The 72089-nt window shown below is 40.6% G+C and overlaps 3 protein-coding genes across 3 annotated transcripts; all 3 read left to right on the top strand.

Moving 5' to 3' along the window:
• The first annotated feature begins 30378 nt into the window (after positions 1 to 30378).
• Positions 30379 to 61913, top strand: LOC110875583. Its single transcript, XM_022123779.1, has 3 exons — positions 30379 to 30731; positions 56168 to 56268; positions 61834 to 61913. The coding sequence occupies exons 1-3, from the start codon at positions 30379 to 30381 to the stop codon at positions 61911 to 61913; spliced, it is 534 nt and encodes a 177-aa protein (XP_021979471.1).
• Positions 61914 to 62093: 180 nt separating this feature from the next.
• Positions 62094 to 63813, top strand: LOC110875582. The gene is made up of 2 exons (XM_022123778.1): positions 62094 to 63141; positions 63371 to 63813. Exons 1-2 carry the CDS (start codon positions 62094 to 62096, stop codon positions 63811 to 63813), a joined length of 1491 nt encoding a protein of 496 aa, XP_021979470.1.
• Positions 63814 to 63816: 3 nt separating this feature from the next.
• LOC110875580 lies at positions 63817 to 64647 on the top strand. The gene is made up of 2 exons (XM_022123777.1): positions 63817 to 64087; positions 64184 to 64647. The coding sequence occupies exons 1-2, from the start codon at positions 63817 to 63819 to the stop codon at positions 64645 to 64647; spliced, it is 735 nt and encodes a 244-aa protein (XP_021979469.1).
• The last annotated feature ends 7442 nt before the right edge of the window (positions 64648 to 72089 follow it).

Here is a 72089-nt window from a genome sequence, read left to right as displayed (position 1 = left end):
GACCCTTGCAACTGGTCGAATAAGTCGTCTATGTGTGGAAGAGGATAACGGTTCTTCACCGTCACCTTGTTGAGCTCACGGTAGTCGATGCACATCCTGAAAGTGCCATCCTTCTTTTTCTCGAAAAGTACTGGAGCTCCCCAAGGCGAAGAGCTTGGACGAATGAAGCCCTTCTCCAGGAGCTCTTGTAGTTGCTTCGACAGTTCCTCCAATTCCGATGGAGCTAGACGATATGGTGCGCGAACTATGGGTGCTGTCCAGATCTATAGGCAATGAGGTCGGTAGGGAACGTCTGACCAGCGTGGATAAGATTACAATCCTGAACTAAGTACAGCTTCTAGACCTTACCATTAACTAACACTACGACACGTTGGGTGTTTAAGGGAGTTGGTGTATGTTTTATCATTTGACTAACTTCAAGGACATATAATTGGTATTCACACCCGAATCAAACAATATAGTAACATAGAAGTCGACAAGAAGGAACTTACCCATTATTACGTTAAGATCGTCCCTTGCATCACCCTGACGCATCCCGATCACACGGCCATGGGCGTCATTGTTGCCATTGATTCCCACGTTGCTAACCCCATTGTCGTTCCTGCTTCCCTGGTCGTGGTTCTGATTCTGGTTCCAGTTCAATTGTGGATAGTGTCTCTCATAGTGATCTTTTGTACCATACTGAAAACATTCTCTAAAACTTTGCTGCTGCCACTGAGCCTGTGGGGCTTGAGGCTGTTGTTGTCGTTGTTCCTGACTTACAGGACGTGAGTTTCGACAATCCTTAGCTTCATGACCAATCTTGAGACATCTCTGACATCGCTCCTTGCGACACCGTCCGCTGTGGTGTCTGTTACAAATGTTGCACCATGGATGAATTCCTCGATATCTTTTCTGCCCATAATTACTAGAAAACTGATGTCCGGGCCTTTGGTAGTCATCTATCTCTTGCTTCTGCGTCAGAGGCTGGACCAAAATTAATCCCGTGCTCAGGTTTTCATCCCACTTGCGTTTGTATCTCTAGAAGTACATGCAGTATCAGTCTTAGCACGTTTCGGTAGTTTGTTCTGTTCTACAGCCTGGTCTGTGAGACGATGAGCCAGTCGAGTGACTTGCTGGATAGTGCCAAGGTTAGCTGTGGTCATATGACTCTGAATTTCGGGCACTAGACCCTTGAGATACAGTTCGATGCGTTTGGTGGGAGGGTCTACCATAGTAGGACAAAATGTGGCTAACTCGTTTGATCTCCTCGTATAAACTTCAATTTCAGACCCCACCATCTGTAGGTTGAGGAACTCTACCTCTAGTTTGTGGATGTCCGCTTGACTGCAAAACTCTTCCTTAATTAGGTCCTTGAACTCGTTCCAGGGAGTGGCGTTAGCAGCTGCCAGCCCTAACATCTGAACCTGTGCTTCCCACCAGGTTAATGCAGCACCTTCGAGTGTTCTAGTAGCAAACTTTACTCTACGAGACTCAGGGCAATCATGCACCTCGAAGTCAGTTTCGAGCCTTTCGAACCAATGGAGGAGGCCTTCAACTCCCTCAGTTCCACTGAAGGTACTAGGTTGGCAATCCTTGAGATTTGTGAAGGTGCAAGCAGGTGACTGAGTGTGTTGACCTGTTGTGTATGAATAGGACAAGGTTTAAACACGAAAGTTGGTGTAGGAGTGTAGGATCTAAAGATCCTAGTGTGTGCTATAACCACAGGATATACCTCCTGCTTGTGCGGCTGCAAGTGCCGCAGAAACTTGAGCTTGAACGAGAGCCTCTAGCTGGGCTTGAGTCATGTTAATCCGTCCAGACATGATCTTCATTGTAAAGTAGCGTAAGTGAGAATGGTTCGCGAGTAGGGCGATGACAGAAAAGCGTAAGCACGTAGGTATTCTCATGTAGTAAAGTCATGTGTATCTAAGCGTAATGCGAGCAAAGTTCTAAGCAGTTCTAGCAAGCAGGTAATAAACATAACCATATTACCTAGGATGTCGAGTCTTGCACGTGGAGCGAAGCGTCGTTGTGGATCGTTGAGAGCACTGTTCTGGTTATAGTCTGGTTTTAATAAAAAAAAAAACATTTTCCCATATTAAAACCGAGTTCTCTATAACCAATGGCTCTGATACCAATCCGTCACACCCCCAAAATCCACACGCGGAGTACCACCGCTTGGAGGCGTGACATGACCAGGATCAAGCCACCAATCATATTGAACAAGCATATAATAGTTAAAGTAGTTTATAAAACCCAAATCAATATGATTGATGTTCAAACCAAACTTGTTTAAGTAGCGGAAGCATAATAATGAAAACCCAAAATAAGTTATAAGTTCAAATATCGTTCACGATCCGTATCCCACAACGACCTGCTCCTCCCTGTGCAAGCTCCATAATGTACCTAAAGTCCTGCAAGGCATGCAGCAGATAATCAACAACTAGTTGAGCGAGTTCACAGAAAATAATTTCGTAACAGTAATGCGTAAGTTCATCTAATGGGGCTTCCCAAGCCTTGTATATATTACTAGTGGGGGGATTCCCACGTTTATCTTTACTAACGGGGACTTCCCATTATGGTACTTACTAGACTATTTGCAACCAGGTGTTCTTCTTAAACCGAGAACAGGAATACGTACAAGGTCACGCAGGATTTACGTGAGTGCCCTTCCCCGAGGACAGTGGTACGTGTAGGGTTTACGCAGGATTTACGTAAGTGTCCTTCCGACCCGGAAGACAGTAGTGGGTATTAGGTTACGCAGGATTTACGTAAGTGTCCTCCCGACCCGGGAGACAATGGTAGATACTAGTTTACGCAGGTTTTACGTAAGTGTCCTGACTATCCTGAGGACGATGGTCTATAGTCTAGTGATTGCGTAAGTACGAGTAATCATTCCATATCAAACCTTTCAACCCAATTCCCAACCCGGGAATCCCATGCCTTGGCCGTGTGAACTCACCTTGGTTTGCTCGGCAGATACACAAAAAAGGGGTTCTTGAACTAAGGGTGGTCAACCACGTCCTAACAGGGTTACCATACAAGTCAGGTTTGGTTCAAGTAATGCACGTATGAATCATAGCAAACACGTATAGCACGTAAACAGTCAAAGCATAATATTCACCACTTGTGCGTCTCGGATGGTTGGGCCATTGAGCTTGTGCGAGCCCAACCATCTTGTGCGATTCAATGTCTAAGCCCAACAATTCCCGGCCCAACAAACAAACAAACAGTCTAACGTATACGGCCCAAATAACATAACCAACCAATAATACAACCTCGGCCCAAATAATAACACATAAGTGAACTTGTGCGGTTCGGCTTGTGTTGTGCGATCGGACAACCCAGCCCAATAAACCATCCAGCCCAACAGTTAAACAAAACATATGACTTGTGCGATCCGTCAGCCTTGTGCGACTGGACAAGCTTGTGCGATCCGACAACATTGTGCGACTGGACACTTGGGCTGTCCGGCCCAAATCAGTTTGTGCGTTTGTGTGTGCGTGTGGCCCAACGGAAAGGACCAGATTCAACTGGTATGATCCAATACGCTTTGTACGACTAGGAGTACCTTGTGCGACCAGGTCCCCTTGTGCGTATGGACTCCTTGTGCGAGTGGACTTCTTGTTCAACCAATAAGTCTTGTGCGACCGAGAGGATCCTTGCTCGATCAATTTTTATTTCCGGATTTCATGTATTCGGTTACAAGTATTTATCTTGCCAATCAATTACCAAGTTTCCTAATTTATCATTCCTCAATCAACACAATTTAAAATTCCATTCCAACTAATGATCGATCAAATCAAACCGTTTACTAGTAATTCATAAGAACTCTAAACCTAGTCATAACATGAACACCAACCCAAATCATTAGCACACATCCGTTTTATATCATATCACAGCCGATTACTAGGTGTTCGGTTCTAACCCTAGATCATGCAAATCCAAGTCATAGGAACAATATTGAGTGATAACCATACGTTCGATTAAGAATCATTCGGTATACACACATCAAGAACAGTCCGATTCATAAACTATCTAACAATCTGAATTACATAACATAACAACAGATTTATCATCTATTCCGTTCCTAATTGTAACATCCGATTTATAATCAAGTGCACATGTGAGCCGGTTTTATCACAATCAATCATACAATACTCATCCGAATCACATCATGCAATACATAGGAATCATAACATCATTTAACAAGATCATGAAGTACTAACCGGTTAGAATCAAAGAGAGAGAGAGAGAGATCTTCGGTTGCCTTGGATTGTTGCCGTCGGGTAGAGAGAGAGAGTGAGAAGCTAGGGTTTGTGTGTGTTGTGATATTTTGCAACAAATGAGAAAGTTACAAACACTCTAAGTGTTATGCGTGTAAGGTGGGTGGGCCGAACCCATGCATGGGCCGCCCTTAAGAGGTTCGGTCACAATCAATACGGCCCAACAAGGACTTGTGCGATTTGAGCGAGTGTTGTGCGTTCGGATCATGTTGTGCGGTTTGGGCTATACATACATACACATAATACACATTGCACATAACATACATACATACATAATGGCATTCAATTCATCAAAGCTCATATAGTCATAAAACGTTCACATACGTTACACAAAGTGGGTTCGAATTACGAGTTGTCACATTATCCCCAACTAAAAAGAAATTTCGTCCCGAAATTTGGTTCGCACTCACTGAGGAAGCTAGGTAAGTTATATCGTTCACTGGTTTTCCTGGGGTGTCACATCCTCCCCCCGTTGATCTGGAATTTCGTCCCGAAAATTCCACAGTAGTAGCTTCAGCCTCAGTAGTGGTTGCATTGGTTCCGAATAACTGGGGGTACTTTTCTGTCATCCTGTCTTCGCGTTCCCAGGTGTACTCTGGGCCATGTTTTGGAGTTCCAACGAATTCGGACAAGAGGGATTCTCTTGTGTTTGAGGACCTTCACATCCCGGTCCGTGATTTCAACTGGCTCCTCGATGAACTGCAACCGCTCGTCGATAGTGAGTTCCTTAAAAGGGACGATGAGGGTCTCATCTGATAGGCACTTCTTCAGATTCGACACGTGGAATACATTGTGAACTGCACCGAGTTCAGCTGGTAGGTTCAATCTGTAGGCTACTGGGCCTATTCTTTCTATAACCTCGAATGGTCCGACATATCGCGGATTTAGTTTGCCTCGTTTGCCAAAACGAACCACACCCTTCCAGGGTGAAACTTTAAGTAAAACCCGGTCCCCGACCTGAAATTCCAAAGGCTTTCTACACTTGCCCGCGTAGGCTTTCTGACGGTCGCGTGCTATGCGTGTAAGGTGGGTGGGTCGAACCCATGCATGGGCCGCCCTTAAGAGGTTCGGTCACAATCTATACGGCCCAACAAGGACTTGTGCGATTTGAGCGAGTGTTGTGCGTTCGGATCATGTTGTGCGGTTTGGGCTATACATACATACACATAATACACATTGCACATAACATACATACATACATAATGGCATTCAATTCATCAAAGCTCATATAGTCATAAAACGTTCACATACGTTACACAAAGTGGGTTCGAATTACGAGTTGTCACAATATCAATAATATATAAATCGTTCTCCCGTGGAGCGCGCAACAACACCATCTCATCAGGGATTTTAAACCCGGTTTTTAAAATCACACACTCGTTCTTTGTGAAATGTACACTGAAAGATTTATCACATATTTGCGAAATGCTAAGTAAATTGTTTTCCAACTCTACGATATAGTTCACTTTCTCGAATGAGATGACACCATTCGTCAACGTTCCCTGTCCAACAATTCTCCCGCCTTGATTTCCGGCGAAGCCCACATAACTTCCATTTATTAATTTGACGTCGTAAAGAAGAGCTAGCATCCCTGTCATATGTGTCGATGCACCACTGTCCATGATCCACTTTGAAAGAATAGACCTGGGCAGCCCCTACAAACATCAAATCAACTTATTCAAACAATGACGCCCATGATTTCTTAACCTCAGAAACAGTACCAAACACTACATCACACTTCTCATCATTTTTAGGAAAGTTAAATGTGACATTAGGAACATCATCTTTCACAACTGGTTTTACTTTGTTGTTAATTGGGGGAAACTCTGCAAGAAATTTGTCAATTTCAGATTCAAACTCTGCAGCATCATCTTTTAAAACCTTTGTTTCATTTTTTAACGCATTTTCCATCTTTTTGACCTCGACTGATGGTTTCGACTTCGCAACCCATGATTGGTTATCAAAAATTTTTGTTTTCTGATAAATTTTTGAAGTCTTGCGAGACTTGGAAGATTCGCCAACTTCGAAGGTCGATTTCGGCTTATCCTCCGACTTCAAAGATTCACCTCTCTTTAAAATGCGAATCGGAGAAACCATGGGTTTTTTACCGTTTGTATCAATCGGTGATTTTGGTCAAGGTTTTTGAACAGTTGGTTTTTGATCAGTTGATTTTTGAACAGTTTGTTTTTGAACAATTGGTTCTTGAACAGGTTTTTCAAACATTTGTTTGCATTGTTTTGCCATGTGCCCGATTTCATTACAGCGATAACAGACTCTTTTGTCATATTCGACAAAAGTTGATTTGACTGTCTCCTCTTTCAACTTTTTCGCTGCATTGAAATCGTCCACGGTCTAGCAACAAAGATATCATTCATTTTCTCTTTTGGCTTAACCACCTGCTTAGCCATCTTCTTTTCAAACCCAATCCCTTTGTTTTTAAAGTTATTTTTCTTGTTATTACACTTACCATCCCACTCTTTCTTTCTTGTGCTGGTAGGATGTGATGTAACAAAATATTTTTTAGGTTTTGAAAAGAATTCTTTGTTATTAACCTCATCAATCTTCATTTCAACCAACTTGAAAACTTTTTCAACATTCTCAATCTTCACGTTCTGAAGAGGATACTCGAAATCGGAGTAAAGTTTGTCTGTTCCAATCATAGTGTATACCACCATAATCGGATCATCATTCGCACTCTTGTCCAATTTCGGTATGAAACGATCCATGAAATTACCCTCATCTTCAGACTCACTAACAGATTTCTCAGATTGAGACTTTTCAGAGTTATCACTATCCTTATCTAACACCTGATCGACAACGGTTATGATGACCTGTGATTCGTTGTCGGTGTCGGATGCAGAGAATGTAACATCAATGCTTTCAAGCAAATCATCCTCAATCGATCTCAACTTGAGATTCAAAGCCGCTTCCACCCCATCTGGATATTTCTGTGTATAATGATTCCACATTGGGGGTGGAACGCTCTTAAAGACTGGTGCAGCATGTGGCTGCTGTGGAACAATCTGTTCAAGAACATAAGATGAAGCCACATAACTCATCAATTTTTTATCAATTCGATCATTTTCAATTTTAGCTAATTCAAGCTCTTTCTTAAGTGAAGCGATCGTGTCTAGATGAAAATTGACCTCAACTTGTTTATCAAAAAGTGTTGCTTTAGCCAATTTTGTTGCTTTGTCATTTTCAACACTCTCTTTTTGGATCATTTTAATTGACCTGGAAAGAGTATCATAAGCCTCTTTGACTTGTCCAAGGTCAAATTTTAGCATATCTGCATGATGTTTCAATTCCTGATACTTAGTGTCTTTCTCAAGACACTCCATGCACGGTTGTAAACACTTCTGGCATGGTGTTTCAGGGATTGAAACGACTTTCTCAACAACCTATTCATCACAAACAATTGTCACATCTTGTTTACCGACATTTTTCAACTCAGACTCAGACACTTTGACCTCCTTAACTCCAAATTTCTGATCTGACTCCTGTTCGACTGACACGGTACTGACAGACTCTGACTTCTCGAGTTCTGTGTCTACCTCTTTTAGCTTTTCCATGAGAGCTTTGTCAGCGATATCTTTCAATGTCTCTCCAGTCAACTCTTTTGTCACGTCTATCATTTCCTAGACAGCTTCTTTCTTTTCTTCGTATCTTGGACACGATCCAGTCGTCGGTTCTTCGAAATAACCTGCAAAAGATTCAAACACTTTAGGAGGCATTATCGATTTCATAGAACTTGCCAATACCTCCTGTTCTGACTGGTAATAGTAAACTTCTGCAGCAATTTCTTTAATGTCAACCACATTCTCAACAGGAACATCTTCAACAATCATTTCTGGCTCAGTCACCATCTCTAGTACCTCAACTATTTCTACCATCATGGCCTGCCCATCACTTCCGGGAATGTATTTATCCCAGGTAAAACCTTCGGCTACTTTTTCATCATCTTGATTCACGATAAGATCCTTCTCCGGTTTGTTTTCGATTTGCGGCCTCTGAACAGAAGGTTGTTGGTTAGGTCGATGATAGATCATCTGCCTGTAATAATCATTTGTGAACGGGTTCTGATGGTTGTTCACTTCACGGTTAGGGCATTCTCTCTTGAAATGGCCACGTTCCTTACACTTGAAGCAGGTAACTTTTGATTTGTCGAAACCAAGCTTCTGATCAGGACCTGAGAGACTGTTTCTGCCTGTGATCTCCATAAAGCGTTGCGCCCTTCTAACCAAACTTGCCATGCACCATTTTATATCAATCAATTCAAGCTCCTCAGGGTCGATCTGGTCGTAATCCTCTTTTGTCATATCCAGATTACCGATCATGCCTGCCATTAAACCTTCATACGCCTCTAAAACGGAAGCCAGTAAAGCAATGTACTGTTTCGCGGCTGTTTCAATAATTTCATTCCCATTCTTACTATTCACCGCGATGTTGCATTGCATCCCAGAAACGTAAGCCTGATTGTTGGAACTTGTAAAGCTTTGAGGTGAAGACTACTTTGGAGCTATGAAGTTTGGATCATAGTTCACAAATGGTGAGGACTTGTTTGATTGTGGAGTGTTTGTAGAAGCACTTGAATTTGTATCAGTACTAAAACCCGTCTGTATCTTCGGACTTTGATTTGTTGCAACAGGAGTGCTTCCTTTGTAGTAAAGAGATACGTCTTGCTGTACACTTGCTGAATTCATTTTCCTGATCTTCAACAATTCCAATTCATGAGTTTCTATCTTTTCAATGAATGCGTTGAGATTCAAATTCACAAAATCCGAGTTGTTTTTCAACATCATTAAGTACGTGCCCCATTCATCATAAGGTAATGCGTCAGACAACTTGTCGATCAATTCCTCGTCTGTCTTTGTAATCTCCAATCTTTTCATCTCTACCACAAGATGGCAATAACGTTCAATCAACTGCTTCGTTGTTTCACCCTTCATCCCGGTGAAGATGTCAAACTCTTTCTTAATTAAGGCTTTCTTGCTTTTGATCATAGAAAAGCTGCCTTGGAACTTCAACTTTAATGCTTGCCACATCGATTGTGAGTCGTCATCATGTTGTAACAGCACAAGAATATCTTCTTTTATGGCTTGTTGGAGAATACTGACCATCTTCTTCTCCGCCTTAAAATCATTCTATTCCGTCTCAGTCAAACTTCCAATTCCTTTCTGTAATCCCAATCCATCAAAAGGTGGAACATATTTTTTCTCTATTTTCATCCAACACTCAAAATGGTTGGCTTGTACCCAATTCTTGAATCGACCCGACCATCCGGCATACTCGTCTAAGTTCATAAGCTTTGGCGGTTTCTGCATTGTTCCTAGTTCATTCTCCATGTTGACATTTTGAACAATGCTTGCCGGATTTTGTGTTGCCGTCATGCCACTACCCGCAAAAAGATTATAAAAATCTTGATTTTCCATTTTAAGTGACAAATTCTGAAAAAAATTTAACTTTTTGACAAACAGGTTACTTTTACTGAAAAACTTTCTACACTGACTGAATTCCCAACACGATATCACGAACGAAACGGACTTAAACCCTCAAACCATGATTTTACACTAAAATTGATTTTTTAGGCGGAATCACAATTTTAAATTTGGAGCGAAATCAAAAGTTACTCTTTGGAGCAAAATCAGAAAGTGACTTTTGGAGCGAAATCAACAGTTAAACTCGAGCGAAATCAGATTTTGAAAACTTTGGAGCGAAATCAACAGGTAATTCCGAGCGGAATCACCTTTGGAGCAAAATCAGTGATTAAATCTCGAGCGGAATCAGAATACACGAGCGGAATCACTGATTCCGCTTCTACTGCTCGAGCGAAATTAGAACTTTTGGAGTGAAATCAACCAAAAACACACTCGAGCGAAATCAGGTTTCGAGACATTTTTTACCAATTTTAAGCCGTATTTTAATCTGAAACTCTCAAAGGTTTGTTAATTGTCAATTTTACACAATATGTCCAAAGTTCAGTCCTTTTTGTCCGTGGCAATGTCCAGAAATTCAAAAAATGTAATAAAAAAGCTTTGATTCTGGTATTCTAGCTCATAACTGGCTCTGATACCAATTGTAGGATCGTTATTGACGATCAAATGAGTCAATCAGAGCTAAACACCACTATTTATGCAGCGGAAATACACAAACAGCTTGAATCAAAGTAGAATGGAGTAGAAACAGAATGTAGATTACTTTAAACACGTTTTCTCATTAATACTTCTCAGAAAAATTCGGCACCAGTTCAGCTACACAATCCACATTCAGTTCCAAAATGAGAAAACACAACAATTATTTATAGTGGTCTGATTCCGCTCCAAATGACATCGTGTCATTTCGGGCGGAATCACCACTTTGTGATTTCGCTCTGAATGACATAATGTCATTAGGAGCGGAATCAGGACATTAACACATAAAATTACATTTCCAACCCCTACACTATACATTCTTGACACATTTGACCCCTAGACCCTATACAAGCTTGACTAAGACTAAGACGTAGGCTTTAGACATTCGTGCATCAACAATCACTAGCCGATCGGACAACATTGTCGACCGATCAGACAGCGTTGCTAACCGATCGGATAGCATTGTTAATTCTTCAAACAGATTTGCTAACCGATCGAACAGCCATTACCAGATCAAAACTCACAAGTTGAGCCAACCGATCGGACAGCAATGCTAACCGATCGAACAGTCATTCGATTCTCTAGTACTATCACATAGGGTTTCTCAGTGTTAGAAAATTTCTCAAACATTTCCATCCTTCATCCTTATGTCTCAAAACCTGTGTAAATGTTTAATAATGCATATATTTACAGGGAAGTGGAAAGGATACGGATAAGGGTCACAATGTATACTGCGTGATTGATGAGGCTAACACGGAGAATACGGTGGTTGAAAAAATGGCCAAATTTTTAAGAGAAAGCAGAGTTGCGAAGGCTTTGTCTGACAGAACCGCTATATATGAATCTCATGTAAGAGCCTTCTGGAACACAACTAGATATGAAGAATCTGACAAGATGATACACTCAGTATTAAGAAAGAAGGACCAAACGGGAAAAGACATAGATGTATAATTTAAGTTTGGTGTTGGAGACATTAGAAGAGTTCTAGACTTGAAAGATTCTGACGACGATCCAACAATCATGTCTGAACATCTTGCAAAAGGAATGTGGTGTAGAATGGGATTCACTGGTCATATTAATGGTGTTAGGATCTGAGTTTGGATTGATTGTGATTTGTGTTTGATTTAAGATGATTAATGAAAGTGCAGTGCAGCGGAAATTAAATGGAAACAAACTTTTCACAATCAAACAGAAGAAATGCTTTCAAACATACATTTTCAACAAAGAACCAAATGCTTAAATTTATTTCAAACTTTGATTACAATTTCATGTATGCTTCGCAAACTCCCCTCAGCCTGAGCTCAGTGATTTGTTCGTACAGGAAGAAGATGGTGAAAGAGCTAAACAGAACAGTATAGAGCACTGTTCTATTTATAGGCACTAGCAAACCACTGAGCATCTAAGCTGACGTCACCATGAAAGTGACATCTAACCTCCTAACAAACTCTTAACAGCTGACCTATACAAACACTGCTATGCTAACTACTGATGTTACAATTCATTATATAAAGTAAACATAAACAACTGCTGCATCCTTCCACTGCTGTGAACCCAGCAGTACTTGTTATGATCAGCAGTGCTTGAAACAAGGCAGTAGATTGAGCAGCAGAGCTTCAGTTCTTCAATAGTCTTTGACTTGACCAGCAGTTGTAGGTCAGCAGTTTGCATGATCAGCGGATAGGAGGTCAGCAGATGTTTGAAACCACTTTCAAAGGGAGAGATTTGTATGCATAACATCTGCTTATTCTGGATCCACTGCTCTGATCCAGTTTTGGCTTTTATTTTCTGTTCCTTTGGCAGGGTTCAATCCCAACAATCTCCCCCTGGAACAGATAATGCCAAAACTCTCCATTATTAGAAGATCTTTATTGCCTCATCAGCAGTTCCCTTATTTGCCCTTTGAGTTGCAATTCAAAGGTTATGGAATCTGTATCATCTTCATCCCTGCTAAGTGGAAGATCAAGGAGATCCTGTAAATCTTCAATACTCTGGCCAAGAGCTTGTTCCCTTGTTAATTTCTTCACTTCTCCACTAGACTTCAACACAGTCAGTACGTGGGTCTGTTTATCAGTTTTCCACTTTAGTACTTTTGAGCTTGGTGGGTTTCTTTGGAGATTTTTATTAGATGGGGTATTAGGTGATGCAGGCCTATTCATGACCGGCTGAGCAGTACTTGCATATTTTTCCAAATCAGGATCTTCTTTCATCATTAATCTAATGCCCTCTTTCACAAGGTCATTTCCAGCAATTAGATCTTGAACTGTTTCAGCACCCAACTGGTTTTGACTCCTTCTTTTGTAGATGACAGCACCAGCTGGAGCAGTGGTTCTTTTGACTTGCAGCTTTGGTGGTCTTTTGAGACCTCTGCTTTGGAGTAGTCAGGCTTTTGTGGAGCTGTTGGATCTTTCTTCCTAAGTTCCTCCAACCTTTTATAGGTTGCCCCGACCCTAGCTTCTCCCCATTTTGACACAGAATTCTTTGACCCATAATCAGCTGCTACCAGCTCCTCTTTCATTCTCTTCAACTCTAAGGCCTTGCCAGCTTCAAATTGTTTGAATTTTTCAGGAGGAGTCTGCTTGACCTTATTTTTTATCATTTCATGAATCTTGGCTGCTTCTTTTTCAAGCTCAGGAATGGTCTAGTTTTTGTACATATGTTTCTCCCCCTTGTATTTCTTGTAGGTCATGATGTTTTCAATGTAGTCTTTTCTCAAGGACTCATCTGCCCTTTCAGAGATTTGCTGACATACATTTTTGGCAAATTGCTCCATAGATCTGACCTGTGTGAGTAGAAACTGATAGTTTTGCTGAAATTCTCTATCAGATTTCCCTTGTTTATTTTTGATTGAGATATCTTCTGCTTGCTTGGCCTTGATTTTCAAGTATTTTTCAATATTATTTGGCCTGGGATATCCTTCAACCGATGGCAAACTCCTTTTGGCAGGGTCATCCTCATAATAGAAAGATTTGATTTGTTCCCTAACTGCTATGAGTTCCAAAGGAAATACAACACCTGCAGGAGGTAATGGCTTTTGGATTTGAGCTGAAGTGAGAGGAATGGGTTTTGGAATTGTGACAAGTGCTTGGGATTTTGAAGCTGTTGGTGGTGGTGATGGAGAATCATCATCTGATATGATAATCCTTCTCCTTTTTATTTTAGGAGAGGCAGATAATGTTTTGGGTGGAACAGTGGAGGTGGTTTGAGTGGCAATGATTTGTGACTGATTACAGTTGTTGAAACAATTGGTGTTTCAACCACTATTGTCATTACAGCAGATGTTGTAACATCTGCTGTCTTCTGCTTTTTGGCAGGAGGTGATGGTGGAGATGTTGTTTTGAGTGGTGATGATGGTAAGGCAGTGGTAGTGGTGTGTGTTGAAATGAGAGCAGTTGTTGAAACAACTGAAGTACCAGCAAATGTCGATACAACATGAGTTTCAGCAGCTGTTTGGGTGGAGGTTTGATGTTGGTGGCTTTTGGATGATGGTTTTGAAGTATGCTTTGGAAGACTGGATGGTGTGGACTTGGGTATCCTTACTTTTCTAGTAAGATTTCTTTTTGGAACAGGATTTTGAACATCCTTTACACCAGAACAACCCTGCGCATTCAGCTCCATGAAAGCTCTCTTTTCCTCATTCCACCTTGATAAATCCTTTGCCGCTCTATCCCTTTTTACACTTATGACACCTTCATCAAGTGCATTCTGGGTAACATCAACATTTTTGCTACCATCTGGCAAGGGAATGTTTCTGAGCATAGCATCCTTTTCAGGCTCAAGATACAGACCATTATCAATCCCTTTCTTCCTCCACTCCCGAATTTTCTCCCCCTTTTTGGCATTATCTGGGGGGAGTTCATCAATAAAAAGAACTGTTGGAGGAGCAGTGCCAGTGGTTGTCAACAGATGGGCCTTGATAGCCTTGATGTCATCTTGTGTGTTCTTGAACCTAGACTCTATTGTGTTTCTCAGCTCTTGGACATGTTTTTCATGTTGCTGATCAGCCACTTGTTGTTGTTGTTGGAGAAAAGGTTGAAAAAGGTTCCAGAGCACATTTGTAACATCTGCTGGTGGTGGAGCAGGTGCTTGAGGTGCAACAGCAGTGGATTGTACCATTTGAACTGTCAACAACTGATGCAACATTTCTTTGATTTCTGCAACAGAGGTATCCAGTTTTTCAACTCTGTCCGTCAATTCCTGGTACTTTAAACCATCACCCAACTTAATGGGATAATCTGATTTCCCACTAGCAGTGGTTTTATCAGAGGTTGAGGTAGGGAGTGTACTCCAAACATCAACAACTGATGCCCCTTTTTCTTGGTAATGGGGTCTTCTTCCTTCAACACTTGATAATCTTTTGATGGAACCATTGGTTAAAACAAACTCACTAGCAGATAACAGAGGTGTTATAGAAGGAATTGCCTCCAAGGAAGTCTTATTGATGTAACCACTGTCCAAGTGTAAACCTGTAGGTTCAACACTTGTAGTGGCTGCTTCACTTGGATTACCACCAAGAGTTACTTGTAACTCAAAGGGTGTAACCTCCTCAGGTTGTGTTGGTGGGTTAGCAACGATTGATACATCAGGCCCAGTCTCTTGTTGAAGTATATTCTCATGAACAGGTGATTGAGAAGCACTGGTTTGTGCCAGGTTCAAATCAATTGCATCCAACAAAATTTTGGTATTTAGGGGAATTGGGGATGTGAGTTTGGGTGTAGAAAGAGGATTTGCCCCGGGCATTGGGCTGTGGATGATGGAAACAAGTGCTTCCAGAGCATCATGATGTGGTGACCCTGTTTGTACAACCTGTTCTTTTTGTGAAGAAGCAGGAGGAGTTTCAGATATGGTGTGAGATATTTTTACCAACTGCGGTGAGGAAGTAGCAGCAGTGGTTTCGTGTGACTGTTGTGCTGTCACTAGCAGTTGCTCTGGTATCTCATCCTCCAGAGTTGCCTTTTTGGTAGGTTTGGGGGGTTTTTGAGTTTTCTTTCTCTGTGGTTTTTGGTGATTTTAGGTGTGGGTTTCAAGGCAGTTGTTTTGCTACCTTGATCACCTTGAGCAGTGGGCTCAGCAGCAGATACCTGAGGAGCAGTGTTTGCTGCTAAATTCTGCTCAGGCACCTCTGCTTGTGTTTTGCAAGGTGTTGACATTCTTGTAAAAGTTTCAGCAGTTAAGCTGTGCATTTGTAGATATTCACCTTGGTTTATTACGGCAATATCATCCTTACTGAATTTTTTTCTCAAAATAATAACTTAGAAATCTTGGAAACAGTAAGAATGATTGTGTTTCAACATTTTTAACCAAATCATTGAAGATTACCTGGGAATAATTAAAGTTTTCTTCTTGAAGAATAGCATACCCCAGGTTTTGAATCTTCAATGGTATTTCATTAAAAGAAGTGGTTTTATTTGAAACACACATTAGGAGGGTATGGAATAAAAATCTTGTTGCAGGAGGGAAGAAACCTTTTTGTAAGGTATCCCTCTTCATCATTGTGTCTGCATACCCTCTCTCAGTGAAGTCAATTTTTAACTCGTTTTTAGGGAAAGAATCTTTACCTTCCTGATCATCGAGCCAAAAGACCTCTGATATGGATTGCGGTGTGATGTTGACAGCTTTGCCCTTTAGAGAAGAGGTAATGCTAGTGACAGTTTCGCCTTGTTTTTCAAGGGTTGCATTTTTCCAAAACTCTCTCTGGGTGGTCAAGTAAATTGGTGCATCGGCGGTTAACAAAGTTTTGTACTTTGATGCATTGAGCATATCAAGGATGGAATCAAAGGTATCGGTGGTGCCGGGCTTTGTAAGAAGACCCAGAAGATTATGAGAGAGTTTGTGTGGAATTTCGGTGGGTGTAGCCTTTCGAGAGGCATCTTTGGAAGATGATTTTGCGGATGTCTTTGATTTGGTCATCTTTTTGAGGAAGACGATTGAAGAAATTTGTGGAAAAATTTGATGAAATATGAAGAAACTGCTTTGAGAAGAGAATTTTTGTGAATTCAATTCGACAGTAAAACTCTGTTTGGGGCTTGAAAGGGGGTTTTATGGAGAAAAAGTGAAGGCTGACGTGGCAGCGGTTATAAAAGGTCTAACCACTATGTATTGTCCACGTGCCATCCGCTGATGAAGTGAAGGACAGTACCTTTTGTGAAAGTTACTGAAGAAAGCAATGGTTGTAACGGTACAGAAGGCAGTGGATGATTTTTGCTATCAGTGGATAGCTCATCAGTGGATACAACACTGCTTTTGAACAACAGTGTTTATCAAAGAAATGAGAGAACAGGGGATGGCTTTCAGCAGTTGACAGTCTTTTGGAAGTAGAACAGACTTTTGAACTCATCAGTGGTTATGGCAGACTTTTAAGGATAGTAATGAAAAATTCATTTTTAGCTATTTTTAAGGATGGATTTTTGATTTTCTGAAAACATTTTAATGCTTTTATTCATAGAAAAACAGGATTTTGCCTGTTATTCCATGTTTAGCATGCCAATCCTAGAGATCAAGCTTTCAAAGGTGGATGTGTCTAATGCTTTGGTTAGAACATCTGCCAGCTGATCCTTAGTTGGAACATGAAGCAGAGAAATCAAACCTTTTTCATAGCAATCCCTCATAAAGTGATGTCTGATGTCGATGTGTTTGGTGGTTGAATGAGAAACTGGATTTTTGATGACATTTTCTGCTACCTGACTGTCCAACATGAGTGGTGTTTTCAAGGCAGTGATACCAAAATCCAGCAACTGATTTTGAAGCCAGAGCGGTTGGGCTGTACAGCTTACAGCAGCTATATATTCTGCCTCAGCAGTGGATGTGGAAACAACTGCCTACTTTTTGCTTTGCCAAGACACTAAGCAGTTGCCTAGGAATTGGCACCCTCCTGAAGTGGACTTCCTTGTCTTGTCACATCCAGCAAAGTCACTATCTGAGAAACCTAAAAGCTCAATTTTACCATTAGCAGGATACCAGATACCAAGTGTGGGAGCACCTTTGAGGTATCTGAATTTCCTTTTTATAGCAATAAGGTTTGACTTTCTGGGGGCTGATTGGGATCTTGCACAGACACATGTTGCAAACATGATGTCTGGTCCAGATGCAGGTAGGTACAATAAAAACCCAATCATGCTTCTATATAAGGTCTGATCAACCAAATCATCCTTTTCATCAGACATGACCAATTTATTGGTTGCAATGGGTGTACTGCATGGCTTACAATCATCCATATCAAATTTCTTTAAAAGTTCTTTGGCATATTTGCCCTGATGGAAAAAAGTGCCATTTTGCAGTTGTTTTACTTGGAGACCAAGAAAACACTGGAGTTCACCCATTGCACTCATTTCAAACTCAGCTGTCATGAGTTGCCTGAACTCTTCACACATTTTATTGCATGTGCTTCTAAAAATGATGTCATCCACATAAATTTGGACAATCATCAAATCCTTTCCTCTCCATTTTAAAAACAGTGTTTTGTCAATTCTGCCTCTGGTGAAACCAATGGAAAACAGAAAAGTGGAAAGAGTTTCATACCAGGCTCTTGATGCTTGTTTCAAGCCATACAAAGCTTTATTTAGCTTGTAGACATAATCTGGATTAAATGGATCCTCAAAACCTGGAGGTTGACAAACATATACCTCTTCTTGAATCTTACCATAGAGGAATGCACATTTTATATCCATTTGGTACACCTTGATGTTGTGGTTGACAGCAAAGGCCAGAAAGAGTCTGATAGCTTCAAGTCTTGCTACAGGGGCAAATGTTTCATCATAGTCAATGCCCTCTTCTTGTCTGAAACCTTGAACCACAAGCCTGGCTTTATTCTTGACAACAATACCCCTTTCATCAGTTTTATTTTTGAAGACCCATTTTGTGCCAACAGGACTCACACCCTCTGGCAATGGAACAAGCTCCCATACTTGTTGTCTTCTAAACTGTTGGAGCTCCTCTTGCATGGCTTCTACCCAGCTGTTGTCTTTTAGTTCCTCTTGGTACTTGACTGGCTGATGGAGTGATAGAAAACCAGCAAAAAGACAAATGTTTTGGGATTGACTTCTTGTGAGCACCCCTTTATTGATGTTGCCAATAATTTGATCTGGTGGATGAGATTTCAAGAAGATGAGCTCTCCTTGGTATGGAACAACGGCATTGAGTGGTGAGGGCTGCAGATGTGTATCATCTGAGCTAACCACTGCTGGTGACTTTGATGACCCAACAGTGGCTTCAAAAGGTGGTGGCATAGGGGGTAAAGGAGTGGACACATGCTGACTTTGATCCACTGTTTGAGGACTTTTATTAACAGTGCTTGGTGGTGTGGAAATAGTGGTTAATGGGCTACTTTGGTCAACAACTGTTGAGGTAGCAGTGGTTGAGCTTTGACAGCTGTTTTGGACATCTGCTGCTCTTCCCATTGTGGCAGACTTTTGTTGAGGAATGATGATCTCATACCCATAGTCTGGTGATGAATTCTCAGATGGACCTGCACTGTTAGTCTTGACAGCAGTATTTTCAAAAGTGAACTTATCAAGATCAAACAAATCTGCAGGATTTGCTGGAAGTTTAAGTGATGAAAGTTCATTGAACTTTACATTCAAAGTCTCCTCCACTGCTTTGATCTGTGTATTAAACACTTTGTAGGCCTTAGCAGTGGTTGAGTATCCCAGGTGGTATCCCATATCAATTTTGGCTGCAAACTTTGAGATAGAATCTTTTAAGTTCAAAATGAAACATGGGCAACCAAAAACTTTGAAATATGAGATTAATGGCTTTATTTTATACAGAATTTCATAAGCAGTCTTTTTGTGCCTGGGGTTGATTAAAACTCTGTTTTGGACATAGCAAGCAGTGTTTACTGCCTCTACCCAAAAAGTTAATGGCAAACCTGAATCTGCAAGCATGGTTCTGGCAGCCTCAATCAATGTTCTGTTCTTCCTTTCAACAACCCATTTTCACACAGAAGGCATCCAACTCCTTATTTTTGAATTCTGTGCCATTGTCACTCCTGAAGACTTTCACTGGAAGGTCAAATTGCTTTTCAACCTGTGTCACAAAGTCTTGCAAAATGCATGCAGTCTCATCTTTTGAGTGTAAAAAGAAGGTCCATGTAAACCTAGAGAAGTCATCAATAATAACCAAACAATATCTCTTCTTTTTGAGACTCATGACTTGCACTGGGCCAAACAAATCCATGTGCAGCATTTGCAAACACTGGGTTATTTTGGACTCTTCAATGGACTTGAAAGAGCTTTTATGCTGTTTTCCTTTTAAACAGGAAACACAATGCTCAGAACATGAAAACAATTTTTGTGGTAAGCCTCTTACTAAGCCATTTTTTGAAATTTCAGTGATTGTCTTGAGATTTGTGTGTCCCAGTCTTTTGTGCCAAAGCTCTGTCTCTTTGTTAGAGGCAGCTGAGAACAGACAGGCATCAGTTCTGGGACACTCTTTTGACATATCAACAACATAAACATTGCCACTTCTTTGAGCAACAAGTTTTGTTTTTCCTGACTTTATTATTGCTTCAATCTTTTCAACCATTTATGGTCCAACAATCCTACAACACTCCTTTGTGAATAATGACCCATACCCCTTGTCACTCATTTGTGAGACACTCAGGAGGTTGAATTTCAGATTGTCTATCAGATTGACATTTTCAAATTTTACATTTCCAGACTGAATTGTACCAGACCCCAGAACTTTCCCTTTACTATTATTCCCAAAGGATATATCACCCCCTCCATGGATTTTGAAATCTTTGAGTAGGGCTTTATATCCTGTCATGTGCCTGGAGCCTCCACTGTCTACATACCAAAGACTGTCTAAACATGCAGAAGCTCCCTTCGCATGAAGTAAAAGGATTAGTTCATTAAGGTCTCCAAAGCCAATAAGGCTTTGGATGGGGTCTCAACAGTGTCTGGGATGGGGGCAGATGCATGGACAGTGGTTAGCTCAAGGGTTTGAACATTTTTGGGAATGTTTTTCTCTAACCACTGCTAGGGGTCTTGGCCAATCACCTGTTGATAACCAAAAGGATGCCTGTTCACTTTTGGTTTAGAGGGCTTTTGTAAGCCTCATAAACATGTGGGATCCTTTGCTATGATGGTTGTCCTTTGCCTCTCCTGAATTGATTGGCAGGGGGTGCATGAGTCACTTGAACATCTCTTTGAACAGATGTTTGGTTCAGCTGTTTGGACTGGCACAAATAGTGGTTGCTTCTTTGTGAATTTGACAGATGATGTTGATGAACTTAAGGATGTTTTTGCTGTGTACTCCTTCTTTTTCTCATCAAAGTTTCGGAGATACACACATTCCTTAGTTTTGTGGTTATTTTTACCCCAGATGGTGCAGCTCTCAGTAGGTACAATGACACTTGTTTTGTTTAGATCTTGTGCTTTTAAATGAAAACAGTCTTTTGTTAGATGATTTCTCTTTTCACAAAAATCACAAAACAGGTTCTTGATCTTTTCTCTTTTCTTCCTTTTCTCAGATTCCTTAGCAACAGAGTTTTGAACCACTGTTGGGATATCTTTGATAGGAATGACCTTCGCTTTTAGAGCTTTTACACCATCAGTGGTTGTGAAGTCCATTGGCATGAAGTTTTCCAGGATGTCACACTCATCAGACCATGTGCGTTTAAATTGATATTTCTCAATCTCCTCAAAAGTTGAGGATCCCACAGATCTTTCCAAAGTGATTTTGTTACCAAGTTTGTCAGTTATCTTAACCTCTTGGCCATCCTTGTTTGTGGGAATAACTTCAACAATGGTTTGAACAGATTCTTTGGAAGCATTGTTTTCAATTTCATCATGTTTTCTAAAACCAACACCAAATTTTACATTGCTCTTAATCTGTTTTTCAAGCATGACTTCATAACCTTTACAAGATTCCACCCATTTTTCACATGTGATCTGGGTGGACTCCAACTCCTTTTTGCAAACTTGGTATTTTTCTACCATAGTTTGGAGTTGAGTTTTGGTTATGCTCTGCTCTTCTTTTAGACTGCTGATCTCTTTATCTTTTTCAGCCAATTTGTTTCTAAGTTCTTTTAATGACTTTTCAAATTTGACTTCATCAGACAAGACTTTATCCTTAAGGTTTTCATTTACCTCTTTGATGTTAGCAAATGCAATAATACATTTATCTGAACACAGTTTTTCAAGAACTTGAGGAGTTACCTTAGCAGCAGCCATCATGGCACAATTACACTGATGATCACCTTCTTCATCAGCTCTCTCTTCTACCTCACTAGCTTTCTTCAACTCTTCTTTCTCTTTGTCTTCTTTGGACCAAGGGTCAGACAGTGGTTCAATCAGGGTTTCTGAATTTTCTCCCAGCAGTAGTTCACCAGCAACTGCAGTAACCACTGCTTCAGCAACTTCATCCACTGTTTCAACACTTAGCTATTCACCTTCAGTTTCTACCCCTTCTGGTATTGACTCTAATGCCATCAAACAAAATTCATTATCAAAAGTATCATTAGAAGCATAGAGAGCAAAATTTTCATTAGGCATGCTGCTCCAATCAACAAAGCCTTGTAGGAAGAAGCTTTGCTGATCTGGTTGAGTCACTGTTGGAGCAGCTTGTTGAGGTGCAACAGGTTGCACCTGTGCCTGAGGAACAGGGGCCTGAACATACTGAATTTGTGGAACAGTGGTTTGAACATAATACACAGGCACATGGGTTGTAGCATAATGAGCAGTGTTAACATGTGCTGCAGGGGCATATTGGGTATAGTGCACAGTGTTTTGTTGTTGTGGTCTAGGGTTTGAGCTAGGATGAGTAATTATGGGACCAGTGGTTTGACTCCTACATTCCCTAGAAAAATGACCTAGCCTATTACACTTGTAACACTAGATTTTTGACTTATCCAACTCCACCCTTAAATTCCCATGAAGCCCTGGGAATTTTCTCCCTGTTCTTTTGTAGAATTTGCTTGTTCTAACACTAAGCAAAGCCAATTGATGCAGAATGTCCATGTCTTCTAAGTCAGTGGGATCAAAATGTTGCAAATCATTTAGTTCAAAGCACAAGTTATCTGACATCCGGTTTTCATTATTTGCAGTGAAAGCATAATTTGCAGAGTGAGAATCAGAGTTGTTAAAATTACCACTGGCAGTTATGTCAATAAAATGATCATAACTCTGATCCTTACTGCTGCTACCAGATTCTTCCTGACCAAATAGAGCTGTGCTGCCAAATGAATAGTCATCAGCAACTTTACCAGACTCTTGCAACTTCCTTTTCTGGTTTAACTCCCTTTCATAGGTCAGGAGTCTACCATGGAGTTGGGTCAGGGTCAGATCTTTGAACTCTGCTGAATTCCTGGTGACAAAAGCAATTGTGTCCCATTTTTCGGGCAATTATCTAAGGAACCTGCTATTTTGAGTTGCATTTGGAAAAGTAACTTTAACAAGCCTTAGTTCACTTATGAGACAGCTGAAACGTTCAAATTGTTGGGTTAGCGATTCCCCTTTGATGTGACAAAATGTTTCATACTGCTGATTCAGAATTTTCCTGTTGTTTTCAATAACCTCTTCCGTCCCCCCAAATTGTTCCTTCAATGCATCCCATAATTCTTTGGCACTGTTACAGTGTAACAGCCCAGCATAGATTTCATTGGGTAATGCAGAAGCTATGATGCTAAATGCTTTGGCATCGAGTTCGAACTTTAGAAAATCAGTTTCAGTATAGTTTTCAGTTGGTTTTGGAACGAACTTCTTTGTATCCTCAGCACTTGGCACCATAGAAACATGAGGACCAAAAACAACAGACCTCCAACATCCCGTGTTCTGTTGAGCAAGGATGTGACCCATCCTTCTCTCCCAGATGTTGTACTCATTACGTTTAAGCATAGGTGGTTTGAAAAGAGAGCCAATGTTATTCTTATCATCTTGTGATTGTGATGTCATCCTGGTTGTTTTACAGGCACTGATTAATCAACTTTAATGGTGATTAAACCTTGCTCTGTTTTTCAACAAAACGAACAAACTATCAGTATCAACGATTGCGAGCTGAACTATTTATATCAAAATGATTGTTAAATCAAATTTGACTGTCCAAGCTCTGATACCAATTGTTAGGATCTGAGTTTGGATTGATTGTGATTTGTGTTTGATTTAAGATGATTAATGAAAGAGTAGTGCAGCGGAAATTAAATGGAAACAAACTTTTCAATATCAAACAGAAGAAATGCTTTCAAACATACATTTTCCACAAAGAACCAAATGCTTAAATTTATTTCAAACTTTGATTACAATTGCATGTATGCTTCGCAAACTCCCCCTCAGCCTGAGCTCAGTGATTTGTTCGTACAGGAAGAAGATGGTGAAAGAGCTAAACAGAACAGTACAGAGCACTGTTCTATTTATATGCACTAGCAAACCACTGAGCATCTAAGCTGACGTCATCATGAAAGTGACATCTAACCTCCTAACAAACTCTTAACAGCTGACCTATACAAACATTGCTATGCTAACTACTGATGTTACAATTCATTGTATAAAGTAAACATAAACAGCTGCTGCATCCTTCCACTGCTGTTCACACTATAAGTTACACTTTGGACCCTGAAAATATAGTTTTTTTTTTTTGTTATGGCGTTTTAACTAGGAGCTGGCTCAAAAAAAAAAAAAAACTGCGTGTATGATGAAACTAATTTTATACTTGTGTTCACACTTGTTTACACTATAAGTTACACTTTGGACCCTGAAAATATCGCTTTTTTGTTATGGCGTTTTAACTAGGAGCTGGCTCAAAAAAAATGGCTTAAAAGAATAGCTTTTGAGTGTTTGACGTTTTTCTGAATTGGGTGTTTTTATGGCGTTTTATTTGAATACCCAGTTCATGTGAGTGGGTTTTTTTGACAATATTACCATTAGTGTAATTTAACCTCAATGCCACATGTCACCACCAAAATCGGTCTCACCGTTCTCACACTTTTCACCGTTCTCTCTAAATTCTGACCGTATATATATATACACACACATAAAGGGCTGGTTTATGGGGAACCAGGAAACTATATATTTAACATGTTAAATATATAATAAGAAATTCAATCTAACATGTAAAAAAAATAACTTTTCCAAAAAAATTGGATCTTCTACGTAAAAATACATGTAGAAACCTTTTTTATAAAAAAAAATCAAAAATGATAAAAAAAAACCTTAAAAAACACTTAAAAAGGTAAAAGTAAAAATTATACAAAAGATATTTTTGCATGTTAAATTGATAAGATTCTCCACTAAAGCTCACACTATATGTGTGTGTATATGATAGGGTTCATGTGAGAGCTAGTTTTAAGGGGAGAATTTAAAATAAGTGTGAACACAAACAAAATAAAACCAAAACAATAATAAACAAATAAAATATAGACAATGAACCCCCACCACCCACAACCTAACCCCCACCCGCACCCCGCACCCCCCCACCACATTTGCATGTTCTGTGTATGGTACATATTTGTGATTTGGAGTTCTTATGATTACATGTATACGTGTGCATGATATGTGATATATACATCAGAATGGTTGTATGTTGTTTATGAAGCTTTGTAGGATATTTGTAAGAATGTATATGATTGTTATGCATATAAAAATCGAATAAGTATGCATGTATAGTGATTAGGGTTTTAATTAGAAGCATGATCTTGATACGAAGTTGTGTTAAATCTGATTTATCATGATATATGCATGCTAGGATAGTGTAAAATATGTTAAAGATGATCTTATTCACGTTTTGTTAACTGCACTAAATTAACAGCTTCTGGTCAGAATTTTGTGTCAACTTGTAGGCCATATCTCGGTCAAAACATAATGAAACTTCATGGTTTTGGACTCTAAAGTTAATTTCAAAGAAATAGCTTTCAAACTCAACTAGTTTCATATTTGTCCGATGAGCTTTGGTCAGTCAAAAGGTTAAAACGAAAACAAAGGTCAAAGCTGTGTTTTTGTGCAGAAAATGGGGTTCATTACGAGGGTCATAACTTGGTTAATATTTATAGTTAAGACTTGAAAATTTTATAGTCGATAACTATATGAGTCCAAGAGACACTCACTAGAATTTTGTCAATTATGTCAACGTAGATTTCTTTGTAAATTAAACGGTAAACTGTCATCAGAAAGTGTTAATTTTGACCTTTGTGTGAAAAAGTATTTTTCACAAATTTTATATAAATATTCAGGACCCAATGAATTTACACAAACCTTTTTAGAATAATTGAAACATCTCATAAAATTTTCATAATTTTTCTGACCTGTTTGGTATGGTAAATAAAATTCACAAACCCGCTTAAAAAGTGATGCTAAGCTGAAATTGTTGAAACTTTGCATTAGGTTTTGAAAGTGTGTTTAATTGGTTTTGCAAGTGTTCTTGGAATGTGTAACTTAAATAAATGTCATAGAACATGTAGGTGTGACTACGTGGTATACGTGTATGCATGAAACTTGTCATAACCTGAAGGGGTAAGGTCCCAAAAATCTCGCCTCGAGTACTTGGACCATACCACAACTTCATCCTTTTAACCCTCTTTAGACCTTGCGCGGCCGCGCATTGGTCTAACAAAGAGAACTTAGAAGGAAAACAACAACCAACACCTGCGCGCCAAAAGGAAACTAACAAATCCTTGCGCCTCTCTCCATAACAAAAGGATAAAAATCCTATTCTACATTCCCGCTTAAATAAATGCCCAGACTTGGATATTATTCCCTTTACTAATGTCACATGGTAAGAAGCCACACTAGATTACAGCTGTAATCTTCTAGAAGACTCAATCGTGCACCACAAGACGGTTATAACCGTCTGGCCACGTGTCATCATCCTAGGCTCCTCTGAAGTCACGATGATGGCATGGAATTGAAGAGAGATCTTCACTTGCCCACTTTCCACGTGGCAATTCCCCAACCATTGATCAACAGATCGCGATCCGTGTGCTCTCACGTCCGTCAAATCATCAATGGAGGGAAAAGTAACCATTTACGGAGTTAGCATTTTCCGTCAACATTTCAGTAGCAGGTTTTCCCGCCCAAACTTTGGCTATAAATAGAAGAGTAATTCAGGTACAATCTCCAAGTTACATTCACTTCACTTATTCTTCTTCTTCTTCTTCATATACCGATACTTATTCTCACGCCGGAGGGTGGTCACGGAGAGAACCCCATTCTCCCTGTGGCGAGTCTGACGGTGTTTGTTTTGCAGTTATCGAGAAGAGGAGAAGATCTGTCCCCCTGAACCGATCGAGAAGAAACCAATCCTTTTATGCAGAACCTAACCCCCTGGTTTATCTGATTCCGGTCATTTAACAAGTGTTTCTTCATTGGCGCCCACCGTTTTCTCAGTTTCACTTGTTTCTTCTTGTATCGATTCATTTTTTCTTCATTCTCTGTTTCATATGGCAGAGAATCCATCACTTCACCCATCAGGTCCTCGATCTGAATTCAAGGGTTTTGAAACCCGAGTTGTTTAGATCGACGGAATCGTGGGAAACAAAGGAAGCAGCAAAAGTCATTCAGAAGGAAATGACTCCATGATACAAACGGGAGTTCATGACCGTTAAGATCTACTTCTGGAAAGAACTCCAGAGTACTGGTTTAGCAGATTCCAGATCGCTATGAACCAAATTTTCACACTAACAGATCTGAGTTACCAAATATCAGATCAGATATTCTGGAAAAAAGTAAAGGTAATTTTGACACTGCAGTATTGGACCCACAGATACCTCGTCAGTGCGACATCCAATCCAGTAGTCATGACGAGATGATTCAAAAATCAGAAGATACCAATCACCAAGAAGCCGAACCAAAGCAGATAAACATGGTGCAAGTAGGTCCCTCACGAAGGCCGTACAAATGAAGCCATAATCAGCATTGGAGAGCAGCAAGTTGTATTTCCTGTCGTCCCCGGAGGCCCTCAGGAAGAACGTCCAGTAATTATCACCGGTATCTTCGGCCACTACAGGACTGACTACATTTTCATAGATCTAGGAAGCTCGATGGATATAATCTATGAACAATGTTTCAAACAACTTGATCCAGAAGATAAAGCACGTTTAGAGCCGGTTGATTTTCCCCTCACTGGTTTCTGTAATGAAGCTGTTTTTCCATTGGGACAAATTGCGTTTCCTGTGACTCTGTCAGATGGCGAACATTCGCGCACAGTCACAGTAAATTTCATGGTTATGCCAGCAAGATCGCGCCATGATGTACTGCTAGGAAGACGGTCCCAAAGAGAATTCAGCATGATTACTTCCATACCACACGCTGCTTGCGGCTTTCCAACGGAAACCGGAGTAGCAATTCTGTATTCCAGCAAGGAAGTCATGTAGGTGAACGATGAGCCACCAGCAAAGGTTGCCAAACCTTCAGCACCAAACGAACTGAAAAATGGGTTCTCAATGAAGAGTATCCAGAGCAGACCATCTTACTAGGGCACGCCATTTCACCGGCAATACGAATACAGTTGAAGGAATTACTTTCAAACAATAAAGACATCTTCGCCTAGTGCCTAGCAGACATGTCTGGAGTACCACGAGATATAGCGCAACACTGTTTGAACGTCCGACCCTCAGCGGAACCCGTCGCGCAAGGAAGACGCAGTCTCAGCGCAGAAAAGGCAGAAGCAATGAACAATCAAGTCACAGAATTACTCCACGCTGGGATCTTGCGCGAAGTACAATACCAGACCTGGGTCGCCAACCCAGTAATGGTTCAAAAGCACAATGGCGGGTGGCACATGTGTGTCGACTTCAAAGACCTCAACAAAGCCTGCCCTAAGGATTGTTATGCGCTACCCGAAATAGACAAGAAAGTTGACTCTCTAGCGTCCTTCCGCTGGAAGTGTTTTCTAGACTATTACAAGGGCTATCATCAGGTCCAGATGAAAGAGGAAGATGAAGACAAGACAGCCTTCGATACAGATAAAGGCATCTTTTGCTATACGAAAATGCCCTTTGGTCTCCATAATGCAGGAGCTACTTACCAGCGCTTGATGGATACAGTCTTCAGAGAAGACATTGGTAAAACAGTGGAAGTTTATATGGATGACCTCGTTATCATGAGCCAAGAAGAAGAGACCATGCTCGCAAACATTCAGCGCACGTTCGAATCCTTGCGCAGCGTCAATCTGAAACTTAACCCAACAAAGTGCTCCTTCGGAATGGAAGAGGGAAATTTTTTGAGGTTCATAGTAACCAGAGACGGTTTTATGGTAACCCCGGAGAAGGTACAAGCCATCCAGCTAATTCCGTCACCTGCAACAGTGAAAGAAATGCAACGACTCATGGGACGATTAGCAGCCTTGAACAGATTCTTACCAAATCACGCTGCGAAATCTTACCCGTTCATTAGCACACTGTGTAATTGCGCCAAGAAGAGCCATTTTCAGTGGACACCAGAAGCGGAAACAGCCTTCAAGCAAATGAAGGAATGTCTAATCTAGTTACCAACATTGACGGCACCGCGAGAAAAAGAACCGCTAATATTGTATTTGTCCGTAGCAGAGGTAGCGGTTGGCGCAGTGTTAATGGTAGAAAGGGAAAACATTCAGACCCCGATATACTATATTAGCAAGATGCTAACTGGCCTAGAGACACGCTACTCGATGATAGAAAAACTGGTCCTCGCCCTAGTACATGCATCGCGACGACTGCGCCGGTATTTCTCTGGTCATGTTATTACAGTTCTCACTAATTATCACTTGGGCCAAATTCTGTCCAAACCCGATGTCGCGGGGAGATTGGCTAAATGGGACATCGAGCTGGGAGGATACAATATCCTATATAGACCTCGACCAGCAATCAAAGGGCAAGTTTTACCAGACTTCACCACAGAAGTTCCCATAGACAAAGTGCAGGAATGTGAGGCGATCCAGAACCCTATTCCAGTCTTCGACGACAAAGTTTGGACGTTGCACACAGACGGGGCTTCTAAGGACGATGGTGCAGGCGCAGGCCTTCGATTGGTTAGCCCAGACGATCATGAGCTTACATACGCGATACGCTTGGATTTCAAGAGCACAAACAACGAGGCAAAATATCAAGCGTTTCTAGCAGGCCTCCATTTGGCGCTTAAAATGGGAGCAAAAAATCTTGAAGCTCACGTCGATTCAAAGCTAGTGGCCGAGCAAGTTAATGGGCATTACGATGCAAAGGGTGAAGCCATGGTGTTATATCTGGAACAAGCGCGAATGCTTATCAGCCAATTCCAAACGTTCAAGATAATTCACATAAACAGAAGTGAAAATAAGCATGGGGATGCATTGAGCAAACTGGCCGCCACCAGTTTCAAACATCTAGCAAAGGAAGTGCGCATCGAGGTATTTTCCAATACTTTCGTTCCTCTTAAACAAGTAAACATCGTTGAGGTCGGCAACCCATCCTGGATGTCCCCGATCATCGTGTACCTGCAGCACGGCAAACTTCCGGAAGGAAAAGCGGAAACTAGGAAGATCTAGAACAAAGCGATAAATTACAAAATGGCAGGCGGTATCTTATACCGAAAGTCATTTATGGGACCACTTCTACACTGTGTCGACAAAACAGATGCGCAATACTTAGTAAGAGAAATCCACGAAGGATTATGTGGGATACACGCCGGACCGCGCATGGTACTAATAAAAATAATGAGCGCAGGCTACTATTGGCCAAGGATGCATGTGGACGCAGTGGAATATTACGCAAATGCGCAGCTTGTCAGCGCCACGCGCCAAAGACCCTCCGTACAAAAAATCTGCTCGTACTAGTCACTTCCGCCTGGCCTTTTCAATAGTGGGGTATCGACCTTGTCGGTCCTTTTCCTGATGCGCCAGATGCAGTTAAATTCATTATTGTAGCAGTTGACTACTTTACTAAGTGGGTAGAAGCTAAGGCATTGGCATCAACCACAGCGATGGTAATCCGCAAATTGATATGGGAACATATCATCTGTCGGTTCGGATTTGCCTTGCGCATCATTTCAGATAATGGGACAAATTTCGCCTCAGAAGACCTACAGAAGTGGTTCAAATAAATGAAGATCGAGCACAACTTCGCTTCTGTGGCGCACCCACAAGCAAATGGGCAGGTCGAATGTATAAATAAACAAATTGTTGAGGGCATTAAGGCGAGATTGGGGATGGCGCGCAGAGGATGGGTAGATGAGCTCCCTAGCATCTTGTGGGCTCATCGCACCATGCCAAAGACCAGTACGGGAGAGACCCCATTTATCCTGGTATACGGATCAGAGGCAGTAATACCAGCAGAAATAGGCCTCCCGTCGCCACACATGATTGCCACGGAGAAACAGAACAATGAAAAAGAACGAAGGATGGATCTTGACCTCCTCGAGGAAAGGCAGGAGAATGCGGCCATCATGGAGGCAAGGTATAAATCCAAACTTGAAAAATACTACATTGCGCGCGTCCAGGTATGTATCATCGTCCTAGGAGACTTCGTCCTGCGCGACAACGAAGCATTCAACGCGGAAATTCGGGCAAGTTAGCAGCAAAATGGGAAGGACCATACATTATCAACGAGGTCCTGGGCAAAGGGGCGTACACCCTGAAAAGAATCGATGGAACAATTGTTCCTCGCACCTAGAACGCGCAGCAGCTGCGCAGGTGTTACATATAGCCAGGCTATTCAAAAAGCCAGACTTATACAGGCAATGTACTTTTTCCATTTCACTTTGTATTATTAGCTCCGCGCCCTATTAATGCAAAAATTATCTTTACATGTTATTGTTTGTTACAAATTGCATATAATTCCTTAGGTACACGCGAAAACAATATGGTAAACATTGTTACGCCTCATGAACGGTCTAAGTAAAGCACAACTCCGCGCACATTCTAGACCTACGTTCACACATGAGCACAATACCATTCTCATTCACTCTACCTAAACAAAGTAATTATACACATGCAACATATTATAATTCAAATACAACTTATAATTACCAAAAAAAGTATGCACATCAGTGCATCAGGAAGTTACTAGTGTAACAAAAGCACTTTAACAAAAGATTTACAAAACACAGCAATGCACTACAAAAAGCACCAAGAAGCATAGCCACAACCTAAGCAGAGGTATACAGTATTTCCCTAAACCACCCTAATTGAAAGGGACAGCAGCTGGCTCGGTCTTCCCATCGACAACTGGTATCTCTTCATTCCAAGAGGAAGGATCAGAACAACACCTATTTCGACGCCGTCGGTACACAAGCAAACGTTGACTTTTCCGGTTAGCCGGAAAATACTGCTTGAAAGCATCAGCAGATAATCGGATGACCCATCCATCATCAGCACCCTTAGAAGAAAGACAATCACCACCGGTGCCTACTGGTTTAGGAGGATCGGAATCCAAAAGTCCCCAGTCTCCAGTGATTTCTATCGACGGCGAGCTGGCAAGAAGGAGCAGACCTTCCGCCGCGTCATACACTTTCAAGACTTCAGAAAGCCTTCGAGAATGAGAGGATCGACGAATGATATACTTTCAAGACTTCAGAAATCCTTCGAGAACGAGAGGATCGACGAGTTTCCATATCACCAAACCAAATCTGGTAAAAATGTATACTTCCCACATGTATATATAATAAAGAAAAGTAGCATCAAGCATCGATAAGGGAGACAACAGAACCCGTAATGATTAACCATCAAATCATCTTCCTCTAAATGGCGGTACCAGAAAAAACGTTATGTCTCACTAAATGAATTCCGACAGCGTCTGCACATATCCCAAAAGGAAGAAGATGAAAAGGTACTACATATATTCATTTTTTATTTGTTTTACGATTGACGTAATAGATGTCAGATCATGACTAAGCAAGCTCAGAATAAAGAAGAAAATTCACAAATTTTCTTTAGCAACAAGATTTTCAAAAATCATAATAAGCAAGAGTATCTTCTCCCAGAAGATTCTCCACTTTCGCGCCAAAAACTCTACAACGAAAAACACCTCTCTCTCATAGTCCAGTGCTCCACTTATTTGCATAAGAGCAACACTAGACTGGGGGGACTTGAAGGGGTAAGGTCCCAAAAACCTCACCTTGAGTACTTGGACCATACCACAACTTCATCCTTTTAACCCTCTTTAGACCTTGCGCGGCCGCGCACTGGTCCAACAAAGAGAACTTAGAAGGAAAACAACAAGCAACACCTGCGGGCCAAAAGGAAACTAACAAATCCTTGCGCCTCTCTCCATAACAGAAGGATAAAAATCCTATTCTACGTTCCCGCTTAAATAAATGCCTAGACTTGGATAGTATTCCCTTTACTGATGTCACATGGTAAGAAGCCACACTAGATTACAGCTGTAATCTTCTAGAAGGCTCAATCGTGCACCACCAGATGGTTATAACCGTCTGGCCACGTGTCATCATCCTAGGCTCCTCTGAAGTCACGATGATGGCATGAAATTGAAGAGAGATCTTCACTTGCCCACTTTCCACATGGCAATTCCCCAACCATTGATCAACAGATCGCGATCCGTGTGCTCTCACGTCCGTCAAATCATCAAGGGAGGGAAAAGTAACCGCTTACAGAGTTAGCATTTTCCGTCAACATTTCAGTAACAGGTTTTCCCGCCCAAACTTCGGCTATAAATAGAAGAGTAATTCAGGTACAATCTCCAAGTTACATTCACTTCACTTATTCTTCTTCTTCTTCTTCATATACCGATACTTATTCTCACGCCGGAGGGTGGTCACGGAGAGAACCCCCATTCTCCCCATGGCGAGTCTAACAGTGTCTGTTTTACAGTTATCGAGAAGAGGAGAAGATTTGTCCCCCCTGAACCGAACGAGAAGAAACCAACCCTTTTATGCAGAACCTAACCCCCTGGTTTATCTGATTCCGGTCATTTAACTAGTGTTTCTTCATAACCTCATTGTAGAATAATCGCATGATAATAACGCGTTAAGCATGAAAACTGATTTAAAGTATGTACATACATGTGTTGTAAAAACCTACGTGAAACAAAGTTGTGATATCCCAATAACGTAACTAACAACAACATGGTAAACATATCAGGACGTGTTTGAACCCTAACTTTCCCCTAGCTACTTAACTCTTACCGAGCAAATCTAAGGTGAGTTTTCACTATTTTTCTAAAAGCATGCATCCCTGTTTAAGACTTCATTATCCCTAGTGGTACTTAAGTATTTATCAATAATTTACGAATGGTTCAACATTATTAGGGGTTGGATCATGGTTTGTCACACGCCTCACGCTAAAACCTCACATGTGAAATTTGAGGGTGTGACATTAGTCGTATTGCCAAATTCTATCAACTTACAACACACCCTTTCTCTCTCCTACTCTCTCCTAACACGTACTTTCAAGTTTCACCATTTCCATCACACACTCTCTCCCTCTCTTCTTTTAAAAATCTCAACAGATCTATTTATCTCTCTAAAATCAAAGACAAAGATGAATTTAGCTCTGCAATAAACTTCTTTTAAATATCTCAATCAAGATTTAAGATCCACGATTTAGTTACTTTGTTTTCCTTTGTTTTTGATTCAATTGTCTTTATTATTAGATAAAGGGTAAATTACACTTTTCGTCCTTTATGTTTGTATTGATTTGCAATGGATGTCATTTAACTTCAATAATTACAGTTACAGTCATTTCCTTGTTAAAACCATTACATCCTAGGTCATTTGACACTAACCCAGTTAAAATTCTAAGTTAAGTCTGGTCATGTGCTTTCCACATGAGGGTAGATTGGTAATTTCACTCATTTATTTGTAAAATTAAAAAAAATATGTATATAGTAACCCTCTCTCTTTCTCCCAGCTATCTCTCTCCAACCAACCTCCTCCACTACGTTCGTATCCAGCAGCCATCACCACCTAGTTACAAAGATGTTATATTTAGTATCTAAGAGACTTATTTCTTCTACAACCAAGTTAAAAAAAAGCCTTTCGATCCTTTTTCTTTTAAACTATTTTTAACTAATCCATTTATAATAGAAACTGGCACATTATATAATATGCTTATCTTTTTTTCCTTATCTATGGTCTCTCTAATTGGGCGATGTGCAATGGTTACATATAACTTCTGCAATATGATGTTATGTGCCTATATGAGTTTGTCACGTGCACATGCATGCAACGAAGTCTAGAGCTTTTGACGCAAAAACTATCTTCCATTTCTATTTTCATTTATGAATAATTAGTTATTTTATTATTATTTTAATTAAGTGGTACCTGGAATATTGAGGGATATGGTGATGCATATTCCTTCCACTACGTCCATTTCCAATTTCTTAGGAAAGTAGTTCTAAGTTGGTTGTTGTATCTTCTTCCTTATATGGAGAAGAGTTTTTCACTTTTCATCTAAATTCCTATCTTAAATTCTCTCTGGTTTTCTCCCTATTTGCTTTGGCCAATCGATTATTCTATGTTGCAGAACAAAAACAAAACCAGAGAAAATTAAACCTTAAAGATCGCTTCCAAATATCCCTGATGTATTGCAAAATACATCCATTTTTCCTGTAGAGTTAGTGCATATTTCGTATTCATTAGTTTTGATTTAGTTAGAATTTCGTTACTTTGATCAAATCTCGTTTTACAGGTCGTTGGTGCTGAAAATGTTGCAAAATGAAGAAGAATGAGCTAAGTTTGGGGGTTAGAATAATTTCTAGATGTTTGCAAGGCTGAAGCTGATAAAAATGTTGGTGCATCCGTCTGTCGACTACGTCTTGTATCGAGTCTTGCGTTGTATAGGATAGAATAGGGCTCGAAAATCAAGAAACTTGTATTAGAGGTGATTTCACCCCAAATGGCATGTGGTCATTTGGAGCGAAACCCCATTGTTCTGATTTTGCCCATGTGTCATTATAGAGCTGATTTCGCTCATGTGGTAATTTTGGGATTTCGCTCATGTGAACATGATATGTCTTTGGAACGAAATCTGATACCCTATATAAAGGGTATCATGAGCGAAATCAAACACATAGTTTTAGGTGTGTTCTTCTGGTAAGCCACGAAGTGCTGCCGTAGTGTTGTCAGAGCTAGTAATCGCTTCAGTGATCAATACAACAACAGTTAAAAGTGAATCCAGCTGTAATTGCACCAAGACATTAGTTTCCGCCTCTTGTTTTGGATAGGAATTCTTCTGATCGACTCATTCAGGGCCGAAAACAATCCTATAAGTGGTATCAGAGCTCAGGAGGAGGAGTTCTGCAGAGATTAACTGGAATTCATTGAGTTTTCTTACTTCTACACCTTCTTTCATCATTTCAGGAAGTTTTATCGGACAAAACCGGATCAAAATTTCACAGACTGTGCGTAATTGGACATAGACAAATCCCTGAAAGTTTGAGACCTAAATTCGGACTAAAAATGGACTAAAATTGGACCTGAGTTAATTTCGCTTATATGGACACCTGGTGATTTCGCTTATAGTACACATCAGATTTCGCTCTTGGGAGACTTATTGTGGGATTTCACTCAAGAATAGCAAGTAATTTCGCTCCAGTGTCACATAATCAGAAATTTCGCTCATATGAACATCTTGATTTCGCTCCAAGAGAATTAAGTTGCTAATTTCGCTCCAAGGGAATTAAGTTGCTAATTTCGCACCAGTGTGCAAACAGGGACTTCACTCCAAAAGTTTGTATCAGATTTTGCTTTTGTGTACCTTCTGCTGATTTAGTTTTTTGAAGTTCATATCTAATACCTAAACTTGGAATTTGTGAACCCTTGGATAATTGATCAATGGATAACGAATTTTACAACGCCTTTGCAAGTCCAATGAACATAACTCAGAGTGCCTTGCTTGAAAATGAAACCGGGACGTCTCAAAAACCACCTAAGCTCATGGATATTGATGATTACAATGCGTGGTCTGAAAGGTTTGGAAACTGGGTTGAGGCATATCATTTAGATGCCTGGGAACACACTGAAGAGCCATATGTTAGGCCCACAAGGAATAATAATCAGTTAACAATTAGAGAAATGAGTACTGAAGCTAAAAAGAAATATAGAGATGAGAAATTCATGGTGAGTCTGCTTCAGCAAGCGGTAAAAGAAGATATTTTGATACTGCTTCAACATGATGGAACTGCTTATTCAATTTGGACAGAATTGGAAGCAAAATTTGTTGGAAGCGATGATATGCTCAAAAACTAAACGTCTCTCGTGAAGAAAGAATTTGATTTGTTTCGTGGTTTGAAATCTGAGAACACCAAGCAAATTATCGAGAGATATTGTAACTTGGTGAGAAATATGTCGAAACTTGGTATTAAAAAGGATACTGATGAATTGATTGAAAAACTTGTAGATGCGCTACCTCACTAGGGAACTTTTCTGATGATGCTGAGATCCAACAAAAAAGGTTATAAAAAGATGACACTGGGAGATTTCATCAAACACCTGGAAGCTCAAAAGATGGAGCAGAGAAAGATCGCCAGGATGAAGAATTATGATGGAGAACAGGACATCAGCTTGTATTACAAGAGTGGTGTTACTGGAACAACAAATCTTTCTCCTGTTTGTGCACTACATCTGTTGATTGCGTCTAGGTGTCTAGGATCAGGTCTTATATCGTATTGTATAGCATAGGGCACGTTTTACGAGAAAATAGGAGTCTGTATAGGTTTTATGAGTGAGGTTCGCTTATAGGGTCGTGAGTTGCTAGGTTCGCTTATTTGTCAGGCTGGTCCGCTTATGTGGACTTGACTGGTCCGCTTTTATGGTCATGTGACACATAAGCGGACCCAAATGCCTATATATAGATGTAGCCATGAGCGATTCAGTAACGTTGTTGTTGGATTCCACGCCGAAGCTCTGCCGGTGTGAAGATTGAGCTGTAAAACGTTTCAAATTAATAAAACAAGCAGTTAGAAGGAAGAACAAGCTATATCTACTTGCATTTCTTATTATTCCGCATCTGAAACGCAAGAGACAACCTCTGAACGACTCGTTCGGGTCAGTAAACGATCCTACAAGTGGTATCAGAGCTTGGGAGGAGGTTTTCTGCAGAATATAGCCGGTTTTCATCATTTCTTCTCACTTCTACACCTTCTTTTCTTCGTTCAGAAAGTTTTAACGGTCGGAATTGTCTCAAAATTTCAAGGATTGTGCGCATCTGTATAACGACAAACCCTGGAAAGTTTCGTGTTAAAATTCGAAGTTTTAGTGGGTCAAATCGTGTTTGTAAGCTGGTTCGCTCATTCGTACCGATTTTCTTCTGGTTCGCTCAAAATTAGTAGCTTGGTCCGCTCCAAATTTCATTTCTGGTTCGCTCAAGAGTACATATCAGGATCGCTTATTTGATCATCTCGGTCCGCTTATCTGTCAACATTGGTTCGCTCCAAAAGTACATGGTCGGTTCGCCTTTGTGTCCAAATTAGGTTCGCTCTAAAGTACGGTTCGCCCTTGTGAACATCTGGTTTGCTTATCTGTTAGATCGCTTTTCTGTCACTTGCTTTGAAAAACGTGCCAAGTTAATATGGATTCCGAGTTTTACAACGCTTTTGCTACATCGACTCCTCCAGCCGCAATTGATCGAGCAATGAATTTAGAAAACGAGACGAGAACGACTCAAAAGCCCCCTAGATTGATGAGCATTGAGGAGTATTATGGGTGGAAGGATCGGTTTGAAAACTGGGTTCAAGCAAACCATCTCAGATCGTGGGAGTGCATATTGAAGAAGTACACTTTGCCTCGAATAGATTTACAAGTTATTAAAGAGATATCCGAGTTCACTGATCAAGAACGAGCGATGTATAGAGCCGAGAAAATGATGATCAGTTTGTTACAGCAGGCGATTAAGGAAGATATATTCATTTTGTTACAGCACGACAAAACTGCTAAGTCGATATGGGATGCTCTTAAGGTTAAATTCGAGGGAAGTGAAAACATGATCAAAAGCAAGAAGGCATTGTTAAAGAAAGAGTTCGATTTGTTTAGCAGTTTGCCGGGAGAGGATACTAAGAAGTTGATCGAGAGATATTGTCACTTGGTGCGATCACTGTCTATGTTGGGAGTTGAAAAAGGTCGTGAGGAGTGGGTGGATAAATTGGCTGACGCGTTACCTCAGAAAGAGTGGGGAACGTATTTGATGATTTTAAAGAATACTGGTGTGTATGACGGGCTGATTATTTCACAGTTCATTGAAAAAATAGAGAGTCAGGATCTTGAGCAGCAAAAGATCGCAAGAATGAACAGTCCGAGTGGTCAACAGGACGTGAAGATGTACTACCGGGGTAGTGTTCCAGTTACTGAATCTGAAAGAAGTCCGAAGATACAAACTGCATTCAGTGCTGGTGATTCATCTGAAAAAGCTGATCAAGGTTTGAACAAGAGCAGCAGCGGGTTTTCATTATTTTCGAGTGTGAATCCGAAAGAGACTAACATGAGTTTTCAGTCTCAGAGTACAAAAACCGGAAATGGATACATAATTCAATGTAACATAGCTCTTAATCTTCCAGAAGGTCAAAGCTTCTCTGAAGACACTGCTAAAGACCACATGGCACTTCTGGGTTCAGTTCTGTTATCCTATGAGGGTCTTGTTGCTGGTCGAATCGGAAATCCTATGCTTACCAAAGAGGATTACGATCAGATAGACGCCGAAGAAATGGAACTCATGGATATTAAATGGTGTCTTGCTAGTGTTCTTCGACGAGCTGAGAAATTCAAAACCATTACCGGGAGAAATGACTTTCTTGATGCACATGTCTCTACTTTAGGTTTTGATAAATCTAAAGTTATTTGTTTTCGATGCAGGGAGAAAGGCCATTTTAAACGGGAGTGCAAGGGAAGAGAAGCTAGCGAAGCACAGAATCCATTCGGGAAAGATGATTACTATCGCAAGCTATCTATCAGCAAGTTGGTCAATTCCAAGAACCGCAGACAGCTCACGGGAGAAAGATTGAAGATCCGAGGAGAGCATGTTTGGTAGATTTCAGCTGGAGTAATTACATATCATCTGAAGCCACAGCAGCACGCATTATTGATCAAGATGATGAGAAACTACCAGAAGGATTCAGTTGGGATATGTTTGTGGATAAGAAGGGAGAGTTCAAAGCATTTATTGCCAAGATTGTCCGAGAGCCAGATTTGTTCACTACTTGGATGAAATCTATTGGAGAGACTGTGAAAAGTGAAGATGAAAAGTCTGTGTCATCTGATGAAAGTTCAGACAGTACTGATAAACTTTCAGAACATTCTGGGGAAGTTTCAGAAAGTTCAGACGAAGGTTTACAGGGTTCAGATGAAGATTTACAAAGTTCTGATAAAAGTGTACAAAATGAAAATGTTCAAGAAAAAGAAGTTGTTTTTGATAAAACACCGTCTGATTCTGATGTATCAGATGGTGATTCTGATAAGTTTGTACAGTTTGATCAATCACCTGATCATAGCAGCAGTGATGATGAGGAAGAAAAACATATAAATATTGCAAAAACTCATCTGTCTCCTGAAAGTTTTCATTTTTATTTTGCAGAAAGAATGAAAAAACTGAAGGAAAAACGAGCCGCTAAAGAACAACAAGCTGAATCTGAAGGTGATATTCAGAACGCTGAGATTGGTGCTGAGAAGATTACCGAGGTTGAAAAAGAAGAAGAAAAGGTGATCGAAGTTGAAAAGGTGGTTGAAGTTGTTAAAACAATTGAAGTTGAAAAGATTGTTGAAGTCGTCAAGCCGTGTGAGAAGTGCTTGGAAGCTTGCAAGAATTGTATAACTAAAGACGACATCATAGCTGAGTATGAGAAGAAGAAGGAGCAGTTACTGTTCAACCTCAACTATGTGAAAGAATCTTACGATGTTTTGAATAAAACAGTAACTGGTCTCCAAAAGACTAACTCAGAGAGAGAACAAGCACTGACGATGTTGAATGCAGTTTTAATGACAAAACAAAAAGCAATAAACTTCTAAATCGAAGAGAGTGCTAAGTGGAAGCAAGAGTTGGAGAAGGAAAAGATAGAGAATGAGAGAATTAGACGCTTATTGCAAAGTTATTCTAGTTCTGATTATCTCATTGATCGTATTTACCCAACTGTTGCAGGTATGGAAGTTTTCAAAGATGAGAAGCTAAAAGACAAGAAAGACTGTGGTAAGAAATCGACTGTTAGTTACAACAAATGTCCGCCTCCGATTTGGGATGGTTATTCACCTAGGAGACCAAATGAGGAGCAATTGGAAAAAGCAGTCAATATAAAGCTTAAAACCGACACAACTGACGCTTTACCAGATAACATAGATGTGACGTATACCTCGTCCGATACTGATCATGAGTCTGAATTAATCAAAAAGGTGGTCGATCAGGTGTTGGATACTGATGAGGAGTCTGAGTCGAAATCTGGGTCTGGAAAGTCAAAGTCGTCAGTCAACAGTCCAAATTCGTCGGATAAACGGTCTTATAGTAAAGAATTCTTATTGTCAAAGGCAGATTTGAATGATGAAACATTCGAAGTTGTGTATACGTTGAATGGTTCGGACAAATTATATTACAATAAAGGGTTCCCAATAATGAGTATTAAAACGGAACTAATAAACAAAACTTTCAAACTAATAGAAGTTAATATTCCTGAATTAAAAGTTTTGAAAAGTTTTGAAAAATCTTAAAAATACACTTCTAGAGTTCAGCAAAGTTTAAATAAGAAAAAGGGCAACAATCCTGGTTCTGGTGTTCAAAAGAAACCTAACCAGAATCGTAGCTACAAAAAGAAAGGTCTTGGTTTTGTTCCACCAGAAAATGATAAAAATATGAAAAATTCTAAAACAAAATCTGAATTTGTGTCAGGTGGAAGTGCTGAGGAGGAACAGCAAAAACCGTTCTGGAGACAATCTAATAAAGAGTTTCTTGCTGAGAAAAAGAAGAATGAAGCTGATATTTGTTATCAAAGAGAGACTAGAACTTGTTATAGATGCAATGAAGCTGGTCATATTGCATGGAATTGTTCTAATAGTGACAAATCAAAACAGGGAGTTTCTCAGAAGTTGAAAGAGAAAGTTGTTGATGTTGACACACCAACCAATATGTTGGTGCAGTCATCTGTCGACTACGTCTAATGTCGAGTCCGGGTTGCGATGCGGAACTGATCAAGCATGATGTCATCATGTTTAATGATGACATCATGTGACATCATCATAATATGGATATCTTCAAAGCATCAACAACGACAAAACACATGGGTTGTAAATGTGTTAAAAGGCCTTATGTTATGATAGGACCATATGAGGGTCCAATGAACATTCACCATTCAAAGATCAAATGAGAAGTAAACATATGATGGTCCAATGAGCTTCTTGCATTTTAAGGTCCAATAAGATGTAAGTTCACAAGAAGACAAAATGGAAGGTCAACTGTTGGAATCGCTTATTCGGTAACATTGTCAGATCGCTTTTAAGGCAACATGTGGTGAACCGCTCTTATGGCAATTTTTACGATCGCTTATATGGCTTGCTTCATGGATCGCTTTTGTGTACACTGTCAATACGAGCGGTCCTAGAGTAGTATAAATAGGCTACTTTGTTATTTCATTTGTAACAGTTTTCAGATCTGGTACCGAGGTATTGCCGGTTTTCCTTGTGAATGTAAACAGTGTAAAATCAATCTACAAGAGGTTTAAAGTGTGAATCTAGCTGTGTACGCATCCGTTTCCTTGTTTCCGCCTCTGAAACGGAGTTGAGCTCTTCCGAACGACTCGTTTAGGTCGAAATTCGATCCTACACAATAGACCTAAAATTTTTGAGAATTCAAAATTTGAGATTGGTGAGTGTTCAGAAAAGAATTTTTACAAAAAGAAAGGAAAAGACAACCAGGTGTGGGTTGCGAAGAAAGGTGAAGTAAATGTCGGCGATGAATCTTGTTCCACAAAGCCAGAAGAGCCACAGGTTGAGGAGAAAATTTCAGTGAGTGATGAAGAGTTTCCATCATTGAAGTTTGAGGAAGTAAAGAAGAAAGTGGGAAAAACTGAGATTTCTAATCAGTTTTATAAAGAAAAGAATGATTTTGATGTCGAGAAAACATTCAATGGGAATGTTAAAAAGATATTTGGGAAAATGTTGAGTGGGAGAGCTAAAGGGGTAAAAGATTTTTACGCGACTAAAAAGGCAACATACAACCCTACGGCTCAAGAGTTGAAAGCCATCAAGTCTGAAAAAGACTTGGATGGAAGTCTGTTTCCCATGATAGTCGAAGGACTATGCCGGAGATCCCAAGTTTATATCGTGGATCAGGAATCGGCATCTTTCTAGTGTTTGAAAAGTTTGTTTGAAAGATTTTGAATAGTGTTTGTATGTTTTTGAAGGATGAAGGACTACGCCGGAGCTTCCAGTTTGGTAATTGCAAAGCAGGAATCGGCATCCTGATTTTTAAAATGGTGATGTAGACGTAACATTCCTACAAGTGGTAATCTTGATCTTACAAGTGGTATTTGTGGTTATATTTTGAGATATTTGTATTTTTACAAGTGGTACAGAAGATTCTAAAATGCAAATGGTAAATCACAGACATTAAATTGTACTTGATTTACTATTCATGGCAAAAGATAGACAAGATGATAAACCACGTCCCCGTTTTTAAAATGATAGACCTACAAGTGGTTTTTATCAACACAAACTCATTTTCCGGAAAAGTTATTTCGATTAAAACAAACTTAAGTGTTTTGAAATCTGAAATGAGAAAATGGTTTGTGATAGGGGGAGTTCTGATTGTTTATGCTGAGTGAATGGCGATTTGATGTGATTCGATGTCAGTTGTCAAAGTTTCTGTACAGTTTGTTTTACTTTTCATGTTTCTAGTGGGTCAAGAGTATAGTAATTTTCAAATTTCCTTTGAAATGTGTTTGCATTTTAGGGGGAGTAAGAAATTTTAGAAAATCCAAAAACATTTGAAAAATTTGAAAAAGACAAAAACATGATAAAATTTGAAAAAGAGTTTTGTTGCGAAAAAGAGGAAATGATAGTACATCAGTGGACTATCACGGCACGCTAAAGAAATGTAAAGTCAAAATGTGATAAACAATCTTACTGCGGATATGTCAGTAGATTTTCGCACATTTAGTAAGTTGAAACGAGATATAAACCAAATTCAAACTTGCTTAATTCGTGGGTAACTATTCTTGGATATATGGGTAACCCCCGAAATCTTGTTTGAAAGGTTCAATATTCTGAGATACTAGGTCTTTATGCTCAGTGATATCTGGGGTATTATCCCGGGACTTCTGCTGAATGGAAGTTCTGACCTAGTCCCCGGATAATACTTTCTGCAAATGCTTGAAAAAGTGCCGCCCTCAGCAATCTGATTAAACAATAAAATTGATAGTCATTGCTGTTGTAAAAAAGATCCTCTAAAGGGGACCCACCAAAAGTCGAGCCGTCATCTCTCTGCTGAACGGAAGTTCTGACCTGAGCTCTCACAGTTTCGCACCAACCCCTTCACAGATATCAGCTGTGGTATACTCACCTGTAAGACTGAATATTTGGGATCTGGATACAGGAGTATATTCAAGTGGAGTGATACACAATTAAGTTTAAGTCTCTAAAACATTAATATCGTATCTCGAATCGATTGAAATCTGTGTTAGAATTTAAGTAGACAAACATACTGACAATCTAGGTAAATTGTTTAAAGCTTAAAATGAAATCAAGCTTAACGGTGTTGGTGATTTGTCTCATAAACTGATATGATCCTCTCGCACGAACTCACAAAGATATTGTTTGTAAATATTACATTTTCTGTATGTTTGTTTTTACTAGTAGTGTCAAGTAATATCTCTCAGAAAATCCAAAAAGATTTTGTGTGTGTTTTAGCATAATTTTTTTGAAAAAGTCAAAAAGATTTTCGACAGCTGACGTTGGAAAACTGATTTTCAAAATTCCGAGTGCTAAACATGATGAGCAGTATTTGAGGGGGAGTGTTTGTGTAAATCTAACTGCTTTTGTTAAATCTAACCTTCTTCAAGTGGTTCATCATAGATATTTGAGAGAGAGTCTGAGTTAATGCGATTATATGTTTGCTTAGTGCATATGAGAGAAGTCAAAGGTTGGTGCACAGTGGTTTGAAACATTTGTGAAAGAAATTTATTTCAGGGTTGAGATTGTGCAGGTAGCCAGGTTTCAATTTCTGAAGATTTCTGTTGGAGCCAGGTTGATCGATCCTGAAAGAATGAGTAGAGTCAGATTTTGATCCTGAAGATCACGTCTATCGTTGATGCTGATGAACTTAAGGAATCAAGAGATCTAATCAAGAGAATTAGAGTGTTTTTAAAGCCAGACATCGATCCTGAAGATGTTACTAAAGAACAAAAGAATGCCAGTAAATCGAGAGGGGGAGTCTGAAGATTGAAAAAAAGGAGAAAGCCCAAAGACTGATCTAGACTGAAGATATGAAGACATAGTTTCGTCGTCAAGGTGTATTGGCGACTTCATCAACATCTGAGGGGGAGTCTGTTAGTGCACTACATCTGTTGATTGCGTCTAGGTGTCTAGGATCAGGTCTTATATCGTATTGTATAGCATAGGGCACGTTTTATGAGAAAACAAGAGTCTGTATAGGTTTTATGAGTGAGGTTCGCTTATAGGGTCGTGAGTTGCTAGGTTCGCTTATTTGTCAGGCTGGTCCACTTATGTGGACTTGACTGGTCCGCTTTTATGGTCATGTGACACATAAGCGGACCCAAATGCCTATATATAGATGTAGCCATGAGCGATTCAGTAACGTTTGTGACAACTCGAACTTTAGAACCCGTCTCTGCAACGTATGTAACGCGTGTGAACTTAATTGACTTATCGAGTGATGTGACGTTACGATATGTGATTATGTGAATTTACGGAAATGAATGATTACATGAATGTTATATGGTTATGTGAGCGTTACAAATTGAGTGATTATATGATTATGTCATACGTTGTGTGCATTGTGTAAATATGTGTTCATGATCCGACCACACATCAATTCAACACACTCGACCACACAAGCCGAGCTTGGGCCGTACCACTTGAAATTGTACTACTTGAAATTGGACTATAGGGCAGCCCATGTTAAGGTTCGGCCCAACTCTTTTGAAACCCACACGGATACAAAACTCAAGTGGATTTAGCCTAACATTAACATATTAACAATATAGCAAACCCTAAACACCCACTTTCACATTATAGTTGACGGCAGTTCCTTTGGGATCGAAGCATCTCTCTTGTCTGGTTCGAACGCTATATTCTTTCTTGGATAACTTGGTCAGTATGTCTAGCATGTATTTATTTGATTCATATTGTTAGTGTGTAATTATTTCCTTTTGAAAGTTCCTGTGGATTCATATTGCGTAAAACGATAAAGTCATGATTGAACAGTGTGTTGAATGTGGAATTGTCAGCCGGCATGTTGTGGAATTTCATGTGATTATATTGATGTGTGTGTGAGGTGTCGGCTATTTCCGATTGGTAGGTTGCATGGCCGAATGAAACCATTGGTTAAATAAAAGGTCCAATAGTCTTGTGAGGTTATATGCAATTGTCAGTTAGTGCTTACAATTGTCGGCCATTAGGGATAGATATTGAATGATCAAATTGTAGATTATCATTGAGTTGTCAGGAAACATGTGAAGGTATCCACGATCATGAACAAATGTTAGATTGTCTTTGACTAACAAAACTAATATGATTGGAGGGGGATGGGCGGTTAGATGATAATTATTGGTTGATTTTGGACGGCACCACATAAGCCAAGGGATCTAGGATATTGTGTTGTGTGTGTTACTTGCTACCCGAAAGATAACTTACTGGTCGAACCATAATTGTTGACCGAAAGATAACATATTGGTCGAAACATAATTGTTGACCGAAGGATAACATGTTGACCGAACGATAGTATGTTGACCGAAAGATAATAGGTTGACCGAAAGATAGTGTGTTGACCGAAACATGATTTGTGTGTCGAAAGATAACTGTGTCGAAACATAATTGTGATAATATGTTGACTGATTGAATATTTGCCTGATTTAATTGGCATGCCATGCTTTGTGATGAATGTTAACATCTGTATTCGTGCAAGGTGAAATAATACGTGTGTGCTGTTATGCAACTGACTGTTATGTGAACATTAAACTGCATGCGTATAATTGCGAACATGAACTGATTTGTTATACGTGCATACACTAGGACGTGATTAATTACTTGTGAGTGCATAACTTAGCATACCGAGCAAACCAAGGTGAGTTCACACCCCTACTAAGGCATGGGATTCCCGGGTCGTGGGAATGGGTTAAGGGTTATTATTGAAAGGAACGTACATATGCTTTACTAGACTATCACCTATCATGTCCTCGGATGTCAGGACGGTTACGTAGGTTGGGATAACACCTACGGGTTCACATGCCATTCTATCCTCGGTTACGAAGGATACGCACGTAAAACCTACGTGTACGCATTACTTACTTCTATCCTCAGGTTACGAAGGATACGTGCGTAAAACCTACGCACACTTTATACACACTTCTGTTCTCGGACGAAGAACAGGGATAATAATACGAATAGTCTAGTGGTCACTTAACATGGGAAGCCCCCACCAGCATAACTTACTATCGGCCCTGTAAAGCCACCTGTTACTTACTGTAACACATTTACTTACTGTGAACTCGCTCAACTAGTTTGTTGACCATTCTGTTACATGCCTTGCAGATCGTTAGGTACTTGGAGCTTGCACACGGAGGAGCTGGTCGTTGTGGGACTTGGATCGTGATCACCTTGTTAAACACTTTTGATGTTTGATACTTATTTGCTATGGGTTTTACAATAATACGCTTCCGCTAAACAATGTTAACTTACTTACATTTTGGAAACACCTTTCATATGGAAATGGGTTGGATTATAATGTGTTTACTTTTACTTTATACAATGTTCTGTATGATTGGTGGCTTGATCCTGGTCAGTCACGCTCCCAAGCGGTGATACTCCGCAGGTGGATTTTGGGGGTGTGACAGATTGGTATCAGAGCCATTGGTTATAGAGAACTTGGTTTTAATATGGGAAAACGTTTTATTAAAACCAGACTATAACCAGAACAGTGCTCTCAACGATCCACAACGACGCTTCGCTCCACGTGCAAGACTCAACTTCCTAGGTAATAAGGTTTATGTTTATTGCCTACATGCTAGAATTTGCATAGAACTTTGCTCGTAGTATGCTTACATTACTTTGCTCACAACTTGTCATTGCATGAGAATACTTATGTGCTTACACTCTTCTGTCATCGCACTATTCGCGAACCTTTCTCACTTATGTTGCCTTTGATGTGAAGATCAATGGCCGCACGAATTACCATGACTCAAGCCCAGCTAGAGGCTCTCGTTGCTGCGGCAGTTGCAGCCGCCCAAGCAGGTAGTATATCCTGCGGTATAGATTCATACAAGGATCTTTAGATCCTACAATAATTCTCGTATTTAACCTTGTCCTATTCGTACACAATAGGTCAACCCGCTCAGCAACAACCTGCGTGTACCTTCAAGACTTTCATGGACTGTCGTCCTAGCTCGTTCAGTGGCACGGAGGGGGCAGTCGGACTCCTCCACTGGTTTGAAAAGATCGAGTCGGTTTTCGAAATGTGTGAATGCCCTGAGGCTCGCAGGGTGAAGTTCGCCACTGGCACACTTGAAGGGATTGCGCTCACTTGGTGGAACGCACAAGTGCAGATCTTAGGGTTGGCAGCTGCTAACGCCACACCCTGGAATGAATTCAAAGAACTGATCAAGAGGGAATACTGCACTAGAGAAGACATTCACAAGTTGGAGGACGAGTTGTATAACTTGAAAATGGTTGGTTCGGAAATCGAAGCTTACACCAAAAGATCGAATGAGTTGGCTGTGTTATGTCCAACTATGGTGGACCCTCCATACAAGCGAATTGAGTTGTATCTCAAAGGTTTGTCACCAGAAATACAGAGCCACGTTACCTCGGCTAACCTCAACAACATCCAGGAAATCCAGCGTCTCGCTCATCGCATCACAGATCAGGCAGTAGACCAGGGCAAACTGCCAAAGCGTATCAGTGCTACCGCTACCGCTACTGCTACTACTACACTTGCCACTCCCAGCGAAAGTAAGAGAAAATGGGAGGGGGATTCTAGCAAGGGATCAGCATCGGTACAGTCACAGTCTCAGCAGCGAAAGACGGATAGTTACCAAAGTCCCAGTCAGCACTCATCGAGCAGCCACAGACAGGGAGGGTATCGAGGAAACCTTCCAAAGTGTAACAACTGCAACAGGCATCACAGCGGCCAGTGCAATAAGGGCCGTTGTCAAAGGTGTTTAAAGATGGGTCACGAGGCCAAAGATTGTAGAAGCGCTCGCCCTGCAAATCAGAATCAGCAGCCTCAGCAACCAGCTCCACAGAATCAGCAGAATCAGCAACAGGGCAACAGGGGGTGTTATAAGTGTGGGGCTGAAGGTCACTTCAAACGCGATTGCCCACAGTTGAACCAGAACCGCAACAACAACCATCAGGGCAACGGGAACCATAACAACAATAATGGGGGCAACAACAACAATAACAACGGCAATGAAGCTCGTGGTCGAGCATTTGTGTTGGGTCGAGGAGATGCAGTGAATGATCCTAACGTAGTTATGGGTAAGTTCCTTCTCGACGATATTTACGTTACTGTCTTATTTGATTCGGGGGCTGATACAAGTTATATGTCCATGAAAATGAGTAACTTATTAAAACGTACACCAACACCTCTAGACACTAAACACGTCGTAGAACTAGCAAATGGTAAAAGTGTAGAAGCCGCTCATGTAGTCAAGGGTTGTAGCATTGTTCTAGCGGGTCAGACTTTCACGATTGATCTTATACCCATAGTCTTGGGTAGCTTCGACGTCGTCATCGGCATGGATTGGTTATCTCAACATCACGCAGAGATCTTATGCAAGGAAAAGGTTATTCGTATTCCTCGCTCCAGTCAAGAACCTCTCGAAGTTCAGGGCGACAAGAGTGGTGCTGTGGTTGGCATCATCTCTTACTTGAAGGCGCAGAAATGTTTACGAAAGGGGCATACTGCCATTCTGGCTCTCGTTACTGATGCATCAGCAAAGGAAAAGAAGCTGGAGGATATCCCAGTTGTACGTGACTTCCCTCAGGTGTTTCCTGAAGATTTACCAGGCTTACCGCCTCATCGTCAAGTCGAGTTTCAGATCGAATTGGCACCTGGAGCAGCGCCAATAGCCCGCGCACCATATCGTTTAGCTCCAACCGAACTGGAAGAACTGTCGAAACAGCTGCAAGAGCTCTTGGAAAAGGGCTTTATTCGTCCAAGCTCTTCGCCTTGGGGAGCTCCAGTGTTATTTGTGAAGAAGAAAGACGGTACGTTCAGGATGTGCATCGACTACCGTGAACTCAACAAGGTGACGGTGAAGAACCGTTATCCTCTTCCACGCATAGATGACTTATTCGACCAGTTGCAAGGGTCGTGTTACTATTCCAAGATCGATTTGAGGTCAGGGTATCATCAGCTGAGAGTCCGGGATGAGGACGTCTCCAAAACTGCTTTCAGAACTCGTTATGGTCACTACGAGTTTCTGGTCATGCCATTCGGGCTTACAAACGCACCTGCAGTCTTCATGGATCTCATGAACAGGGTGTGCAAACCGTATCTCGACAAGTTCGTCATCGTTTTCATCGACGACATTTTGATTTACTCCAAGAGTCAGGAGGAGCACGAGCAGCATCTACGTATTATTTTGGAACTTCTTCGAAAAGAGCAACTGTACGCAAAGTTTTCAAAATGCGACTTCTGGCTTCGTGAAGTCCACTTCTTAGGCCATGTGGTAAACAAGGATGGGATTCATGTCGATCCATCCAAGGTTGATTCGATCAGAAACTGGCCAGCACCACGTACACCGACAGAAATACGCCAATTCTTGGGTTTGACAGGTTACTACAGGCGATTTATTAAAGACTTCTCCAAGATCGCGCAACCACTCACAATGCTTACACAGAAAGGTGTCGTTTACAGATGGGGTAATACACAGGAGACCGCTTTTCAGTACTTAAAGGATAGGCTTTGCAGCGCGCCTATTCTCTCACTGCCCGAGGGCACGGATGACTTCGTGGTTTATTGTGACGCATCGATACAAGGGCTTGGTTGTGTATTGATGCAACGGGATAAAGTTATCGCATACGCCTCTCGGCAACTCAAGGTTCATGAACGGAACTACACGACGCACGACTTAGAGCTGGGAGCTGTTGTTTTCGCGCTTAAGATATGGCGACACTACCTGTACGGTACCAGATGCACGATTTACACCGATCACAGGAGTCTCGAGCATATTCTTAAGCAAAAGGATTTGAATATGCGTCAACGAAGATGGGTTGAACTTCTGAACGACTACGAATGCGCCATCAAGTATCATCCAGGCAAGGCCAATGTTGTGGCTGATGCCCTCAGTCGGAAAGACACTCTACCTAAGCGCGTGCGAGCGCTACAGCTTACCATTCAGTCCAGTCTTCCTGCACAGATACGAGCAGCTCAGTTAGAAGCACTGAAACTTGACAACGTCAAAGCTGAAGCCTTACGCGGTTCAAGGCAACGCATGGAACAAAAGGAAGACGGTGCTTACTATGTAACGGGGCGTATTTGGGTCCCACTTTATGGCGGTTTACGCGAACTTGTAATGGATGAAGCTCACAAGTCTCGCTACTCGGTACATCCAGGGGCAGATAAAATGTACCACGACATCAGTACTACTTATTGGTGGCCTAGTATGAAGGCCCACATCGCCACCTATGTTGGCAAATGCTTAACCTGTGCGAGAGTCAAGGTTGAATATCAGAAACCAGCTGGTCTACTTCAGCAGCCTAAGATACCACAATGGAAATGGGAAGAAATTTCCATGGATTTTGTTACCGGTCTGCCTAGATCTCAGCGTGGGAACGATACAATATGGGTCATAGTTGATCGACTCACCAAGTCTGCACACTTCCTACCGATCAAGGAAACGGATAAGTTCTCCACTCTCGCAGACGTTTATCTTAAAGAAGTTGTTTCGAGGCACGGAGTGCCCACCTCTATTATTTCGGATCGCGATGCACGATTCACGTCAGAGCTTTGGCAAGCGATGCACAAATCTTTCGGCTCACGATTAGACATGAGCACAGCATATCATCCTCAGACGGATGGGCAGTCTGAGCGAACCATCCAAACACTAGAAGACATGCTTCGAGCGTGTGTCATCGATTTCGGCAACGGCTGGGAAAAGCACCTCCCTTTGGTGGAGTTCTCGTACAATAATAGCTACCATACCAGCATTCAAGCCGCTCCATTCGAGGCATTGTACGGACGTAAATGCCGGTCACCTCTCTGTTGGGCAGAGGTGGGGGATAGTCAGATTACGGGTCCAGATATTGTTGTGGACGCCACAGAAAAGATAGCACAGATACGACAACGCATGGCGGCAGCGCGCGACCGTCAGAAAGCCTACGCGGATAAGCGTAAGAGACCGTTGGAATTTGAGGTCGGGGACCGGGTTTTATTGAAAGTTTCACCCTGGAAGGGTGTGGTACGTTTTGGTAAACGGGGCAAACTCAATCCGCGGTACGTCGGACCGTTCGAGATCATTGAGAAGATTGGCAAGGTAGCCTACAGATTAAACCTACCTCCTGAACTCGGTGCAGTTCACAATGTATTTCACGTGTCGAATCTGAAGAAATGCCTATCAGATGAGACCCTCATAGTTCCTTTTAAGGAACTCACTATCGACGAGCGGTTGCAGTTCGTCGAGGAACCAGTTGAAATCACGGACCGGGATGTTAAGGTCCTCAAACACAAGAGAATCCCTCTTGTTCGAGTTCGTTGGAACTCCCAGCGTGGCCCAGAGTATACCTGGGAACGCGAAGACCAGATGAAAGAAAAGTACCCTCAGTTATTCGAAACCAATGCATCCACTTCTGAGGCTGAAGCTACTATTACTGAATTTCGGGACGAAATTCCAAATCAACGGGGGGATGATGTGACACCCCAGGAAAACCAGTGAACGATGTAACTTACCTAGCTTCCTCAGTAAGTGCGTACCAAATTTCGGGACGAAATTTCCAATTAGTTGGGGATAATGTGACAACTCGAACTTTAGAACCCGTCTCTGCAACGTATGTAACGCGTGTGAACTTAATTGACTTATCGAGTGATGTGACGTTACGATATGTGATTATGTGAATTTACGGAAATGAATGATTACATGAATGTTATATGGTTATGTGAGCGTTACAAATTGAGTGATTATATGATTATGTCATACGTTGTGTGCATTGTGTAAATATGTGTTCATGATCCGACCACACATCAATTCAACACACTCGACCACACAAGCCGAGCTTGGGCCGTACCACTTGAAATTGTACTACTTGAAATTGGACTATAGGGCAGCCCATGTTAAGGTTCGGCCCAACTCTTTTGAAACCCACACGGATACAAAACTCAAGTGGATTTAGCCTAACATTAACATATTAACAATATAGCAAACCCTAAACACCCACTTTCACATTATAGTTGACGGCAGTTCCTTTGGGATCGAAGCATCTCTCTTGTCTGGTTCGAACGCTATATTCTTTCTTGGATAACTTGGTCAGTATGTCTAGCATGTATTTATTTGATTCATATTGTTAGTGTGTAATTATTTCCTTTTGAAAGTTCCTGTGGATTCATATTGCGTAAAACGATAAAGTCATGATTGAACAGTGTGTTGAATGTGGAATTGTCAGCCGGCATGTTGTGGAATTTCATGTGATTATATTGATGTGTGTGTGAGGTGTCGGCTATTTCCGATTGGTAGGTTGCATGGCCGAATGAAACCATTGGTTAAATAAAAGGTCCAATAGTCTTGTGAGGTTATATGCAATTGTCAGTTAGTGCTTACAATTGTCGGCCATTAGGGATAGATATTGAATGATCAAATTGTAGATTATCATTGAGTTGTCAGGAAACATGTGAAGGTATCCACGATCATGAACAAATGTTAGATTGTCTTTGACTAACAAAACTAATATGATTGGAGGGGGATGGGCGGTTAGATGATAATTATTGGTTGATTTTGGACGGCACCACATAAGCCAAGGGATCTAGGATATTGTGTTGTGTGTGTTACTTGCTACCCGAAAGATAACTTACTGGTCGAACCATAATTGTTGACCGAAAGATAACATATTGGTCGAAACATAATTGTTGACCGAAGGATAACATGTTGACCGAACGATAGTATGTTGACCGAAAGATAATAGGTTGACCGAAAGATAGTGTGTTGACCGAAACATGATTTGTGTGTCGAAAGATAACTGTGTCGAAACATAATTGTGATAATATGTTGACTGATTGAATATTTGCCTGATTTAATTGGCATGCCATGCTTTGTGATGAATGTTAACATCTGTATTCGTGCAAGGTGAAATAATACGTGTGTGCTGTTATGCAACTGACTGTTATGTGAACATTAAACTGCATGCGTATAATTGCGAACATGAACTGATTTGTTATACGTGCATACACTAGGACGTGATTAATTACTTGTGAGTGCATAACTTAGCATACCGAGCAAACCAAGGTGAGTTCACACCCCTACTAAGGCATGGGATTCCCGGGTCGTGGGAATGGGTTAAGGGTTATTATTGAAAGGAACGTACATATGCTTTACTAGACTATCACCTATCATGTCCTCGGATGTCAGGACGGTTACGTAGGTTGGGATAACACCTACGGGTTCACATGCCATTCTATCCTCGGTTACGAAGGATACGCACGTAAAACCTACGTGTACGCATTACTTACTTCTATCCTCAGGTTACGAAGGATACGTGCGTAAAACCTACGCACACTTTATACACACTTCTGTTCTCGGACGAAGAACAGGGATAATAATACGAATAGTCTAGTGGTCACTTAACATGGGAAGCCCCCACCAGCATAACTTACTATCGGCCCTGTAAAGCCACCTGTTACTTACTGTTACACATTTACTTACTGTGAACTCGCTCAACTAGTTTGTTGACCATTCTGTTACATGCCTTGCAGATCGTTAGGTACTTGGAGCTTGCACACGGAGGAGCTGGTCGTTGTGGGACTTGGATCGTGATCACCTTGTTAAACACTTTTGATGTTTGATACTTATTTGCTATGGGTTTTACAATAATACGCTTCCGCTAAACAATGTTAACTTACTTACGTTTTGGAAACACCTTTCATATGGAAATGGGTTGGATTATAATGTGTTTACTTTTACTTTATACAATGTTCTGTATGATTGGTGGCTTGATCCTGGTCAGTCACGCTCCCAAGCGGTGATACTCCGCAGGTGGATTTTGGGGGTGTGACAACGTTGTTGTTGGATTCCACGCCGAAGCTCTACCGGTGTGAAGATTGAGCTGTAAAACGTTTCAAATCAATAAAACAAGCAGTTAGAAGGAAGAACAAGCTATATCTACTTGCATTTCTTATTATTCCGCATCTGAAACGCATGAGACAACCTCTGAACGACTCGTTCGGGTCAGCAAACGATCCTACATCTCCAAAAGTTGAAACTGCTTTCAGTGTGAAAGACTCTTCTGAAAAGAAATCTCAGGGATCAAGCAGCACAAGATTTTCATCATTCGATCCAAACATTTCTGCAACAAAGAACGGAAGAAAACTTCAATGCAATATTGTATTAAATCTTGAGAGTGATCAAGATTATTCTGAAGAAGTTGCTAAAAATCAAATGTCTTTGTTGGGAATGGTGTTGGAATCCTAAAGTAGTTTTGTGGCCGGAAAGATCGGTAATCCAATGCTCACAAAAGAGGATTACGATCAAATCGATGTCGAGGAAATGGAATTGATGGATATTAAGTGGTGCATGGCCAGTGTGTTGAGACGAGCCGAAAAGTTTAAACAAATTACAGGCCGAGATGATTTTCGTGAAGCTCATGTTTCACCTTTAGGTTTTGATAAGACTAAAGTTACTTGTTTTCGTTGCAGGGAAAAAGGGCATTTCAAGAGGGAGTGTACAAATCGTGAAGCTAGTGGAGCCCAGAACCCTTTGGGAAACAACGACTATCACAAACAGGCGATTTATCATCAAATCACACCACCAGCACCGCATCAGGCACAAACTGCTCACGGAATAAGTATTGAAGATTCAAAAAGGGCATGTCTAGTTAATCAGGGCAAATATGATAATTTTAGCTGGGATAAATATCTTCCAACAAACAGCAAAGTGTGTTTGGCAGAACAAGATGATGAAAAATTGGCTGAAGGTTTCAATTGGGACAATTTTTGCCCAGATCAAGAATTAATGAACAAAGAGATGTCAAAAGGGACGTCAAAGGCTAAAGCTTTCATTGCTAATGCTTACGATCTGAAATGGGCAGAAAAGTCATGGAAGCTGCAGAAGAAAGACAGAGACAGATTGAAGAGGAGGAAGAAGAAGAGGAAAGGCTAAAAGCTGAGGCTGAAGCTGAGAGAAAGAGAAGAAATGAATTTTTCCAATCAAACAGAACAGTCAAAGACGTTCCAGAATTCGAGATCAAAGTTGATGCTAAACCAGTCAAAGTTCCAGAAAAGTGTTTAAACTGTGATTCTTTAATCACACAGAACAATGAATTGCTACATAACATAAACAGATTAAAATAATCATATGATACAATGAACAGAGAGATCAACAAATACACTGAGTCAAACAGTGAACAAGCTGTAGCAATGAACACACTCAAAGGAGCTTACATAAGGCAGCTTGATGATGTCAACTTTTACATAAAGAAATGTGCTGATCTGGAACTGAAGCTGGCAACACAAGAAAATAGAAACTGAGAGAGTTAGCAATTTATTGCATAGTTACTCATGTTCTACTTTTGTTGTTGACAGGATTTATCCGATCATGGAGGAGTTGAAGACATTTGAAGGAGTGAAGATTTCGGAAGAAGAGAAATCCGTGACAGAAGATGGAGATAAAGCGATGATTTCTGGTAAGAAACCAAGTGTTGTCTTTCACAAATGTCCGCCCCCGGTTGAAAATGGATATTCACCTCAAAATCTAAATTCCGAGAGAGTCAAAAAGGCAATTAACTTACAATGGGAGTCTGGGCAGTCAGATAACTTGCCAGAAAATATTGATGTCACGTACACGTCATCCGACACTGATCATGAGTCAAAGTTGATAAAAAGTATGGTCGATCAGGTGTTAGATAAAGATGACTGTGAGGAGTCAAAACCGGAGTTCAAATCCAAGTCAAAGTCTGAGTCCGATGTGTCAAAGTCAACAATCAAAAAGGACAAACGGGTTTATGATAAAGAGTTTTTGCTATCGAAATCTAATTTGAATGATGAATCATTCAAAGTGGCATATACTTTGAAAGATTCTGACAAATTATATTCTGATGAAGCTTTTCCAATAAGAAGTGTCAGATTTGAAATGATTCAAAAGGTTTTCAAAATTACGGAAATTAATATTTCTGAAATAAAAGATTTAAATCTTATCGGAAAACCTAAACAATACACTTCAAGAGAACAACAAAGAATTAACAAGAAAATGGGTTACAATTGTGGTTATAGTTTCCAAAAGAAACCAAACCGTAATCGTAATTTCAAAAAGAAAGGATTACGTTTCAATCAACCAAAAAATTATAAAAATGAAAAAGTTTATAAACCAAAAACTGTGTTTGTTTCAGGGAAAACGACAGAGGCTGAGAAAGAACAAGCATTCAGAAAGCAGACGAATCAAGAATTCCTTGCGAAGAAGCAAGAGGACATGAAGAAGAATGTTGTTTCAAAGAAGATAGAAACCAGAACCTGTTTTCAGTGTAAAACTGTTGGTCATGTTGCTACGGACTGTCCGAAGACGTTCAAACCAAAACAGGAAGTTTTTGGTAAATTGAAAGAGAAAGTTGTGGATAACACTGAACTGAAAACCCGAAAGTTTACTGGGTTTGAAAATTCAACCTTTGAGAAGGGAGAATGTTCAAAGAGCGCTTTGAAAAGAAAAGAAAATATAAAAAATCAAAAATGGGTTGTGAAAGGTTCAAGTAACAATTCTGGTGATGAATCCGATTCCACAAAATCAGAGGAGCCACGTGTTGAGAAAAAGGTTGAAAGATCAGTTCCATCTATGAATGATGAAAATTTTCCACCTTTGCGTGCTGAAAATTTTATGAAGAAAGTTGGAAAAGTCGAAATTTCAAATCAATTTCATTCTGACAAGAAGAAATTTGATGTTGAAAAGACTTTCAACGGAAATGTGAAACATATATTTGGACAAATGGTGAATGGTAAGGCCAAAAATGTCAAAGATATTTATGCTTCTAAAAGACGTGTTCACAAGTCCGTTGAAAGCAAAGATGAAGAAGATGAGGATGTTACACCCAAGGAAGGTCAGGCTTGGGTGGATATATTTTTCAAAGAGAAAAAACCTGACTTACCGGAGCTCCCAAGTTGGTAATCGCGGAGCGTGAATCGGCATCATTCTTTAAAATTCTTATAAAATGTGTTTTGAAAAGCAGGAATTGCCGGAACTCCCAGTTAGGTAAGCGTGGAGTAGGAATCGGCACCTTGAGAATTCAAACAACAGATGGTAATTGGTTGAAAAACAGGTTTGAGTTGTATGTTTGTGATTGATACAAGTGGTTCAGAATTTGAACCAGATTAATCCTACAAGTGGTTAATCAAGGTCATTAAATTGAACTTGAATTAAATATCATTCAAAATATTGGCAAAAAAAGTGATGATTCGGTCCCCAAACTTTACATGTGGTAAAATGAACAAAACTTATTTTTCGGAAAAAACATTTTGATTAAAACAAACTTAAGTGTTTTGAAATCATTATGGGAAAATAGTTTGTTGTGAGGGGGAGTTCTGATTGTTTATGCCAAGCGAATGGAGATTTGAGGCAATTCGATATCAGTTGTCATGTTCTGTACAGTTTGTTTTCATTTTCGTTAAATGTTTTTGAATGTTGGGGGAGTAAGAAATTTTATGAAAATCCAAAAACATTAGAAAATTTGAAAAAGCCAAAAACATGATAAAATGAAAAATGAGTTTTTGTTGCATAAAAGAGGAAATGATAGTACATTAGTGGACTATCACTACACGCTAAAGATATGTAAAGATAAAATGTGATAAACAATCTCACTTTGGATGTGTCAGTAGGTTTTTACACATTTAGTAAACTGTAACGAGATATAAACCTAAATACAAACTTGCTTATTCTGTGGGTTAACAACTTCTTGGATATATAGGTAACCCCTGAAATCTTGTTTGAAAGGTCCCGTATTCTGAGATACTAGGTCCTTATGCTCAGTGATATCTGGGGTATTATCCCAGGACTTCTGCTGTATGGAAGTACTGACCTAGTCCCCGGATAATGCTTTCTGCAAAAAGCTTTGAAATATAAGCTCGCACTCAGCAAGTTGATGAAACAATTAAAATTGATAATTACTGCTGTTGTAACAAAAAGATTCTCTAAAGGGGACACACCAAAAAGTCGAAGCCGTTATCTCTTTGCGTATACGAAAGTATCGACCTGAGCTATCACGGCCCTCGCAATTTTACCCCTTTACAGATATCATTTGTGGTATACTCACCCATAAGACTGAATATTGGGATCTGGATACGAGAGTATATTCAAGTGGTGGGACACACGAATAAGTTTAAGTAATTAAGACACTAATTGCGTATCTCGAAACAGTTGAACTTTGTGTGAAAATTTAAGAGGACAAACATACTGACAATCTAGGTGAATTGTTTAAAGCTTAAAATGAAATCAAGCTTAACGGTGTTAGTGATATGTTTAAGAACTGATATGATCCTCTTGCACGAACTCGCAAAAATATTGTCTGTAAATATTCCGTTTCTGCATTTACTTTCTGTCAGAAAATCCAAAAAGATTTTAGTGTGTTTTAGCATAAATTTTGATAAATTCAAAAAGATTTTCGACAACTGGTGTTGAAAAGCTGATTTTTGAAATTCCAAGTGCTAAACTTGACAAACAGGTTTGGGAGAGAATATGTGAAGATGTTAAGTTTGCATGATAAGAGCTAGGAAAAGATCCTGAATGTATAAATCATTATTAAAGGCTGCTTTCAATAGTTTCTAAAAGTTTAAAAGTCTAATCTTTAAAAGAAACTTATGTGTTGGGTAGAGATTGTGCAGGTAAATCTGAGCCAAGTGATGATCCTGAACCAGATGAGAGCCTGATAATGATCTTGGAATGAATCTTGAAGCTGAGAATTCCAGATTATGATCCCAGCAGATTGAGAGGGGGAGTCTGAAGACAATGTTGAAAAAGCAGGGAAAGCCAGTGCTGATTCTGGATTTGCTGATGCTGATGAAGTTTAAAGATTCAACATTCGAGGGAGAGGAGTTTGTTGATGATAAAGAAAGAAAATGAGGATTCTTGCAATGACAAATACTTCCGAGAAAGAATGAAGACTGATAAAGACTGAAGGTTGACAACCGAAGACTCGACACTGAAGACTCCGTCAACATCCGAGGGGGAGTTTGTTGGTGCATCCGTCTGTCGACTACGTCTTGTATCGAGTCTTGCGTTGTATAGGATAGAACCGGGCTCGAAAATCAAGAAACTTGTATTAGAGGTGATTTCGCCCCAAATGACATGTGGTCATTTGGAGCGAAACCCCATTGTTCTGATTTCGCCCATGTGTCATTATAGAGCTGATTTCGCTCATGTGGTAATTTTGGGATTTCGCTCATGTGAACATGATATGTCTTTGGAGCGAAATCTGATACCCTATATAAAGGGTATCATGAGCGAAATCAAACACATAGTTTTAGGTGTGTTCTTCCGGTAAGCCACGAAGTGCTGCCGAAGTGTTGTCAGAGCTTGTAATCACTTTAGTGATCAATACAACAACAGTTAAAAGTGAATCCAGCTGTAATTGCACCAAGACATTAGTTTCCGCCTCTTGTTTTGGATAGGAATTCTTCTGATCGACTCATTCAGGGCCGAAAAACGAGAAGTTCTGTGAAAAATAGGCCCTCGCGTCGCGCCACCACCATAAAATAATTATTATTTTGTCAAATTTAAGCGTCGTGCAACGCGACGGGGTATGTTAACGGCATTCCTCGTTACTTGTCCAGGGTTTAGTATAAATTAATCATAAATCATCCAAAAACCCTAGTTACGAATTGTGCAAGTTGCGGAAGAATTTTAGAGTTCTTTTGAAGCATTTTCGAGCATGGGAAGCTACCGGTCGAAGATACGAAGTGTGGGAATCATTCTGATTGCATATTCGTCATTCAGGTGTCTTTACTTTCGTATTTCTTTCACCGTCATGTTTTGCGTTTCGTTAATACTTTGATTTTGATGTTTTTAATGACTATTCTTGGCTAAATCTTTTAAACTACTTAGACATGGATGATTGATTGCATATGTTTTGATTATATTATGGATTTATGGAAGCTATGGATTATTTATGAATTGTAAACGATTTGTTCTATCGGTTAGATGTATACGCATGCTTGATATTGTTTGAAAATTGATTATTACTTCGTATGATTCTTGGTGACGGTCTTTATCACATAATAGAGTCATGCTAGGGTTTTAGATTTTGGTGAGTGTCTATATCACGTAATAAATCTCAACTGTTTAGGGTGAAATTGCGCAACTAACCTTAGAAGTAATATTGGGTAATCTTATAAAATCAAGTGTTCTACTAATCATCAATAGCTGCAAGGTGCGGGATTGTTGCTAGGTCTAAGCGATTAAACCGTAAGGTAGGTCCTTCTTAGGAAGTAAACCTATTAGCTGTTGTCTAGCAAGTCAAACTGAGAAAACAAGTCTATCCTAGGTTTAGATCTCGACAGCGAGTGAGCCTCGTAGGATACTTTTATAAATCCATTAGATGTCTTGCAAAGGAGTCTAATAACTGGTAATTTAACAAACATTAGGGGATCATAGCGTGCTCTTGAGAAGGGTTAGGGTCCTTTAGATTTCCCAAGAGGTGAAAATTTTAAGATCCCGGTTCCATAGTAGACAACTTCCAAATATAATCTTAACTAAAAGCAATCAGGATTCCAGTCTAGGTAGTGTTTTCGTCATCTGAAAGAAGTTCACAACAATTCGTTAATTAGCTTATTTAATTAATTTAGTTTTAATAACATTTTCAGTATTTTTAGAAACCCCCCTCCCTAAAACAAAAAAATAGTTATGTTTCGTGTCAGCGTCAGTCTAGATTAAGTAATTAGCGCAATTCAATAGCGTCTCGTGGGTTCGATATCCGGACTTACATAGCTATACTAGAGTCGATCGGTACACTTGCCGGTTAGTAGTTTAGTGTGTCTTAAGTGAGTCTAGAGTATTACTTAGAGTCTAGATTTAGGTTAATTTGAGTTGTTTTTATTAAAATACTTTTAGCACATCAAGTTTTTGGCGCCATTGCCGGGGACTCTTGTCAATTGCTTTGATTACTTTGTTTCGACTTCATCTGATATCATTACGTGCTATTTGTTTGTTTTTGAGTCGTAGGAGTCTAAATAGTCCTAGTATCTTTTGTTTTTATTTTATAGTCTTTTGTTAGAGTCGTCTTACTTGTTTATTGTCGGTTTTGCAGTGAATGTCCCATACTCGTTCTCAGGGACCACCGAAGCCGTCGATTGACTTGTCTGCCTTCTTGTCTTCTAGTTTAAAGGTTAGTAAATCTTCCACTTCATCTTCTGCCCCTTCTGACTCTACATCCCAATCTAAACCACCAGCCTTTGACTTCACCTCGAAGTCGTCACCCCACAATTCCCCACCACCTTCTGTTCCTGTACACCTAGTCCTACACCCGTAGTCCAAATGGCCAATAGAACCGCTTACGAACATGCCACCACCGGCTTCACCGGTGCTAATTCCCCCATCACCCTTCCCAACATTACTAATGATAGGTCCTGGCAGATTCCACCCTACATCATGACGGCCATCACTAATTCATGCCAATTCCATGGTCGTGATGATGAGGATGCTCCCGCCCACATTAACCGAATCACCCGCCTTTGCAGCATCTTCTCTATTGAAGGTGTTAATCTAGAAGCCAGGTACCTACAGGTTTTCCCATTAACTCTCGCTGGCCGCGCAACCGTCTGGTTCGATTCACTGCCAGCGGGAACATTCACCATCTGGGCAGGTTTACGAGATGCTTTCTTAGCTAAATATTTCCCACCTGCCAAAGCATCTCGTCTACGCGATCAGATCCATTCATTCCGGATGGAGCCTGATGAGCCGTATCACCTGGCCTGGGAGAGATTCCAAACTCTGCTTTCTCGTTGTTCTCCGCATGGTTTGTCGGATTGGGCACTTGTTGAAAAGTTCTACAATGGTCTCACCCCGGAGATCAAAGCCCGGTTCAATACTTCTACTGGAGGGCAACTCATGGGTAAAAAGACGGTTACTGAGTGCATTGATTTGTTTGAGAGTTTCGCCCATTCTGATATGGAATATAGCACTACCAGCAAGACTTCCATTCCTGTGACTACCTCCTCGGCCACTCGAGGGGTAAACCAAGTAGGCTTGGATTCATCGGTAGCTGCTGCTTTAGAGGGTCTTAAACAAGAGTTGAATGAGATTAAGAAAAAGGTTGATAGGTGTGAGGTTTATAGGGGGCACGACGTGATAGATTGTCCCACACTTACACTCGAGCAGGTAGAGGTTATAGTCGGTCACTCTAGGGGTCGATTTAATAATAGTAATTCAAATTATAACTCTAACTGGCGTGGTGGTGGCAATAATAGTTGTTTCCGTTCTTCCGGTAATCCTCCTGGTTTTCCATCTAGTCAGTATAAAAATAGGGGGCCCGGTCTATACACTAGTAGTGGTTCAGGTCAGGGAGCTCAGTTTAGTGGTTCAGGTTCAGGGGGGTCAATTTGCTAGTGGGGGGTCAATTCAAGAGGGTCAGGCTAGTGGAAAGGGTTCAGATGGTAGTTTAAGTAGGATTGATGAGATGTTTGCTCAGTTGATGGTGAGAGATCAGGCTACACAAAAAACTTTAACTGAATTTGGTAATTTCGCTAAAAATCAAGAGCAAATTAATAAAAATCCAGAGCTTTAACTTAAAAATCGACAATCCGCCCTTTTAGACATTCAGAGAACAGTAGGTGGTTTAGCTAAACAGTTACAAGAGAACCCACCAGGTCAGTTTTCAAGAAATACCTACCCGAACCCAGCAAACCATCCAGCTAAAGCTATTACTACCCGTAGTGGAAAGAGTCTAGGGGAGGTAGTTAGAGAGAGTGTAGAGGTAGAGGATGAGGAAGAGGTAGACGAGGAAATAGAGATGGAAGCTCCCGGTAAGGTGCAAAATAGGCTAGACCCAGCAAGTACCGCACACACTGAGGAGCTCCAAGTAGAAAAGAGTGTCGAAAAACGTCCCGTAGGGGTTAGTCCTTCACCGTCAGTTGATCATTCAGGCGTTCCCTACCCCGCCCGCCTTAAGCATCAAAAGTATGCTAAGGAATATAGGCAATTCTTAGAAATATTCAAACAGTTAAAAATCAACCTTCCTTTCATCAAAGCCTTATAGTCCATGCCTAAATATGCCAAACTCCTTAAGGACCTTCTTAAACGTAAGGATAGGTTAGGTGAGCTTTCAAACATCCTGTTGACCGGAGGTTGTTCTGCAGTGGTCTTGAATAAGCTAGCGGAGAAATTAACCGACCCGGGTACATTCACCATTCCTTGCTTCTTCGGGGTTGCCATTACCCCCGCTCATGCCTTAGCGGACTTAGGTGCTAGCATCAATTTGATGTCATTTTCTCTTTATGAGAAGCTAGGGTTAGGAGAGCTTCCACCCACGCGTATGTCATTGTCCTTAGCCGACCGATCGGTTAAGTATCCCCGTGGAGTCATATAGAACTTGCTTGTTAAGGTAGATAAGTTTGTGTTTCCCGTAGATTTCGTGGTCTTAGACATGGAGGCCGATGAAAGAGTCCCAATCATTCTTGGGCGTCCTTTCCTTCGAACCGCAAAGTTCGTCATCGACGTCTTTGACGGTAAGATTTCACATAGAGCGGGCGATGAGATAGTTACCTTTGAGATAGATAGAGCCATGCAACATCCTAGTGGTAGCGATGATTCTAGCGGTCTATGTCACTCCGTTTACTTCCTAGATTCATTCATCTCGTGCGTTGATAGGTGTCTAGATTTCATTAGTGGGGCCGACTTAGTCAGTGAGGTAGAGGTTGAAGAGGAGTTTGTTGATGAGGGTGAGGAAATAAATTCGTCTTGGGTTCCCGAAACCCTAGAGCTTTGTGAGGTTAGGGAAGAGAGTGAGAGTAAACCCGTAGATACTCCACCCCTAGAGCTTAAGGTTCTTCCGTCCCACCTAGAGTTATGTTTTCCTAAGGGAAAATTCTAGTATGCCCGTCATTATCTCTTCTAGATTGACGGAGGAGGAGAAGAGAAAGTTAGTTGAGGTGCTTAAGGAGCACAAGGAGGCGATAGCTTGGAAGTTATCCGATATCAAGGGGATTAACCCCACTTTTTGTACCCACCGTTTTCTTATGGAGGATGAATTTAAACCGGTGGTGCAACCTCAAAGACGTTTAAATCCTAACAAGAAAGAGGTTGTTAGAAAAGAAGTGTTGAAGCTTATGGAAGCCGGTTTGATTTACCCCATATCCGACTCTTCATGGGTGAGCCCTACTCAAGTTGTCCCCAAGAAGGGGGGGAAGACTGTTGTCGTGAACGAGAAAAATGAGCTCATCCCTTCTTGTATCGTTACCGGTTGTCGCGTGTGTATTGACTATCGCAAGCTCAATGACGCCACCCGGAAAGACCACTTCCCACTTCCTTTTATCGATCAAATGCTTGAGCGTCTTTCGGGGCAACAATTCTATTGTTTCCTTGATGGTTTTCCGGCCACTTCCAAATCCCTATTACGCTGGAAGACCAAGAAAAGATGATGTTTACATGTCCATACGGCACATATGCTTACCGACGCATGCCTTTTGGGATATGTAACGCTCCAGCTACATCCCAACGGTGCATGATAGCGATCTTTCAAGACATGGTTGAGAGTTCTATGGAGGTCTTTATGGATGACTTCCTTGTTTACGGCGATTCGTTCGACCATTGTTTAGGGAATTTAGCGAAGATGATGAAGAGGTGCGTTGAGACGAAGTTGATGCTTAATTGGGAAAAGTGTCACTTCATGGTTACGGAGGGGGTAGTCTTAGGGCACAAGATTTCTAGAGCCGGGATAGAGGTAGATAGAGCCAAGATTGATACTATTCGTAGGCTTCCTCCACCGACTAGTGTCAAGTCCATCCGTAGTTTCTTAGGTCATGCGGGCTTTTATAGGCGCTTTATTAAGGATTTTTCCAAAATTACTCGCCCCATGACTCGACTCCTTGAGAAGGACGTCCCATTCGTCTTTGATGAGGAGTGTCTTAAAGCGTTCGATTTCCATAAAGAGAAACTCGTGAGTGCACCCATTCTTGTATCCCCCGATTGGAGGTTACCGTTTGAGCTCATGTGCGATGCGAGCGACCACGCGGTCGGGGCGGTCTTGGGTCAAAGACGGGAGAACCACTTTCACCGATCTACTACGCGAGTAAAACCCTCAATGACGCTCAAGAAAATTACACTACTACCGAAAAGGAACTCCTATCCATTGTCATTGCCTTCGATAAGTTCCGATCATACTTTATGCTTTCCAAGACCATAGTGTTCACCGATCATGCGGCTTTGCGCTATCTTTTCCAAAAGAAAGATGCTAAGCCCTGTCTCATCTGTTGGATTCTACTCCTTTCCGAGTTTGACATAGAGATTAGAGATAAGAAAGGAGTGGAAAATGTTGCGGCGGATCACCTTTCGAGTTTAGAGGATCCGAATAGGGAAGAGATTCGTGAGGAGGCGATAGGAGATAGATTCCCTCATGAGTCTATAGATTTTGTTACGGTGGAGAATGAGGGGTTGCCGTGGTTTAGTGATCTAGCAAATTATCTTGCAAATGGTGATGTGATGCAAGATATGAATGCCCAACAAAAGAGGAAGTTGATTAGGGATGCTAGAAAGTACATATGGGATGATCCTTACCTTTTTAGGATAGGAGGTGACCGTATTCTTAGGAGGTGTGTTAGCAAGGAGGAGGGCTTAGATATTCTTCGGCATTTGCATGAGGGGTTGACGGGAGGCCATTATGGTGGACACACTACCGCACAAAAAGTCTACGATTGTGGTTTCTTTTGGCCTACGGTATTCGAGGATGCTCAAGAATTTGTTAGGACTTGCGATGCTTGCCAACGTACCGGCAACATCTCATCCAAGAATGAAATGCCCCAAAATCCCATTCAAGTACTCGAAATCTTTGACGTATGGGGCATTGATTTCATGGGACCTTTCCCTCCTTTGAGTGGGAATAGGTACATCCTCGTGGTGATCGACTACATTTCAAAGTGGGTGGAAGCTCAAGCTTTGCCTACTAACGACGCCCAAGTGGTGTGAGATTCTTGAAGAACTTGTTCACGCATTTTGGTACTCCTAAAGCCCTTATTAGTGACCGTTGTTATGGGTGAAATTCTGAGCCCATATGCTGACACTATATCTTGATTTTATGATAGCTGATTACGATCAGGATACCGGGCCAGGATATTGGTAACACCCTGAGGTAGTATCATGACTATTACTAACAATTTGCTTATAAACGTTGGTTACAAGGGACTAACGTTCATGAGGACCAAGTCATCCTGAAGACCCGCTCAAATTGGTTAGGATAAGGACGTTGATGGCGAAAGAGTAGCTCTTGTAACGGTCAGCATTGAAGAAAAGCATATTTTATGGGAGTTACGGATGCTGGTCAAAGCTATTAATGTTGTAATGGTTATGGAAGCTTAAATCCCGGATTTATAGTTAATATGCACGTGAAGAACGAGTTGAAACAGTCCCTAACGTTCAGAAGGGAATATTCCAAGTATCCCGGATTTTTAGCATAGTTAGTTAATTCTTGTAACTATAACTAAGGAAGGCCAGATCATAGGAAACACACACAATTGGAACTCTCTAACTCTCACACTCTTTTTTCCAGCAACAATCGCATATTAACACTCATCACTTGCAATCATTGTAACACTTAGCATCGATCTGAGCCATATCCTGCACTGTATCCTGAATTTCGAAGTAATAAGAAGAACAAGGCAACCGACGATTGTCAGCTCCCGAGGTTTTATGCCGGAGATCTATATTGATCAAGGGCTTTCCTCGTATATCTCGTGTCAACCTTTACATTTTTGCTCATTGTTTGATTATTAATATAGCTGGGTATCCTGAGCTATATCCTGAAACAGTTTATTGCAATCAACTAAACCATAATATTTTCAATACACATTGTTAGCACACTACCTCACAAAACTAATTTGATTACTTAATTGCTTAGGTAATTTTTCACCAAAACAATTTGGTGCCCACCGTGGGGTAAGTGGTGCTATTTCTACTAAAAGCTTTGCTAAAATCAATACTTGGCTTTTTATTTTGAAAACTCTTTACATAACCATTTTCAATGGCTTCGAAATCAAACATGAGCTCTTCTACCATGCCTGCTACAACCTCTGCTAGAAATTGTTCGGTGCTTCCTCCACCCCCACAAGTTCAAGCTCCCCCAAGGAGAAGTGAATGCCAAATATCCCGAGACACTCCTCTTGCTCAAAATGTCAACATATCTGGTGTTCCAGGGAGAACTCCTATTATGGCTTCTAATGATGAAATTTTAACTTTGTTTGGTAATATACAGGATCAGATGAAGCGACAACAGGAAACTAACCAGATGCTGATAAAAGAAATACAACTCTAAACTCCAAGAAAACTGCTGAGGATACCGTCACTCCCTTGCAGCCCAGAACGCTGAACATTAGTTCAGCGATGTATACTGAGGATAATCAGGGTAATGTTGTACCAAGTCATTCCCAGGGCAATACTCCTGAAATACCCTCAACAGCCAGGATATCGACTGTCAGGGGACCAGGATATGCTCCAGGATATGGCCAGAATCCTCAAACTGGTAACTTACCTGATAATGTTAATACTCTTGCTACTAACAATCTTGGATCTTTGCAGGATACAGGTGTGACGTCGGCACTCTCTAGAGAGCTTCAAAAGCTAAAGGATATGATATCAAGTGTGCCTGGGATAGTGCAGCCTTTACCGGAAGTATCCCGGGATAGTCAAAACATATCCCGCTTTGCTCACCCCATTTGTGATGCAGAAATCCTAAAGAGATTCCAGACTCCCAACATGAAGCTGTATGATGGGACGACGGATCCTGAGGAGCATATTGCCCAATATAGTGAGAGGATGGAAATTAACCCTATCCCACCGGATCTTAAAGAAGCATGCTTGTGCAAGGTTTTCAGTTCTACCCTAACAGGATCAGCCTTGAAATGGCTTCTAAATGTTCCACCTCATTCAATTACATCGTTTGCTCATTTAGTTAATTTGTTTAACAGTCAATTTTCTTGTAGTAGAAGCTTTGAAAAACTAACAAGTGATCTTTACAGGATAACATAGGGACCTCAAGAATCCCTAAGGGATTATGTGAAAACATTCAGCAGGGAATCCTTGGACATCCCACACCTTGAAGTTGCTACAGTAGTCCAAGAATTCAAGATAGGACTACCAAAGGATTCCTAGTTTTATCAGGATCTTGTGATGAATCGTTGCAGGAACTTGGACGAAGCTCGAAACAGGGCTTTGAGATATATCAGGCTTGAAGATGACAAGAAAATGCAAGAGAGGATGAATTCATCCTCAATATACGAATCAACTAACAAAACCTCATATAAGCCATACCGCTCTAAGCCATATGGTAGGAATGACAGCAAGAAAGTGAATGCTGTTGAGGATGAGGATCCTGAGGAGTATCCTGAATTGTCAGAATATTGTGTTTCTGTTAACATACCCGAACTAATGTATGCTATGCGGGTTTGGGAGATAAAGTGAGGTGGCCAAGAAAGAACCAGCAAAAGGCCGATTGGAAAGATAAATCCAAATGGTGTGCCTTCCATGAGGATTTTGGACATGTAACGGAAGATTGCATAGCCCTAAGGAAGGAAATAAGCTACCTATTAAGCAAGGGGTATTTGAAAGATCTTCTGGGCAGAAAGAAGAATAAGGGCCAGGATACTGATAAGGATCCTAAACGTGCAGCATCACCTCCTCCAGATGCCAAGATAATTAACTTCATTTCAGGAGGATCCGATATATGCGGAACATCTTAATCTGCAGCTAAAAGGCAAGCCAAGGAGGCTAAGTCAGAAAGAGGAGACAAACCAACAAGGATGACAACACTTACAAACGACATAATGATAACATTCGACAGTGACGACCGGAATAACATCCAGGATCTTCACCATGATGGTTTGGTAATTACTTTATATATTGCTAATCATTTTGTACGCAGGATATTGGTGGACATTGGCAGCTCGGTCAACATCATCCAATTAGAAACCGTGAAGAGAATGAACATCCCCGAGATAGAGGTTACCTCAAAGTCCACTGTGCTTGTAGGGTTTAGTGGAGAAGCAAAGAATACTGTTGGGGAAATAAAACTGCTCGTATATGTCGAAGGAGTAAACTCGATGCAACGGTTTTGTGTCATGGATTCATTATCCTGCTATATTATTATATTGGGCAGGCCGTGGATTCACGATATGAAAGTTGTACCTTCCACCTATCATCAGTGTGTCAAGATCCCTACTCCTTGGGGGTAGTCAAAGTTGAAAGTGACCAACAAGAGGCGAATGAGTGCTACTCCTACTCCTCTTCAATGAAGGCCTCAAGAAAATCCCGGGCAGGATAGCAATTAAGGATACAAGCCCAGGATATCGTGGAAGCTTTGGAGCGGGATGTTAAGAAAGTTATCCTGGATCAGGATAATCCAGATATCTCGGTGCTTCTAGGGGCCAATAACCCTCAGGATATTGAGGATCAAGTTACTAACTTTTTGAAATGCAGGATATCCACGTTTGCATGGAAACACGAAGACATGACAGGTATATCAAAAGATATTATAACTCATAAACATGGGATTGGCAGGTCTTTCAAGCCCGTTCAACAAAAAAGAAGGAAGTTTGCTACTGAAAGAAATGAAATCATACAAGAGGAGGTGGAAAGGTTATTGAAATCCAAGATGATTAGGGAAGTCAAATTCCCCAAGTGGCTAGCAAATGTGGTCGTAGTTCAAAAGAAGAATGGGAAATGGAGAGTTTGTGTAGATTACACAGACTTGAACAAAGCATGTCCTAAAGACCCATTTCCCCTGCCTCATATTGACTCGATGGTGGATGCAACTACCAGTCATGAAATGCTAACTTTTATGGATGCATCCTCAGGATTTTAGCAGATCCAAATGGAACCTTCAGACCAGGAGGATACTGCTTTCATGACACTAACAGGTATTTACTGTTATACTGCTATGCCATTCGGTTTGAAAAATGCAGGTGCAACATACCAGAGATTGGTGAACATGATGTTTAAAGACAAACTGAGGGACACCATGGAGGTATACATTGATGATATGGTGGTAAAGTCCAAGAAAGCTGAGGATCATCTCCGAAATATTGAAGGAGCATTTAATATCCTGGACCGGTACAATATGAAACTAAATCCTGCCAAGTGTCGTGGTGACTAAAAGGGGAATAGAAGCAAGCCCAGAACATATCAAAGCTATCCTAGAGATTAAATCACCATCCAACTTGAAAGATGTGCAAAGATTAAAAGGACGAGTAGCGGCGTTGAACAGGTTTATTTCAAGATCCTCAGAGAAATGCAAGGAATTCTACGATATCCTGAAGAAGAATAAGAAATTCGAATAGGAGAAAAGCATGAAGCAGCCCTACAAGAATTAAAGCAATATGTTTCAACTGCACCTCTGTTGATGAAGCCCGAGGATGGTGAACCATTATCCCTGTATCTCGCAGTATCAGGGAATGCAGTAAGTGCCGTTATGGTAAAGGATCATGAAGCTCAGCAGTATCCCTGTCTATTATGTTAGTAAAAGATTGTTAGATGCTGAAACTAGATACTCACACCTAGAAAAATTGATATTAGCCCTAGTTATGGCATTGATAAAGCTTAGACAATATTTTGAGACACATAGGATTCATGTTAAAACTAGTTATCCTGTTAAAAATGTGTTTAGGAAACCTGAAATGTTGGGTAGGATGGCTAAATGGTCCGTAAAACTAAGTGCATATAATTTGGTATATGAACATAGGAATGCTATAAAGTCTCAGGCTTTAGCAGACTTTGTGGCTGATTTTAGTAGTGATATTCAAGAGAAAGCCGACCTTGTAAGACCCTAAACACGTTTTGACTAAAACGACGCAGCGGAAAAATGATTCTTCCTTTGTAGTTGTTCTAATGTGCTTTAAACCATTTAAATCAATCTTTCTTTAACTTAAGTACATCATTCATTCTAGATCAAAATAACTACATTAACATATAATTACAACTATATCGCCACTTCTCTGTACAATTCCATGATCTTCAACTCGATCGTTGTCCACTTATCTCCCATGATAATAATGATGATCTGACTAACCTGCGATCACCATATATAACCAACACGTTAGTAAAATGGTAACACCATACATTTTAAACAATTTCATAATAACTAATGATCACATAGCCCTCTATCAATGAATGGAACTCCAATAGCACGTTCTTCGAATTCGTTCCATACACCAGGACTCCAACCTTCGAGAGTCCATCACTTACATTCCTGCATTTCTAAGACCATTCTCGAAAGCAAAACAGTTAGCAACACTTATCCTCCAACGTATTGAAAACTTACATCTTCACATA

The sequence above is a fragment of the Helianthus annuus genome, chromosome 9 (assembly GCF_002127325.2).
Source record: "Helianthus annuus cultivar XRQ/B chromosome 9, HanXRQr2.0-SUNRISE, whole genome shotgun sequence".
Taxonomy (NCBI): Eukaryota; Viridiplantae; Streptophyta; class Magnoliopsida; order Asterales; family Asteraceae; genus Helianthus; species Helianthus annuus.
This window is presented reverse-complemented; position numbering and strand designations above follow the sequence as displayed.

Coding starts and splice junctions, on each gene's coding strand:
- LOC110875583 (XM_022123779.1), top strand. CDS start 30,379: ATGAAGATCGAGCACAACTTCGCTTCTGTGGCGCACCCACAAGCAAAT. Junction 30,732..56,167: donor GCGGCCATCATGGAGGCAAG/GTATAAATCCAA, acceptor TGTTGTTGACAG/GATTTATCCGATCATGGAGG. Junction 56,269..61,833: donor AGATAAAGCGATGATTTCTG/GTAAGAAACCAA, acceptor GTCTTTTGTTAG/AGTCGTCTTACTTGTTTATT.
- LOC110875580 (XM_022123777.1), top strand. CDS start 63,817: ATGCCTAAATATGCCAAACTCCTTAAGGACCTTCTTAAACGTAAGGAT. Junction 64,088..64,183: donor AGGAGAGCTTCCACCCACGC/GTATGTCATTGT, acceptor TGTTTCCCGTAG/ATTTCGTGGTCTTAGACATG.
- LOC110875582 (XM_022123778.1), top strand. CDS start 62,094: ATGGCCAATAGAACCGCTTACGAACATGCCACCACCGGCTTCACCGGT. Junction 63,142..63,370: donor AGCTCAGTTTAGTGGTTCAG/GTTCAGGGGGGT, acceptor CCGCCCTTTTAG/ACATTCAGAGAACAGTAGGT.